Source organism: Panthera tigris, chromosome B1, assembly GCF_018350195.1.
Source record: "Panthera tigris isolate Pti1 chromosome B1, P.tigris_Pti1_mat1.1, whole genome shotgun sequence".
Classification (NCBI taxonomy): domain Eukaryota; kingdom Metazoa; phylum Chordata; class Mammalia; order Carnivora; family Felidae; genus Panthera; species Panthera tigris.
In genome coordinates, this window is record NC_056663.1 from 121820961 (window position 1) to 121873880 (window position 52920).

The following is a 52920-nucleotide window of genomic DNA, read 5'->3' on the forward strand; positions in this document are numbered from 1 at the left end:
GCGTGCTTGGGTGGCTCAGTCAGTTAAGTGTCCAACTTTTGATTTAGGCTCAGGTCATGATACCACGGTTCGTGGGTTTGAGCCCTGCATCAGACTCTGTACTGACAGCATGGAGCCTGCTCGGGATTCTCTCCCTCTCTCTCCCCCTCCCCTGCTCATGCTCTCTTTCTCTCTCTCTCAAAACAAAACAAAAAAAATTTTTAAACATATAAGATCCTAAGAGTCATCTTTGTTGATGGGACCACATGTAGTCACAGAACTCCCTGGGAATTTGAAATATAGACTGAAGAAAGCATTTTGATTCATCCTCTTCCTAAGAGTCTGGCCTAGTAAAATGTGAACTGGGGAAATAGTAGTCAAAATTTAAACCACACGAACACAGATCAAAACAAAAGCCAGTCTACAGTAAGAGGAATGAGGAGGCACAGAAAGCAGCAGAGAAGAGAAATGGAGGAGTTCTGGTAAAAGTCTAGTGCCTAGTTCCAGCTCCTTCCTGAGCTGTTTTGCCTCTTTGCTTTTGGATTCCATGATACACCCCGATGTATTCATAAATAAATCTCTGGTTAATAGCTCAAATGAGATACTGCAACCAAACAATCCCAAGTAATGCTACCCCCTTTGCACTATGAAATAAAGTACACTCCCAGTAGCCCTTTATCTGTTTAAGGTGATATCCACTTAATTAACAATAATATATTTACACTTACCTATCAATATCAACCAATCTTCTCTGTAATGCTAAAGACAAACATTAGCAATATAGCAATTTGATCTAAAATCCTGGTACAGAGGGGCGCCTGGGTGGCTCAGTCAGTTAAGCGTCTGACTTCAGCTTGGGTCATGACCTCGCGGTCCGTGAGTTCGACCCCTGCGTTGGGCTCCGTGCTGACCGCTCAGAGCCTAGAGCCTGTTTCGGATTCTGTGTCTCCCTCTCTCTCTGACCCTCCCCCATTCATGCTCTGTCTCTCTCTGCCTCAAAAATAAATAAAAACGTTTAAAAAATAAATAAATAAAATAAAATCCTGGTACAGAGAAAATCTAACACACAGGAGTTGAACCAATGACACTGATAAAGTACCCTTACTCAATCTACTAGCTTTATGAATCATGTAGTAATTGATACATACATGAAACAAACACACAGAACATGAACATGAACAAAAGTAGAAGGTTCCAATATTTATTTACCTATGCCTATTCATGGGAGAGGTTGTTCTGACTTTAAGCTATTAATTTTGTTTAAGTAAATCTCTAGAGCAAAGAAAAAAAGAGGGGCGTCTGGGAGACTCAGTTGGTTAAGCCTCAGACTCTTGATTTCGGCTGAGGTCATGATCTCACAATTCATGGGATCCAGCCCTGTGTTGTGCCCTGCACTAACAGCACAGAGCCTGCTTGGGATTCTCTCTCTCCCTCTCTCTCTGCCCCTTCCCTGCTTGCATATGCATGTGCTCTGGTTCTCTTTCTCAAAATAAATAAGCATTTAAAAAAAAGAAAAGAAAAAAGAGCATTCTTTCAGGTTTATTGTAATACTAGTTCACTCCCCAGTATTCTTTCCCCCAGATAATTAAGCCTAACAGCAACTTTTAACATTCTCCCAGACAACTGTTATTGGCCTATGGGCATGTGACTTGAATTGGCCCAGTCAGTTTACAATCCCCCACGAGTTTCATTAGGTTGGTTGGTTAGTTGGTTGGTTGGTTTTTCAGAACCATCTTACCCAGTGACATTTCTTTTTTCTGGAATTGAGTGAGATGGCACTTTTTTTTCTGGAATTTCAAACCTAGTAATCGAATTCAAAACACTCCCTCTAACCTCTCTCCCAACTTCAAATGAACAAGGAAGCATGTAGTACCAATTAGGGATTCTAATCACAAGGGGAATCAGCCCTTGATGAATTCGACAGTGACAACAGAGCATAGAAAAAGATAAAATCTTAGTTCTTACTGACATCATTGACCCACTCAATTAAACAACTCAAGAGCCAGCCCTAGCTCTGAAAATCTAATTAAAGCCATAATGATATTGTTTAAGCTAGTTTTGGGTCAGGGATTTCTATCATTTCCTGTTAAAAATGTCTTGAATAATTTAGCCCCTCGCCTTAGTCTAAATAAAATATCCCCAACTTTCTTTTGGTTTCCCGATAGCCAACTGAATTGCCTCAACTCTGAATTCAAATTTAAGTTTCAGAAATGGACCTACCGATAAATAAAGATGTGGCCTTTGCAAGGATCAGTCACACATTTCTGACAGGCTCGGTATATCTCCTATTATAAATGAACTGATTAGTATCATAGTGTGCAGACACCTATGAGTTTAACTTATTATGCCTCTTCTCTCAGAACTACCTTATCTTGGATTTAAAAATTTTTTTCTTGTTTTTTGGAACTTTAAAATTAACAATAAAATCATGGGCCAGATGTTTATGACATGCTATATGAATATATTAGTCTGTATTCTGAAATATATGCTTTAAAAAGATTAATCATAAAAAGGTGAATTATATAGGGGCGTCTGGGTGGCTCAGTCAGTTGAGAGTCTGACTCTTGATTTCGGCCCAGGTCATGATCCCAGGGTCATGGGATCGAGCCCCACATCAGGCTCTGTGCTGAGGGTGGAACCTGCTTGAGATTCTCTCTCTCTCCCTCTGCACCTCCCCTATTCACGTGCCCTCCCTCTCTCTCTCTCTCTTTCTCTAAAATGAAAAAAAGGTGAATTCTATAAATTTAAATGTAAGAGTAACCATCTCAGCAATACACAAATACACAAAACATAAAACTGCACCAATTTTCTCAGTAACAGATATTAACACCTAATTATTCCATTCTACTACCTCCCTTCCTCTCACAAATCAAGAAACAAAATGCAATAGTTACTGTACTTTTTAAAACACATTGATCTCAGGTGGTAATTCTTCTAAAGTCTTAATCCAAACTATCTCAGATTAGAAGTAGCTTTCTTTTTATTAAATAGCCTTAATATTTTAACATTGTAAGAATAACTACAAAAGTACAGACCAAGAGTGGTCTGGGGTTAGGAGAGCACCTTCACATTCCTCTTCATGTCCTCCTGGGAAGAGAATCAGAGGGAAATACCACTCAAATAGGCACATTTTAGCCAGATTTACTGTCTTCAGGCAAGGCCACATTTCATGACAAAACTTCTTTCATCACCAGCAAATGCTCTGTGATATGGTTATTATTACTTCAGTATCTGAATTTAGTACCGTCTTGTTGGCATAAATTGAAATGTTTTTATAAATCATTACCTCAGGCCTGTTTGCCTGGTAAAATCCTTACAAGAAAACAAAGGTCATTTAACAACATAGATCATTGAATTTCTAGGCCACTTAACAGATGTTGAAAACATACAGGTGAAAATAATTAAAGCAATTAATAAGATATTTACCAAACATGTAATTTAATTTGAGTTACTGGATTTACTGGAGAAAATGTCTTCCCTATACTGTGCTTCCAAATAATACTGTCCTTTAAATTACAGTCCCAGGTCAACTTCCAGGAATCTGCTCTTATTCCACCTACTACTTTTCCAATCCACCAGCATGATTCCTCCCTTCAAGGCAAGCTTTAAGTTATTAGATTCACTGATACATACTTCTGTAGATTTCATATTTTCAGCACTGTTTCTCCAATTAGACTAAAGGCAAGTTCTTTCTCCTTTCCCTAATACACAACTCAAATGCACAGTACCACACAGCACACTATACTTCGAGAAGATTCATCTAATTCTGTAAAATCATTGAATAATTTCAAAATCAAATTGCTTAATTATCAAATATTTTACATTTGCAAGAAACTGCAGAGACACAAGATGAGTAAGTCTTTGTACCCAAAGAAGAATGTCAGGAAAAGAACACCATCTTTCATAATAAAAGGCAGAGTAAGATGGACAATATTAAAAAATATATCAATTTCTCTGGATGCTCACAAGAGGGAAAATCATGTAAGGATGGAAGAATCAGAAGTTTCATTTGGAAGAAGATTTCTGAGATGAAACTTTAGTGAAAAGTAGAAATTCCAGGGATGTCTGTGTGGCTCAGTTAAGTGACTTGGTCTCGGCTCAGGTCATGATCTTGCAGTTCATGAGACTGAACCCCGCATCAGGGTCCACGCTGACAGTGCAGAGCCTGCTTGGGATTTTCTCTCTTCCTCTCTCTCTCTCTTCTCTCAAAATAAATAAATAAACATTTAAAAAAAAAAAAAGAAAGAAAGAAAGAAAGAAAGTAGTAATTCCACCTGCAGAAGTGGAGGTATAGGAAACAAAATTAACAAAAGACAGGGGGCGCCTGGGTGGCTCAGTTGGCTGAGCATCTGATTTCAGCTCAGGTCATGATCTCATGGTCTGTGAGTTCGAGCCCTGCATCGGGCTCTGTGCTGACAGCTCAGAACCTGGAGCCTGCTTCGGATTCTGTGTCTCCCTCTCTCTCTGCCCCTCCCCCACTCATGCTCTGTCTCTCTCTGTGTCAAAAATAAACATTAAAAAAATTTTTTTAAAAAGACAGTATAAGAGATGTTCAAGTGATAGTGAATTTTCCAGATTTGTTGAAACAAAGTACCACCAGTGAAGGAGTGAAATAATAGCACAAAAAAATTTATAGAGACATATATTTAAAGTCTTTTGAGTTCTAGGATAACAAAGTCATACCTAATTTGACAGATTTGTTGTGGAACTACTGAAAATTTTTTAATACGAAATTATATAACTTCCCTATAGAAATCTATTCCTACAGTGGGGTTTGAATGGAATCAAATGGAAACAAACCAAAAGGTCAATGAGGAAGTTATGTGGGAAACACCATTTAAGAGATAGTTAGGAACCAGTTCACATCCTCTAGGATGGCTATAATGAAAGGAGAATAGCAAGTGTTGATGAAAAGCAGAGAAATTCGAAGCCTCATTCACTGTTGGTAGAAATGTAAAATGGTACATTCATTCTGTCAGTTTGGCAGTTCCTCAAAAGTTAAACACAGAGTTACCATAATTTAAGCAATTACATTTCTAGATATACACATAAGAAAATTAAAAATATATGTTCCACACAAAAATATGTATGTGAATGTTTATAGTAGCATTATTCATAATAGCCAAAAAGCAGAAACAATCCAAGTATCCATCAACTGAAAAACGATAAATTGTGGTATACTTATACAATAGAAATATTATTTGGCAGTAAAAAGGAATAAGGCACTGAAATATGCTACAATATGGATGAACCTTGAAAATGTTATGATAAGTGAAAGAAGCCAGCACAAAAGGCCATATAATGTATGATTCCATTTAAATGAAATATCTAGAATAGGTAAATCCACAGAGACAGGAAGTAGATTAGTGGTTGCCAGAGAATAGGCAGAGGGGGAAATTAAAATGTATGGGGTCTCTTCTTGGGGTGATAGAAATATTCTGGAATTACTATTGGTGACAGTTGCATAATATTGTGAATATATTCAACAACCATTAAATTATACACTTAAAAATGGTTAAAATGGTGAATTTTAAGTTAAGTAAATTTTATCTCAATAAGAAAGAAATAGGGAAGAAATGAACTACAATTATGGTCAAGTGAATAGAAACACAAATGGTTGAAAACTTAAGGAATCTACATGTTTTTACAACTACCTATTTTATCAGAGCTTAAAAATACCATCAATTTTAAGATCCACTGTAATTTTATATACCACTTTAAGAAAGAAAAATACTACCAATTAAATGATGATATGCCATTGGTGGTAAGAAGCAACTGATACCAGAAACTTTATCTTGTAGAAGCACCTGGCTGGCTCAGTTGGCTGAGCATCCAACTTTGGCTCGGGTCATGATCTCATGGCTCATGAGTTCAAGTCCCATGTTGGGCTCTGGGCTGACAGCTTAGGGCCTAGAACCTGCTTCAGATTCTCTGTCTCCCTCTGTCTCTGCCCTTCCCTGCTTTCAATGTCTCTCTCTCTCGCAAAATAAATAAATACTTTTTTTTTAATTTAAAAAAAAGAAATTTTATCTTGTAAAAAAAGTGCTTTAGAATCAAGGAAATGTATAATTAGAATCAGGGAAAAAAATAAATAAAGAGAAAGATCTAATTTGTGTAGAAACACAATGAATTCATAGGTCCCAAATAAGCTATTTGGATAATCATGTTGAGATTAATAAATTATTATTTTAAAATTATTATATATACACCAATGTAATAGGAGGGAAATTATACTTTTAAATGTATACAACACTGGGAACTTTGAGAACAAGCCTAAAATCAAAGGTCAGAATATATAAAACCATTCTCTCAAGAAGAATCCATGACCTTTCTTTTTTTAACATTAAATAAGAAGCCCTCACATTCAAAAGCCCAGGAATTTACCATTCTCCAGCTTCCTCGAAAAACAGGTTCTTTTGATATTTAAAGAAAATAAAAGTCCCTATCTTCAAAGCTCATCAACGTGCAACACAAACAGAAAGGCAGAAAGAAGACTAATAAGTACGTTAATGGCTATTGTATATCCAAAATAAATATTCAATTTGATCATCATTTATTAAGCACCTAGAACTTTCCAGTCTCTGAAGTATACTTTGCAGGATTTGAAATGTAAGTAAAATGCAATGTTTACAGTTAAGGAGGCAGTGGGGAGGTGTCAAAAAGGAACACAGATAACAGAACACAAGAGAATAATATTTGCTTCAAGTAGCTAGCTAGGTGTGAGCAAAGCAAGATGTGTAAATACAATGAGTGTTGAGGGGATTCAAAGAGGGAAAAAAATCATACCCAAAGAGAAGGACTAAAAAAGGCAAGATGTGGGCCTGGATGTAGACTTTAAGAATATATTAAAGTTTCGTAGCCACAGATGACAGAAGTAGGTTTTCTAATCAGGGAAAACAGTGTGAACCAAAGCACAGAGGCAGGAGGACATACATGGCATCAAAGGAAGGTCTATTTTGGATTGAGACAAGAATACAAATTGGGAAACCTGGAAGGTAAACTGTAAAATATAGGTTGGCTTGTAGGTAAATGGCCTTGAACGCCAGAGTGAGAGGTTTTTGTTTTTTGTTTTTTGTTGTTTTTTAGCATTTATTTATTTTTGAGACAGAGAGAGAGCATGAATGGGGGAGGGTCAGAGAGAGAGGGAGACACAGAATCTGAAACAGGCTCCAGGCTCTGAGCTGTCAGCACAGAGCCCAACGCGGGGCTCGACCTCACGGACTGTGAGATCATGACCTGAGCCGAAGCCAGACGCTCAACCAACTGAGCCACCCAGGCACCCCAGAGTGAGAGTTTTATACTTAATCTGTAAGAATTAGATAGTTTCTTGATGGTTTTAGAATAAGACAATGACATGACAAAAACTATTATGAATACTGATCTAGCAACATTTTGAAACATGGACTGGCAGAGGGAGATCTGCAAATAGGAAAATCAGTAGGAAGGCTATTGTGATAGTACAAGCAAGAAGTAATAAGAAGCGATACAAGGAGTTAAGATGGGGGAGTAGTATGAAGATTTTATGGTTGCCTTATCCCTTGAACACAGCAGATAAATATCAAATCATTCTTAATACCCAGGAAACCAATCTGAGGACTGAAAGAACAAACTACACAACTAGAGGGAGAGAAGAGGCCACATCATGGAAGGTAGAAGGTGCAGAGACATGATTTGGGGGAGAAAAGAATCACAGGTACTTTAGAGGGGAGGGAGCCCTAATCAGCAAGAGAGGGAAGAAAAAGTGAGACAGCAGGGCACAGGGCATTGCACAAGAAAAACACTTCCCGAAAACCACTGATGGAGAAAACAAGAGGGGCTGTAAGTTTTTTAATAAGCAGCAGAGCTCAAAGCCTGAAGTTTTAGAAGTCTGTGCCAATGCCAGGTGGAGTCTGGCAGGTGTAAAGGTGTTCCTGTGGAGGAGGGAGGAGGTCTGGGAGAAGAAAGGGTGGTCTGAGGATCCCCCGGGTCACACAGGGAGAGACACTTCCCTTTCTTGGAGTGCATTTGGGAGAATTGGCACTGCCTCTCCAGGGACAAAAGAGCCATCAGGTGCCATTTGAGCTGCCCCATTCATTAGCATTAGGAGCAGAGGCAGCTGCTGAGGGCAGCTAACCTGGATGCTGGCTTTTTGCTGCACTTTACCATAAATCCAAGCCCCTGTGTGTTCACATGACTGTCCTTCTGAGGCAAACCAGCACCAGTCACAGCACAGTGAGACTCCCCCAGAGAACCAGCACAGGTCTGTACCGCACCAGGTACCTAAAGTTTGGAGTTTTGAAACCCAGCCAGTGTGCCAGAGGACCACTGGGCTGACAGGTGGGCAGACAGCTTGGACACAGACAGGGTAAAGGCAGGGATCTGAGGGAAGGCTAGGACAAACGAGAGGAGATTGTTCGTTCTTCTGGGAGGACTTCCCAGACAGTGACAGATATGAATTCTCCTCTCCAGGGAAGACAGAGCCAGCCAATGCCATTTTTACCCCCAGTCCCTCAGCAGAGACTGACTTGAGTGAGCAGCACAGCACCCATAGTGGAGGCCTGAGCTGCTTACACCAAGCCCCGCACCCCCTGCACTCTATAGGTGCTTTGTTACTAGGGTAAGTGTGCCTTACCTTACCGCAGCAGTGGCCCCTCCCCCAGAAGACCAGCACAACCTCCCCCCATCCTCAAGCACCAGGTCTACTGACCATAGAGTGCTGCAAAGTTTCAGCTCTAGAGAAAAAAGGATCTAGCCTCTTTTAATAAGCAGACCAAAACACACCTAATTAAAACTTGCCATACAGTAGACAATGCCCAAACACTCTGCACTGCAGGTAAGGAAAAACTCTGCAAAGGACTGACCTGAAGGAAAGAGCAGCCAAAACACAAGAACAGAGTGCACACAGCACACACCACAAACACTTCCTGATGTGTCAGGTCCTGGTCAGTAAATGGTCTCTTCTTAATATAGCCATTACCTTCAGGAGCAGGAAATGTAACAGGCTTTCCTAACACAGAGAAGACCAAGACCTAGGCAAAATACCAAGATTGAAGAATTCATCCCAAAAGAAAAAAAACAAGAAAAGATCACAGCCAGGGATCTAATCAAAACAGATATAGATAATATGCTTGAGCCAGAATTTAAAAACAACAATCATAAGAATACTAGCTAGGTTTGAGAAAAGCACAGAAGACACCAGGGAGTCCCTTACCAGAGAGATAAAAGACCTAAAAATTAGTCAGGACAAAATTAAAAACTGCTATAACTGAGACACAAAACTGACTGAATATAATGACCGCAAGAAAGGAAGAAGCAAAGGAACGAGTAAGTGATATAGAAGATAAATAATGGAAACTAATGGAGCTGAAAAGAAGAGCAAAGGAAAACTAAAGAATGAATAGGTTAACCAGACAATTAAAGAAGAAATGAAAAAATACTTGGATGACAAAAGTAGACTTAGAGAACTCAGCAAATCCACGAATGTAATAACATTGGTATCATAGTAGCCCCAGAAGAAGAGAGGGGCAGGTTTATTTAAGCAAATTATAGTTTAAAAAAAAAAAAAAACTTCCCTAATTTGGGGAAGGAAATATATCCAAATCCTGCAGGCACAGAGAACTCCCATCAAAATCAACAAGGGGGCCAACACCAACAATAACATAGTAAAATTTGCAAAATACAGAGATAAGGAAAGAATCCTGAAAGCAGCAAGGAGAAGAAATCCCTAACCTATGAGAGAAGACAACTAAAGTTAGCAACAGATCTTTCTGCAGAAACTTGACAGGCTAGAAGGAAGTGGCAGGAAATATTCAACCTGCTGAATGGAAATAATATGCAGCAAGAATACTTTATCCAACAGGCTGTCATTCAGCATAGAAGGAAAAATAAAGAGTTTCCCAGACATGGGGCACCTGGGTGGCTCAGTCAGTTAAGCAGCCGACTTCAGCTCAGGTCATGATCTCATGGTCCATGAGTTGGAGCCCCACATCGGGCTCTGTACTGACAGCTTGGAGCCTGGAGCCTGCTTTGGATTCTGTGTACCCCCCCTCTCCCTACCCCTCCCCGACTTGTGCTCCATCTCACTCTGTCTCTCAAAAATAAATAAATGTTAAAAAATATACATATTAAAAAGAAAAAGAGTTTCCGAGACAAACTAAAACTAAAGGAGTTTGTGACCAGTGAACCAGCCCTGCAAGAAATATTAAAGGGGATGCTTTGAGTAGGAAAGATCAAAAGCAATAGAGACTAGAAAGGAACAGAGAAAATCTCCAGAAACACTTAATTTATAGGTAATACAATGGCACTAAATTCATATCAATCAATAATCACTCTGAATTTAAATGGACTAAATGCTCCAAACAAAAGACATAGAGTATCACAATGGATAAAAAACTAGACACATCTGTATGCTGCCTACAAGAAACTTGTTTTACCTAACACATGCAGATTGAAAGTAAGGGGATGGAAGGGCTCCTGGGTGGCTCAATCAGTTAAGTATTCAACCCTTGGTTTTGGCTTAGGTCATGATCTCATGGTTTGTGAGTTTGAGCCCTGTGCTGCCAGCATGGAGCCTGCTAGGGATTCTCTCACTCCCTCTCTCTCTGCCCCTCCCCTGCTCTCTCTCTCACACACATACACACACACACACTCTCTAAATAAATAAATAAACTTTAAGAAAAAGAAAGTGAGGGGATGAAGAACCATTTATAATGCTAATGGACGTCAAAAGAAAGCTGGAGTAGCCAGACTTATATCAGACAAACTAGATTTTAAACCAAAGATTGTAACAAGAGATGAAGAAGGGCACTATATCATAATAAAAGTATATATCCAACAAGACTTAACATTTATAAATATTTATGCCCCCAACTTGAAAGCACTTAGATATATAAATCAATTAATAGCAATTATAAAAGAACACATTAATAACAACAATAATAAGGGACTTCAACACCCCTCTTACAAAATGGACAGATAATTTAAGCAGATCAACGAGGAAACAATGGCTTTGAATAACACTGGACTAGATGGACTTAACAGATATATTCAGAACATTTCATCCTAAAGCAGCAGAATACACATTCTTTTCAAATGCACATGTAACATTCTCTAGAACAGATCATATTCTGGGTCACAAATCAGCCCCCAACACATACAAAATGACTGAGATCATACCATGCATATTTTCCAACCATAACACTATAAAACTTGAAGTCAACCACAAGAAAAATTTGGAAACACCACAAGCACATGGCAGATAAAGAATGTCCTACTAAAGAATGAATAGGTTAACCAGACAATTAAAGAAGAAATGAAAAAATACTTGGAAGCAAATGAAAATTAAAACATGACAGTCCAAACACCCAGAGTACAGCAAAAGTGGTCATAAGAGGGAAGTATTGGCAGTACAGGCCTACCTCAAGAAGCAAGAAAAGTCTCAAATACACAACCTAACTTTATACCTAAAGGAGTTAGAAAAGAAACAGCAAATAGAGCCTAAAGCCAGCATACAAAGGGAAATAATAAAGATTAGAGAAGAAATAAATGAAACAGAAACAAAAGAAAAACCACTAGAACAGATCAATGAGACTAAGAGCTGATTCTCTGACATTTTAAAAAAAATTTTTTTAGAGTTTATTTATTTTTGAGAGAGACAGAGACAGAAAGTGAGTGGGGGAGGGGCCAAGAGAGGGAGACACAGAATCCAAAGCAGGCTCCAGGCTCTGAGCTGTCAGCACAGAGCCCAATATAGGGCTCAAACTCACCAGGATCATGACCTGAGCCAAAGTCGGTCGCTTAACAGACTGAGCTATCCAGGCACCCCCTCTGACATTTTCAATAAAATTGATAACTCCGTAGCCTGAATTATCAAAAAGAAAATAGAAAGGACCCAAATAAATAAAATCATGAATTAAAGAGGCGAGATCACAACACCACAGAAATACAAACAATAATAAGAGAATATTACGAGCAATTATATGGCAACAAACTGGGCAATCTGGAAGAAATGGACAGATTCCTAGAAACATACAAACTACCAAAACTGAAAAAGAAGAAATAGATAATTTGAACAGACCCATAACCATCAAAGAAATTGAATCAGTAATCAAAAATCTTCTGCAAACAAAAGTCCAGGGCCAGATGGTTTCCCAGGGAAATTCTACCAGTCACTTAAAGAAGAATTAATACCTACACTTCTCAAACTGTTCCAAAATACAGAAATGGAAGGAAAACTTCCAAACTCATTCTATGAGCCAGGATGACCTTGATTCCCAAACCAGACAAAGATCCCACTAAAAAGGAGAATTACAGAACAATATCCCTGGTGAATATGGATGCAAAAATTCCCAACAAAATATTAGCAAATTTAATTCAACAGTACATTAAAAGAATTATTCATCATGGTCAAGTGGGATTTATACCTGGGATGCAAGGGTTGTTCAATATTCACAAATCAATCAATGTGATGCATCACATTAACACAAGAAAGGATAAGAACCGTATGATCCTCTCAATAGATGCACAAAAAGCATCTGACAAAATACAGTGTCCATTCTTGATAAAAACACTCAACAAAGTAGGCATAGAGGGAACATACCTCAACATCACAAAGGCCATATACAAAGACCCACAGCTACATCCTAAACGTGGAAAAACTGAGAGCCTTTCCCCTAAGGTCAGGAACAAGGCAGGGATGTCCACTCTCACCATTAACATAGTACTAGAAGTCCTAACATCAGCAATCACACCACAAAAAGAAATAAAAGACATCCAAATCTGTAAGGAAGAAGTCAAACTTTCACTATTCACAGATGACATGATACTCTATGTGGAAATCCCTAAAGACTCCACGAAAAAATTGCTAGAACTGATACACAAATTCAGGAAAGTCACAGGATACAAAATCAACATACAGAAATCTGTTGCATTTCTATACACCAGTAATGAAGCAGCAGAAAGAGAAATTAAGGAATTGATCCCATTTACAACTGTACCAAAACCATAAGATACCTAGAAGTAAACCTAACCAAAGAGGTAAAAGATCTGTATTCTGAAAACTATACAATACTTACAACAGAAATTGAAGAAGACAAAATAAATGGAAAAATAATCCATGCTCATTGATTGGAAGAACAAATATTGTTAAAATGCTAACACTACCCAAAACAATCTACACATTTAATGCAATCCCTATCAAAATAATACCAGCATTTTTCACAGAGCTAGAACAAACAATTCTAAAATTTGTATGGAACCAGAAAAGACCCCAAATACCCAAAGTAATGTTGAAAAAGAAAAGCAAAGCTGGAAGCATCACAATTCTGGACTTCAAGCTATATTACAAAGCTGTAGTCATGACAATATGGTACTGGCACAAAAACAGACACATAGATCAATGGAACAGAATAGAAAACCAAAAAATGGACCCACAACTATATGGTGAACTCATCTTCAACAAAGCAGGAAAGAATATCCAATGGAAAAAAGACAGTCTCTTCAACAAATGGTGTTGGGAAAACTGGACAGCAACATACAAAAGAATGAAACTGGACCACTTTCTTACACCATACACAAAAATAAATTCAAAATGGATGAAAGACCTCAATGTGAGACAGGAAATCATCAAAATCCTGGAGAAGAACACAGGCAGCAACTAACTTCTTTGACCTTGGCTGCAGCAACTTCTTACTAGACACACTTCCTGAGGCAAGGAAAACAAAAGCAAAAATTAGCTATTGAGACTTCATCAAGACAAAATTTCTGCACAGCAAAGGAAACAATCAACAAAAGTAAAAGACAACTTGTGGAATGGGAGAAGAAATTTGCAAATGACATATCAAATAAAAGGTTAGTACCCAAAATCTATAAAGAACTTATCAAACTCAACACCCAAAAAACAAAGAATGCAGTTAAGAAATGGGAAGAAGACATGAGTAGACATTTTTCCAAAGAAGACATCCAGATGACTAACAGACACATGTAAAGATGCTCAACATCACTCATCATCAGGGAAATAAAAATCAAAACTACAATGAGATATCACCTCACAACTGTCAGAATGGCTAAAACTAACAACACAGGAAACAACAGATGTTGGTGAGGATGCAGAGAAAGGGGAACCCTCTTACACTATTGGTAGGATGTAAACTGGTGCATCCGCTCTAGAAAACAATGTGAAGTTTCCTCAAAAAGTTACAAATAGAACTATCCTAGTTCTAGCAATTGCACTACTAGGTATTAACACAAAGAATACAAAAATACTGATTAGAAGAGGCACATGTACTCCAATGTTTATAGCAGCATTACCAACAACAGCCAAATTATGGAAAGAGCCCAAATGTCTACTAAATGATAAATGGATAAGAAAGATGTGGTATATATACACAATGGAACATTATTCAGTCATCAAAAACAATGAAGTCTTGCCATTTACAATGACGCAGATGGAACTAGAGTGCATTATGCTAAGTGAAACAAGTCAGAGAGAGACAAATACCATATGATTTTACTCATACGTGGAATTTAAGAAACAAAACAGATGAACATAGGGAAAGGAGGTAAAAAGAGAGAGGGGAAAAAACCATAAGGGTCTCTTAACTATAGAGAGCAAACTGAGGGTTGAGGGAGGGGAGGTGGGCAGGGGATGGGCTAAAAATGGGTAATGATTATTAAGTAGGGCACTTGTAATGAGCACTGGATGTTATATTAACTGATTAATCACTAATTTTCACTCCTAAAACAAAAAAAAAATTTTAACACAGAATAAATGGAGAGATATACCTTGAAAAAATACATAAATAAAATGTGGTATATATACACAATGTAATATTATTCGGCCATAAAAAGGAATGAAATCTTGCCATTTGTGACAAAATGGATAGGCCTGGAAAGTATTATGGTAAGTAAAAAAAAGAGAAAGACAAATACCTATGATTTCAATTAATACGGAATCCACAAAACAAAACAAATGAACAAACAAAACAGAAAAAAACAGAAAAAGACTCATACATACAAAGAACAAATGTGATTGCCAGAGGAAGGGGGGGGATGAGTGGATAGGCAAAATAGGTGAAGGAGATTAAGAGGTATAAATTTCAAGTTATAAAAAAAATGTCATGGGGATGTAAAGTTTAGCGTAAGGAATACTGTGAAAAATATTGTAATAACTTTGTATGGTGACAGATGGTAACTCCACTAATTGTGGTGAGCACCTCATAGCATACAAATGTTGAATCACTATGCTGTGTACCTGAAACTAATTGTATGTCAACTATACTGCAATTAAAAAACATTTTTTAAAGCAGTAATAAGCTTATCTACAGTATAATAATAAAAATGGAAAGAAGGAAATGAAAGGCAGGTAGAGTATACAGAGCTTGTAAACAATATAGAGAGAAAGGTCAAGGGAGGTTTCAGAACAGTAAAGAAAAGAATGGAGATGCTAGTGCCATAGGGAAGTCCAAGAAAGGCATCTGGAGTTGTAAATGAAGATAAGGTTGTTGTGTGAATGTGAACATTGTTAAAATAGGTCTAGGAGCAAACAGAAACTCTTGTCTACAGCTTGGAGTAAAGGGGAAAAAGTCATAAAAATATGAAAAGAAAGGCCAGAAATTTTTACGCTACAAAGGAATTTCTAAGGCCATTTTTTTTTAATGAGGCTACTAACAACTTTCAAGTTTCAATTATAATATAAAGATGGAAACCAGGTAAGTTAGGAAGGAAATGTGGGTAGTAAGAAAGTGGAAACAAGAAGCACAAATTATACTTCCACAAAGTGTAATAGGACAACTTAAATAATCAATAAAATATTAAAGTCTGTAGGAGATACTGGAAAACTATGGAGCTATTAAAAGAAATGACATAGATTTTTAAAAATACTGACAGAGAAAGATGGTAAAATATCTTGTTAAACTTTTTAAAACACATAGAACACAGAACACTTACATGCACCAATATTAAGCCTCAAAATATGTAAAGTGAAAAGAAAATAACTATAAGAAATGAACAAATTCGTAATAATAACTTAAAAAAATCTTCAATGTTTATTTTTAAGAGAGGGAGTGCAAGCAAGGGAGGGGCAGAGAGAGAGAGAAAGACACAGAATCCAATGGAGGTTCTAGGCTCTGAGCTGTCAGCACAGAGCCCGACACAGGGCTTGAACCCACGAACCACAAGATCATCACTTGAACCGAAGTCAGATGCTTAACCAACTGAGCCACCCAGGTGCCCCCATAATAATAACTTTTAAATATCTCTCAGTAGTTAATAGAATAAACAGACCAGAAATCAGTATGAGCTGGCTCTGGTACACCACTGGTGCTTATTATTGTCATTAATAATCAGAGAAATACAAATTTAAAACACAATATATACCATTCACACCCACAGGCTATCAAAAGTTTTAAAGTCCCAACAATTCCAAGCACAGGCAAGGATATGAAGCAATGGGAACTCTGATTCATTGCTGCTTATACATGCACTTTGTAAAACTCTTTGACTTTGTCTATCAAAGGTGAAGTCCCAGCAATTCCACTCCTAGTCAAAATACTTAACAGCCAATATGGAGCATTCCATTTCCCACAAACAGCCAAGCAAGTGAGACTTCAGGGGAGTTCTGGCCTACAGCACGATAGGTCAACAGCTCCAGGGTGTCACATGAGCAGTAGGTATCTGCCTACCGGGGTCCAAAGATTACTACACACACCCCAGAACCTTTGGGGGCTGGGTGATGGGCTCACACATCTGGAGGGGCATGAGAGTAGCTCCTCAGCAGTGACTAAACAGGGCTCCTTAGGGCTACTACAGAGTTAAAAGGAAATTTAGGAATTTGGAGCAGTAGTTTTCTACCAACTGGAACAAAAATTTCTCTATTTTAACATTTGGCATCACCTTAATAGTGTGTACTGGCTGCATATTAATCCTAAATTTTCCCCAAGGAAACTTAAGCACATATACAACAATACATTAAAAGAATTTTTATGCAACCAATGATTAATCATAAGCAAAAAAAACAAAAAAAAAAAAAGCAAAAAGGAAAGTGAATGATAATGACATAGCCCAGTGTGTATGAATCTCACAAACATGGAGTTGAGAGGAAAAAAGACAGAAAAGAATACATATACTATAGGAAAGGAAAAACAAGATAAAAACAGAAAGGGAGGCAAACCATAAGAGACTCTTAAATACAGAGAACAAACCAAGAGTTACTGGAGGAGAGGTGGGTGGGGGGATGGCTTAATGAGTGATGTGAATTAAGGAGGTCACTTTTGGGGATGAGCATTGGGTGATGTATGTAAGAGACGAATCACTGGGTTCTACTCCTAAAGCTAAAATTACACTATAGGTTGACTAACTTGAATTTAAATTTAAAAAAATAATAATATATATACTGTGATTCCATTCATATAAATGTTTTCTTGTTTGTTTTTTGTGGTTTTTTGTTTTCTTACTGATCAATACAAAATTATCTTTAATTTAGACTGATTCTAAACCCTTAACCTACTAAATAGCCACATCTGGTACAATTAATACAATTTCACTGTACCTTTGTTTCCAGGAACAATTATCACATGTCATATAAAGATTTTAATAGCTAAAACAAAACTATACTGTAGAGAGAACCATAAAACATAAAGAAATGCAAGGAAATTGGGGCACCTGGGTGGCTCAGTCGGTTAAGTGTCTGACTTCGGCTCAGGTCATGATCTCACAGTTCATGAGGTCAAGCCCCACATCAGGCTCTGAGCTGATAGCTCAGAGCCTGGAGCCTGCTTCAGATTCTGTGTCTCCTTCTCTCTCTGCCCCTCCCCCACTCACATGCTGTCTCTCTCTTGAAAATAAACATTAAATTTTTTTTTAAAATGCAAGGGAATGATTACAGGCTTATAAAGGAGAAGCCTGGGTACAGGAAGGATTCTGGGGCAGTAGAAATATCCTTTATGTATTAATGCATCTGTATAATCTTAATGAACTTTTCTCTACTATCTTATATTATGCAATAAAAGGAAAAAAGTAAACAAAAATCTTCTTCAAATAAGAGCTGGGAGCAATGCAGTTGGCAGCTAAAATATGAGAGTACAAATCACATGAGAAATGGGCAGAGCTATGTATCACAGCAGCAAAAGAGGAAAGTGATTGGAGAATAACAGGGCAGGAATGGTATTTATTCAGACAGATCATTATAGGACACTGAGCACCCTGGATAGAAGTGGAAGAGATTCTTAAGTGAGAAAGAAACTTCCAAGGCTAGTTTGCCAAAGAAAAATGGGCACCAAGGGCAAAGTAAGCAAATACACTATTTCTTATTCTTGTTTGTCTTATTATAATTTTGCTAAGAGAAGCTTCCTTCAGAATTTCTCTCAGAAAGCAGCATTTTAAAAGGATTTAAGTGAACTGCTAGAAATTTAAGGAAATTACTGAGGATGTGCCAAAATGCTTACTACAAGAGTAGTCAATTAAATATTATTTACAAAGGCAAAAAAGAGACAGATTTGAGTAACTATGCTGTAACAACAAAATACAATTTGCATTTGTTAGAAAAAAAGCTAGAGAAAAATATAGAAAATATTTATAGTATATTAATAAGTAGAAAAATAATTACAAAATGTTATATAAAATATGATTCCATTCAGGAATACTGGAAAAATTTACCTCAAAATCATAAAATGAGCGATGAAATTATAGGTAGATCTGTTTCTTTTGTTCTTATTTGTACTTTGAAACTTTCTATAATTTATGTTGTATGTGCAATAAGACTAATGATATTCAAAAACATAAACTCAAGGGGTGACTGGGTAGATCAGTCGGTTGGGTAACTGACTCTCGATTTTGGCTCAGGTCATGATTTCGGCTCAGGTCATGATTTCGGCTCAGGTCATGATCTCATGGTTTGTGGGATCAACCCCACATGGGGCTCTGCACTGGCAGTGTGGAACCTGCTTGGGATTCTTCCTCTCCCTCTCTCTCTGTCCCTCCCCCATTCACACGTGCTCTCGCTCTCCCAAAAAATAAATATATATATATATATACACATATACATATATATATATGTGATATACATATACATATATATATGTGATTCACATATGTATATATATGTATACATATACATATGTATATATATAGATGTTCAAAATTGCAAAACAGCTATCAAAAATTATGTATTTGTGTGGTCAAAGACTGGGAAAAGCATACCAAAAGCAAAAATAATAGCATTAGAAACGAGGATTATAGATTTGTTTCCTTCCACTTTATTTCTTTTTTTTTTTAAGTTTATTTATTTACTTTGAGAGAGAGTGAGCAGGGGAGGGAGGGAGAGAGAGAATCCCAAGCAGTCTCCACACTGTCAGTGCAGAGACCCACACAAAGCTCGAACTCACAACCCTGGGATCATGACCTGAGCTGAAAACAAGAGCTGGACGCTTAACCAACTGAGCCACCCCGGCTCCCCTCCACCTTCTTTCAATGTTACATATATTTAAATTTTTAAATATAATATTAATTAATTACATCTTATATAGTTATATATTAATTACACAATTAATCTCCCTGTCTTTCCCCATGTATCCCTCTTTCTCAGGTTATTAAATGCAAAGCAGCTATTGCCTGGGAAGCAGGCAAGCCCCTCTGCATAGAAGAGGTCGAGGTAGCTCCCCCCAAGGCTCATGAAGTTCGCATCCAGGTAAGTGGAGACTTTTCCTATATAGTACAGAGAAGACACTCAGTGCAGGTTTAGCTTCTTCGGGTCAAGCCTATGTGGTATGACCGAGAGCACCTGGAGTGTCACCTGTGGCAAAATTTCATTTTTAGGTCCAGATAGAAACAGGAATTATCCCAGGAGGGGTAAATTATTAAATATCAGTTGTTATTAATAACAGGTTTAAAATTTAATTCAACTATCTTTACATTAACCATTAGCCCTGAGAATTAGACAAAGGAATTCACTTCAGATTAGAATTAGTTAGGTTTTCTTTTTGCTTTCTTTCTTTTGCTTTATTACAAAGTGATATTAAAAGAAAGATAGAAAATTTGGTTCAACACAAGGTAGAAGGAAGACCTGAAGTGCTGTCCAGGGCAGTATGAGGGTCTAAAATGCCCAGAGGAGAGACAGGCATGGGTCAGCAGGGAAAAGACACTGCACTGAGCAGAGACCACAGACTGAAAGCTGGCAAAACTTCTCCATTTCCCCCCAGCTGGCCCAGCTTATACACTTCTCCTGAGGACTACCACAGTGTGGGTTTATACATGAGGATGAATAAGATATCCTTGTCAAGAGAATCTTGAATAGTAAGGGATATGTTAGCTATTGAGACATTCCTTTATCCGATACCTCTTTTAAGTATAAAGATTTTATTACCTCTATTTCCTTTCATGTAGTTTCAACAAAATTTGCGCCAGCCCTAGAAGCCTGTGTTCCCTCCACTACCTCTGCCTAAAAGATTTTGTTTATTTTCCCTACTACCTTTGATTTCTCCTCTCCTGGAGGCAGTAATTGCCAATTCTATCTCTTTGTATGACTCTCCAGTGACAGTGAAAGTTAGAAAACAAAGGTTTGTTATTTAGAGGAAAAGAATATATGCTGATATTTTTAATTGTGCTCCCCCCTCAAAATGTAACTCTTTTATTGAGCTCTAGGAATGTTGTAAAGTGTCAAGGTGACATTGGGCCTAAAATTATCCTAACCCTAATGACATAATGACAGAAACAGGACTCAAGTCTGTGATTGCCTTGCAGATAATCGCCACTGCCCTGTGCCATACTGACGGCCATCCAATCAATCCTAAGTTTAAAGAGGCCCTCTTCCCAGTGATCCTTGGCCATGAGGGCGCAGGAATTGTGGAAAGTGTTGGGCCAGGAGTGACCAGTTTCAAACCAGGTACGTCTTTTCCTGATTCCAGTTAAATGGAAATGTCAGGATATTTCAGGGACTGATACAATCTTGGTTTTGCATGCTATTTATATATAGGGGATGTATATTATATTGGTCTCTATATATGGGAACCATCTTTTCCAAAGACAAACTAAAACATGTTATCTATCACAGTATAACAATGGGACAGAATATTTGAAATCAGAATGGATAAAATTTGGATAATATGGTCACTTTATTCACATGTAGCACTGAGAAACTGTCCTGTGAAGCAACCCACAAAGTGAGGCACAAATGAAAATTTATAACAACCTCCTCTAAACAAAACAGAGAACCAATTGAATATTACAAAGAATTTAAAGAATAAGGATATACAGTCAGCCTAAGTGAGAAATATTATATATGTCAATATTAGCTTATGTGTCTTTTTGAAACTTTGTAACATAAAAATAATATGTGAATGGAACATGCCAATGGGCTGAAATTTTTTACTTCCCATTTTATAACATTCACAAAATATTGGAATATGGGTTCTGTAATACTCACTTGTCAAGTGGGATGAACTGTATCATTCTTTCCTCCTTTAATGAGAATGCTCCAAACATAGGAGTATATTAGATTCCATTCCAAACAAGATCAGAGAAACAAATTGCTCCCATAAGCTTTGCATCCATGAAGTGCTCTGGCCAATGTAGTCCTAGCTCTGCCACTTACTGGCTGTGTGACCTTCACCAGTGAAGTCACTTTTCTGTGACACAGCTCAGATTTCTTTTTTCTAAAGTGGAGAGAAAAGGTACCCATCTCAAAGGACAGTTCTGAGAAGTAAATGAGATAATATGGGTAAACAGAAGGATGCCTAGCACATACTAAATGTTGAAAAAATGTTAATTATCATTATTGGGCTCTGATCATCAGAGGCAAGAAGCCATAAGTAAGTTGTATTTGAGTAAAAAAATAGAAAAATATAGAATTTGAAGTGAACTAAATGGTGAAACATGGCAATGATGTAAAGTTTAATCTCCATATCCTGCCTGTTGTTGTCCACCTTTAATAAGGATGCTCTACTCCATACAAGATGTTTAGAAATGTTAAGAAAAAAAAGTAATAGTCATGATGCAGAGAGTTTCAGTGACAGCATAGCCTCAGACAGGACTCTGCAGCTAGTGGTATCAATGCAGATTTGTTCCCCAAGCGCCCAGCAGCAAAATAAATTAAATTAAATTAAATTAATACATAAATAAATATTTTTAAAATTTTTTAAAATACAGTATATTCAATACTTGGGGAATCTTGTAAAGCAACAAAATATTGTAGCCATCTATACTTTCTGCTGAACATATATATACCAAAAAGAATGGTGTTTTCCACTGATACATCTGGTAGAAACTATTTACAAGCTGTATCTTAGGCACCATCCAACACATGGCCTTTCTTTCCAGGTGACAAAGTAATTCCACTCTACATGCCTCAATGTGGAAAATGCAAGTTCTGTCTGAGTCCACTCACAAATTTCTGTACAAAACTCAGGTAAGCTCTATACACTATTAGTAAGAATATGAATTGGTATACGTATTTGGGGAAGTACACTGGCAATACCTAGATGAAGTTTCTATCCACCAATTCTAGTCCTTGGTGTATACAAGAAAGTGTTGCAAAATTACCCAAAGAAACATATGCTAGAATGTTCACTGCAACATTATTTATAACAGCATTTAAAAATAGCCCAATGCCCACCAATAAGAGAACGGATTAACAAAGTGCTATGTAGTAACACAATGGAATACTATATAACAATGAAAAGGGCTAAACTTGATCTACATACAACAACACAGAATAATCTCACATAATGTTAAGGGAAAGAAGCAAGTTGCTGACAAACATGTTTAGTAAGATATCATATACAAAACAATACCACAGACAGTATAATTTATGGTTACATATGCATGTAGTAAAGGTATAAATACACTATTGGAATGATAACTGCCAAAATCAAAATAGTAGCTATTTCCACAGAAGAGAGAGGGATGAAATGAGGCTTAGTAATTTATTCCAAGGCCACACAGATAAAAGTCTTAGAACTAGATTTTGAGGGGTGCCTGGGTGGCTCAGTTGGTTGAGTGTCTGACTTTGGCTCAGGTTATGGTTTCATGGTTCGTGAGTTCGAGCCCCATGTCAGGCTCTGTGCTGACAGCTCAGAGCCTGGAGCCTGCTTCAGATTCTGTCTCCCTCTCTCTCTCTGCCCCTCCTCCACTCACACTCTGTCTCGCTCTCTCTCTCTCAGAAATAAACAAACACTAAACATTTTTTTAAAAAAATAACTAGATTTTGAACATAAGCAGTTGGACTCTAGAGTCCAAAACCTTTATCACCTTATTCTTTAATGAGACTACAGAAAAATCTACTTATCCTTAATACTAATTGAAGCTAGTTATTTTGGAAGCTAAAATTATACTACTCTTACATCTAATCACTATTACTCAATTTCCTTGTCTATAAAATGGGAATAATAATAATGCTTATTTTACAGAGTTGTGGTAGATATTTAAAGAATTAATACACCTTTTTGCAAACTCTTAATGAAATAATGGATTTTGGCAATGACCATAAGTTCTTTCTAACATCACAAAAAGAGAGATAATAAAGTATTATGTGCCTCCAGATGAAAATACACAACACTGCCTTTGAAATACTCCTACAAAAATATAAAACCTGAATTAAATCAATCAGTTAGATTGAAAACACTAGTTTAGAGGAAATACAAGCATGGAGAAACATGTTAAACCCAATTACAGGAATGTAATCAGAAAAATCCAGAATGAGAAAACTCTACAGAACAAATGACTGTTTCTTCAACAAATAAATTGTAAAGAAAAAAATAAGGAGAGAAGTGAGCATCTAGAAAGTAAGAGAGACTTAACAGACATATCAACCAAATGCAATATGTCAACCTAAAAGAATCTCTTTGTTTTTTAATGTGTATTTATTTTTTGAGAGAGAGATGGGAGGTAGGGGGCACAGAGAAGGAGACACAGAATCTTTAGGAGGCTCTAGGCTCCGAGCTGACAGCAAAGAGCCCGATGTGAGGCTCAAACTCATGAGCCGTGAGATCATGACCTGAGCGGAAGTTGGATGCTTAACTGACTAAGCTACCCAGGTACCCCAAAGAATCTATCTTTTTGAGACACATACTAAAATATTTACAGATGAAATAGTAATGTCTGGGGTTTAATTCAAAATAGTCCCATGAGGGAGAGTGGGTGCTGGTGGGGGTGGCAGGTAATAGATGACAGAACATCAGCCATGAATTGATAACTACAGAAGCTGAGATATGGTTGCACAGATATGCAACAACCTAGACTTTCTACTTTCATATATAGTTGAGTTTTCCATTACAATTTTTTTAAGAATTAATACATGTAAACTCCTAAGAGAGTTTCTGGCCCATAAAGAGTATTCAATAAAAAGTTTATCATCTTTAAACTACTTCTGATTATATTTATGTGAAAAGTCTCAAGTCATTTTCTCAATTTTTCTCTCATAAAATTGTCATAATAAACATGTAATGCCCAGGAATTTTTTCAGGAATGTAATCAGAGGTCCATTTACATTCTCTTTTTTGTGTCTTTTTTTTTTTGTAATTTTCTAGTCTAGTCAAAAATCCTATTGTTGATCAAGAACTAATGGAAGACAAAACCAGCAGGTTTACCTGCAAAGGAAAACCAATTTACCATTTCATGGGAACCAGCACCTTCACTCAGTACACTGTCGTGTCAGATATTAATCTTGCCAAAATTGATGATGATGCAAATTTAGAGAGAGTTTGTCTGTTAGGATGTGGGTTTTCAACTGGCTATGGAGCTGCAATCAACACTGCCAAGGTAAAAGTGTTTAATCACCAGGTTGCATAAAATAGAATTTACTAGGAAATAGCGTGATAAATCAGCTGGTTACCTTCAAGTCCTAGCTCTGTAATTTATTACCTCTGTGACTGTAGGCAAGTTCTTTAATCCCTCTACACTAATATTTCCTACAAATAGTTATGCAGATAATTAAATCATATTACATACATAAGATATCTAGTCCAGCAGCTGGCATATAGTTAGCACCTGGATGAGGTTAATTTCTTGTCTCTATACTGATATGCTACCTTATAGACCATCCCTGCCTTAAATACAGCATGCTTAAATATGTCCCCTAAATAGCAATGTTCATCCTGGGACAGCAGATCCAGTCAAGAGGCAACAGAAACTACAGAAACTCCCAGCGATCTCCATATAGCCACCTCTGCTTTCTCCTTGACCCTGCAGATTTCTCTCCCTCAAACTGTGGTAATTCACTTCTGCTTCTCATCGTGCCCATTTGTGGCTCCAAGGGAATGTCTCAAGTGACAGCCCCGATGGTGGCAAGATGCATCCCTGGGATCCCATGTTAGAATTTAGAAGCTTTCACAAAACTTTAATGAGAGACTGGAGAGATGTCACTATCATTTGGATGCCTCAAACAACCCCTTTATTTAAACCTCCTTGACATCACTCTTCATCCCTTGAGTTCAAACTGCAAAGTGCAACCAGAGTGGTCTTTTTAAACAACAAATCTGAAGATTTCATTCCCCTTTCATTACTCCCCTTTTCCCTCAGTGAGCTAGTGATTCTCCCTAATTCTCCCTTTGCAGGCTCACTGTTCCCCCGGGCCTGACCTTCAGTCTCCAGGCTCTAATCACCAGGTCTCCTGGGCTCTCCACACCCAGCTCCCAACAACAGTGCCTGGAAAGCTCCCCTACCTCTTCTGGCTGACTCCATTTTTTTCCCACCTCCTATCAGAAACCCTTCAGCCTCTTGGGCATGCATTGGGTATTCCTTCCAGTTTTCCCAAAAGTATCTGTGTTTATCCCTGTCTTCCTTCCTATCATACTATGGAGAAATTTCCCATTTATTTCTCCTCCCTATTAGACTATTTACTCCTTGAGGGCAACAACTCTCTCTTGTTCATTGTGATGTGAACAATCACTCTAGGCCCTATGCCTAGCACAGAGTAGGAACTTAATAATTTTTCAATGAATGAATGAATGAAGCCAGATTCACGTGCAACGCTTAAAAATCTTTTTTTTTTTCTTAAGAAAGAAAGAGAGAGAGAAAGCGCAAGTGAGTGAGGGGCAGAGAGAGAGAGAGAATCCTCAAGGGGCAGCCCCACTAGGAGCGGCGGGGGGGTGGGGGGGTAGCGAGAAAGAGAGAATTAGGGCTCACCCTCACCTAATACGGGGCTCCAGCTCACCCAATGTGGGGCTCAAACTCACAAATCTTGAGATTATGACCTGAGCGGAAGTCAGATATTTAACGACTGAGACACCCAGGGGCCCAACCCCTAAAAATCTTGATAAGGCTTGGTTTTCAGCTTTGCAATCCAAATAGTCCTTTTTGTCAGGTTACCTAGAGGTGTTAGAGTGTCAAGGAAATAAACTCAGCCTAACCAAAATAACAGGGTGATCTAGTAGGCAGAATATGAAGAGAAGACTTTTCACTGAGAATTATGTCAACCAAGCAGACAGGAATGCTACTTTTGGCTATCACTGTATTATCTCCCTCCAAAAATTCATTCATTTATTCATTCATTCATTCATAAAAATTAAAAATCATATGCGAAGTCCGACTACATTCTGAAGGCTCCTGGGGGAAGGGGGTTAATTGAGGGAAGTTAAAAGCAGGTGTAACCTTGGCAGTCAAGGCATACTCTCCTGTACATAGTATTGTCAGAATTATTGCTCTTTGGGCCACTCTCTCCTGTCTGGACTCCATGAAGACTGTCACCTTCTACTACTCTAGTCTTTCTTCAGGGATATTAACACTAGAGATTCAGCTACAATTTTCTTTTAAACCCAATCCAAATTTCCAGGACCTGTTCTCGCGGTTGAGGAACACCTAAACCACCTCATAGGATGCTTAGAGAAGAGAAATGAATCTGATAGGAACAAGTTAAGGGAAGTGAAATATCATTAATTCTAGCCAAAAGGCAAGAGTTTTAATAAAGTTTAATTTCCTTCTGGGAAGAAAAGTGATGACACAACTTTGTATAATTAGTGGGAGACTGGCACCCAGCGTGACCAGGAGTCCTAATTCTTTTTAATCAGCTTGTATCCTTTACTGCCAAATTAATCACGTTTCATAGAGATCTTTGGAAGCATGAAAATGTCTTTTAACCGTGTTGTCTGCAAATAGATAATCATCCACTATGAATTATTGTATTTTCAAATTGTGGCGGGGTAGTTTATAGTGACCACCCCCCCCCAGGACCATAATCAAGGGCACTTTTACATGCAGCAGTCTAGTTGTTTAACACAAGTAATATAGTGTATTCAATTTATACTGTTGGAAGCGGTGTATAACATTGCCTCAATAAGGAAGATGCATTTCTACTTTCAATGACTCTTAGAGGCAAACTTTTAAACACAGTCTTTAAGGAGATATATCTCCTTAAAGACTGTGCCACAACATTGTAAACATGTGCCACAACACATGTAAACATGTGCCACAACATTGTAAACATCACACTGTGTATAGAGAACATTATGAATATTTGTAAAAAATATATTTTATTTCCCCCTGAGTAGCAAAAGTCAAACACTGTATGCCTGCCTAATATCATGCATAAATTAAAGTAAGAGATATACATTTTCTCTATTCCTTAATAGTTTTGTTTCCAATTTAAAATATATCAGTACATCCCTTGGGCAGATTCCTCTTTCCCTTTTGTTTATGCTTTAATTCTAACAGCATTAATTAAGCATCTGTGTAGTATTTTTTTGCCACTATACCACTCTACAGAATAACATAATCCAGTTACAGCAACTTTCCTTATCATCTTGTATATTCAGTTTCTATTTCATTCGATGCAATGAACATTTATTAAAGACCCAACACATAGAACACTCTTAATAGCAATGTGAAAGATAATATGAGTTCAAAGAACTTACGGTCTTTTGAAGAAACACGCACACAAATACAAAATCAACAAATCAAGGTAGATTATAAATTATGCAATATAGAAAAAACAAAAAGGAAATATATAAAACCAAAAGAAATTTGTATTTCATGCCTTTCAAATTAATTGGTGATTTGGGATGTGAGTTAATTCACACTTAGAGAAACATTAGTGCTCATTCAAAACCGACTATAACACTAATACAACCAAATAAGGCCCATTAAAAATATAAATTATTTGTGATCTATTTAAAAAGGAAAATAATAAACCCTTTAAAATGTGTGGGTTTTAAAATTTTGTGCTGACAACACTAAAAGGGAACAGGAAAACAAGAGGATTATTTTCACTTGGGCTTATTCCTTACTATTAGCTGATCATTCTAATGGCATTCAAATGATTCTCCAAATTTAGCCAGTGATTCATCCATTTTTATATTGGCAGATTTTCCCTATTGGCTGTATCATTTAGTTTTACGATAGACAGTCTTTTATTTATATGTTCCTGCCCCCACCTCACTCTCTCCATCTAAAAAAAGTTAAGTTCACTTCCATTAACAGTTAACTTAGGGGTGCCTGGGTGGCTCAGTCAGCTGAGCGTCTGACTCTTGATTTCAGCTCAGGTCATGATCTCACAGTCGTAGGATCAAGTCCCCTCACTGGCCTCCATCCTGAGTGTGGAGCCTGCTTAGGATTCATTCTCTCTCTCTCTCTGTCCTCTCTCCCAGCTCATGCACTCTCTCTAAAAAAATTAAAAAATAAATTTTTTAAAAAGTTAATTTATAATTGTCCTGCCTGCAGGTCACCCCTGGTTCTACTTGTGCCATCTTTGGCCTAGGAGGTGTTGGTCTTTCTGCTATAATGGGTTGTAAAGTAGCAGGAGCTTCCAGAATTATAGCTATTGACATCAACAGTGAGAAGTTTACAAAGGCCAAAGCCCTCGGAGCCACTGACTGCCTCAATCCTAGAAACCTACATAAACCCATCCAGGAGGTCATCATTGAAATGACCAAAGGAGGGGTGGATTTTGCCCTTGATTGTGCAGGTGGACCTGAAGCCATGGTATGTATATTTTTAATGATAGTATATAATAAATTATTATTTATTAACATTAATAAACATTGGCAATGTGCATATCAATATAGTTACTTTGTATATTTTATATACATATATGTATATATTATATATTTATATAGAAAATATTAGCTATTAGATTGCATGTATTAATATTTAATTACAAGTATTAATAAATATTTTTGTATACTCTTCCACATGAAATTCAGCAAAAAGTTAAGAGAAAACTTAGAAATGAAAATTTTAAAATAATTCTGCCTATGAGAAATGACAAAGAAACAACAGAAAAGGCAGATTTAGAGAAGGGAAGGGGACAGAAGGACACGTGTCACCCCTAACAGCTGGAAGTATCCACTCCCAGCTAAAATCAGAGAAGGGAGAGGTTAGCAATTTACAAGCAATCCAGTTCTGTCCATCAGATCTCAGTAAATGAGCTGCAAAATTAGATCCAAATCATATACGTGAAATTTTCAATATATTACACGCACACACACACTGCAAAATTAAAAAGTAGATCTTTTTTTCCTAAATAATTCTGTATCATTCAGATTTCTTCTCTCAAGACGAGCTACATAATTTGCAGGCCCTTCTAGGCACAGGGCCCTGAGCGACTGCACTGGCTGCAGGCCCACAAAGCCAGCCCTGTCTATTCTACTTGAGAAAGTGGGGTAAATCAACCACACAGACAACACATGGAGAAGTTAGCCTGCCAGAATGCCCAGGCTCATCTTCCAGCGAATGTTCACTTCATACCCATTTGTGCAAATACACTAAGCAGAGTTTTCGTTTTTTTTTTATGAGATGACAAAAAAATTCGTCAACTATCTGCCATGGAGTCTTCTTCATGAGTGAGATCTGTGGAGTAGCTATAACACTATGCCCTTTTAATTATGACTTCATTCAACATGGCTCCCAAACCCTCCTCTAGGGAGATGATAAAAAAAAATAGAATTCTGGGGACACCTGGGTGGCTCAGTCAGTTAAGCACCCAACTCTTGATTTTGGCCCAGGTCATGATCTCATGGTTTGTGAGTTTCAACCCCACATTGGACTCAGCAGGGCCAAACTCAAAATTAAGCAGTGTGGAGCCTGCTTGGGATTCTCTCTCTCTCCCTCTCTCTGCCCGTCTCCCACTCACACACACACATGTGCTCTCTCTCTCTCCCTCTTTCTCTTAAAATGATTTTTACAAAAAAAAAAAAAATTTTAACAATACAATTCTGTACTTCAGCCTCCCAGTGGCAGGCTTTGAACAGTTCTTCCCCTTGGTTCTTACCCTACTGATGCATTTTCCAGAAGAGAATGGAGATGGGGAAGAGGTGCTGAGAGCATCAGGCTCCCTACCTCGGTCTCTCCTCTCAGAATGCTTTCATTGATAATGTAACTGCTTAAAGGAGGGTCTGGTAGGTAATAAGCACTCAATAAATATCAGCTATTACTGAAAATTCATGCATTAAGGCTCCTTATCCTGCACGTGGTCCCCTGTGTTCAATGCTTCAGACGTTGTCCCTGGCATCTGCAACTTGCATTGTGCCACAATATTCTTCCACTTTCCATAGCTCAAACTTTTTACAAACATTGAAATTCAGCCTATTGATTTTATCTTTCTAGTATAGAGATTCTCAACACCGGCTACACTTTAGAAATGCGTGGGGAGTTGTTATTGTCATTGTTTAATACCAATGAATGGACCATACTCCAGGATAGTCTCAAGAGTCTAAGGCCCAGATACCAATATTTTTACACATTACTCAAGTTGAGAACCATCTGAACTAAAACCTGGTAGGTTCTATTATCATTTTAAATTATGGAATAGAATTATACCAGAGAATCCAAATAAATGATGGATTTATTTAATCACAAAACATCAGCTACCTACCAGTCCACCAAGTTTCCATTACTAAGGAAAGCTAAATTTCTTGGTTGTAGAGGAGATTCCAGCAATGGGTGTGAACTTGAATTCAAAGACCACTAGTGCTCTAAAGCAGCCTTAAGAACCCAACAGAATAATCAGAAAGTTACAATAATTAACAATATTATAAAGTTTTGAAAATTAAAAGTAATTCTCATCAAAACTTATCAGAGACTTCTAAATAAAACTGTTGTGCATATAATGCTCATTTTTACTTAAGTCATCATTAGGGAAATTAATTCTTTGCTTGGAGCAAAGCTCCAGAAACGTAGAAAAGGCAAACAGGGGAAAAAATTTTTTTTTAATAAAATAGTAAATAAGAGTCAATGTAAATAGCTACCTTCAGGTAACAAATAGTGCCTATGGATTTTCCCCTCTCCATAGATCTCTCCATACAGCATAAACAAAAGTATTTCCTCCCAATAAAAAGTCCACACAGTAGAAGAGTTGCTATTTAGAAATGTTATGAATTCTCAAAAGAATAAATATGTAGTCAAATAAAAATTTCAAAACACATTCTAAAAGTTCTAGATCATTGCATTTTTCATCACTCGTAAGACATGGAGAGAGGGGGAGAATTTACTGTACTTTAAACTGCTTCTTTCACACAGTGATCAGTGATGAAAAAAGCTGTTCTTCCTATTGGGACTTTTGTGAAAGTAAAAATTGCCCCAACAGGTCAGAATTAAGTTGAGCACTGACTATGGCAAGGGATATAAAATAAAGTTTACACTTTTCTTAAGATTAGTCTCAAAAGATTATAAATGTTCATCTAGTTACCATATGGCTTCTTATGGAATGGCCACCCAGAAATTTATACCTTTCTCAAACTTCTTTATGTTTTCAATCCTTGGCATTTTTAACCCCAAACTTGCAGTAGGTTAACATAACTCTCTCTCATGAGAATATCAAAGCAACTCCCCTGGGCCACTGTCTTCCATGTAGTTATTCAGCCAGCAATCAAGGCTCAGTCAAGTTCAAATTTGTAGCTTCACAATCTCACCACGAGATCATCTTGGTTGTTACAGCAGGAGAAGGAACAGCTGGCAGGTTCTGTTTCGTCTATGAAATAACACACATCACTTCTGCTCATAGCCAATGACCCAGAATTAGTTACATAATTCTACCTAACTGTGAGAGCTAACTAATGTAGGGAAGGAGATGAAATGTTTTATGACCAGCAGCCAGTGTCAGATTCTGTTGAAACTGTTTTGTCCTCTGTTTTAAGTAGCATTTTTTAATTATCTTACTTTGGGATCTACTAAGTTTATGGTGTGTACCTCATTTCCTGGGCTCTAATAAATACTTATTCATTCCTCTCTTCATGACTTCAAAGATTGTTTTTATGCATGTAGAACTGCAAATGTTTTACTACATATCCACAACAGATCACTGAAAACTTGGTAAGAGTTTATAATACCTTCTAGAGTTCTTTCCTAACTTCACATGTTACTTTTCTTGACAGGCAATGATACACATTCCAGGTTCACCATAACTATGGTATTAAACAAAATAATATATTGTTTCTTTTCGACATATTTTTGGGTAATGCTCAAAATTTTAATGAATGTTCTATCTGAAACAGAACAGTGGCACCTCAAGTATCAATCAACAATACTATGATCATTTTAGCTTGAATAATCTTATCTTATATGCAGAGTTGCATACGTTTTCCCTAAAGCATTGTGCATACCTACACTAGGGTTCATGTTCTATGTTTTCTACTTAACCAATCTTTTTTTGACCTTCCAGAGAGCAGCCCTGGACTGTACAATAGCAGGTTGGGGATCATGTACTTTCATCGGGGTAGACTCTGAAATTAGAGGATTGACTATATCTCCAGTGGAGCTCATAATGGGCCGTACTATAAATGGAACATGCTTTGGTGGTCAGTTTTTTTTTCCCCCTCTTTTAATTATCTCCATAGTAGTACTCAAATTCTTATAATGAAATTATTGAATGGAAAGTAAAAAATATATTGTTTAAATATCGAGTGCCTAATAACATATCTAGAGACTGCATAAAAGCTATTCTAGCAATTATTTGAGAATAAACAAAATTTGTATAAATGGATAACTACAATTTGTAAAGTTCATTTTGCATTAAAATGAACCAACACATGAGGGACAAAAGGTAAACTTCGACCAAACTGAGATAATTCCTTATCTAGAAATAGAAACTAATCTTAACATTCCTTGTTAAGAAAAACTTTTAAACCAATAAAAGTATAGAAGATCAAACATGGGAGGGATAATCTATTTGAAGCAACCCAAATCTGGCTTAGTAACTTCATTCACTCACAAACTGATTAAACCACTTCTTGTCAAAAACCATGTCTTTACGTGGCATTTTGGCCAAATTACAGGTTGGAAAAGCATTGATTCTATTCCAAAGCTGGTTACTGACTACAAGAATAAGATATTTGATCTGGATATATTGGTGACCCATACCCTGCCTTTTGACAAAATCAATGAGGCATTTGACCTAATGAACCAAGGCAAAAGGTAAGTTAACAGAGGGATAAGTGGTTCAAAAAACCTTTACGATGACTCTTTACTTGATGTTAAGAACCAATCAGTTTGTCTTTTCTGACACTTTCCACAACATCACACATACTAGATGTGCTTAAAAGATTAAATAGTGGCCATCTGGGAAAAGAAAAGCTTCCTACTCTATTCCCATAATGTACACTGCCATACACTATTTTAACATAGAGTGGTGATACAAACTGACACAGATTTTCCCTTTCAAAAACCATTGTTAACTCAGTTGGAGCTGCTCCCTAGTAAGAAAGGTTTCCATAGTATGATGTCTGGTCATTCTGGTGCAATATAGCCCTGGGTCCGGCATCATTACGTTCTGCAATTAACAAAAGATGCCCACTCTAGGCCCTTCATTATCAGAACCAACTGAAAACCATGGATATGTGAGCAGTGAGTGGCTCACTTAAAGAAACTTAAAGCATGCCCTAACTCTTATCCTCATGCTTTGTCACTGGTCTCCCATCAGATACATTCTGACCCACAATTTTAGCTATCTTGGCATTGACATTGGCATAGACCCTGAGAACTAAGTTATAGAAATGTCCCAACTGGGGGATCTGTAGCAGCTAGGGAGCAGGAGAGACTAGGATCAACAATTTTGGTTCAAATGATCAGGCACAATCTTGGTCAATAGAAACAATAGGCAAAAACACCAGGACCACTCTTTCATAGAGGAGATGCAGGACAAAAAAGCATCTGAGAAGACATCACAAAATGGGAAGGGGGGGGGGGAGGGAGGACCTAAAGTTAAGTGACATGAGTTTGAAGGAGAAAATAAATGTTGCAGAAGAAAACAGGTTCATGGTGTGAGGACCCAAGCTACTTCCTGGGAAAGAAACCTGAGAAATTATTTCTACTGACATGAACTGTCTAATCTGCAAACATATTAGTTGCAATATATCAAAAAGAAGTTCAATAAAAACAAAAAATTACTTAGGCTACACAAAGTAACTTAGTGTATAAACTCTGCAATATCTCACACAATCTCAGTATCCCTATAAGGAGTGGTCCTTAAGTAAGGAGTTTGGTTGGAGTCTGGAGCCTTAGAACCTAAAACTCATAGCTCCTCCACCACTGCCCCTTTTCCCCTAGAGTTTTCAGTCACAGAATATACCCATAGGGAGTTGCCAAGTGGCAGCCAAATGGAAAATGGTCAATTACTTTATTAATAGCTGGGCAAGTCCCCCGTACTCTTAAAGTAGGCCTAGTAATCAGAGGTAGAATGAAAGGCTGAGGGGTAGATACCTGAATGAGGCTTCCTACTTGGCCTCTAGCTCATTGAGAAGACCACATTCCTGCCCACACAGATGGAAAGGTGACAATGGAGAAAGCAGAGGATGGCACTTACCACGTGGGTGTAGGAAGCACAACTGAGGATAGGCCCTCCTACCATACCAACTACATAGCAGTAAGGAAGCAGAGGGAACGCAACGCCCAGTTGGTCTTTTAAGGTGCAATGACCTTGACTCCTGGTAAAAGGACACAGAGGTTCTCCTTCCACGGGTAGACAGATGTAGCTCTAGTCCCTGGGTGAAGAAAACATTTATGCATGGCAAACTGCTAATGCCAGGGCTTCCACAGTTCCAGCAGTAAGGTCCAACATAACGAATTCTCTGTCCCCAAGGATTATCTCCTTCTTTGCTTCTACATGTTGAAGGAATTACCCAGGATTTAGAATATTTAGGTTTTCAGAAAGCATCACTCCAACACAACAAGCAGTGACTATTCCAACACAGAAACCTCACTACAACCTTATCATGCGGCAGCATGGACCTCACCCAGGGTCAGGTGAGGGTTCCGAACTTTTCCCAGCTTACTAGCAACATTTGCAAAGTATTATTCATTCCACGAATGAAAGAGGATGACAAGATAAAAGCAATTAGGCTTAGCAAAGTAGATGTCTATAAAGAAAGATTAAAACCAAATGCTGAAATGAAAATACAGAAATTATTTGTGGGTTTTAGTTACATTCACCATAAAAACTATGCTGACTATTGTTTTATTATTATTAACAGCATTCGAATAGTCCTGACCTTCTGAAGACACGAGGAACAAACTGGAATCCTATCTGACTGAATCTGAACCTGTCTGGTTAATTTATATCCTGTAACGATGAGCCAAGAATTGCCATGAATTTAAACAACTATTTACAATTAACATCTCAACATCAAATAGTTATAAACATTTATGGCATTTGTATCCATAAAATGCATTAATATTTCCTATTTAGCAACTATGATACCTGATGCATTTATGAATAGAATTATATGATGAAAATTGCTTAAAACTCATTCTGGAGAGGTGGGAATGGGGAATGAAGGGTAAGAAGTAAAGCCAGATTGGCTACATGATTATAATTTTTAAGGTTGGGTGATAAATATACAAAGTTTCATTATACTGTTCTCTGTACTTTTGTATATGTTTAAAATTTTCCATAATCAAAAAATTTTGACTAGAAAAAATTATTATATACATATACATAAGATATATACATCATTGAAATATGTTATATATATAAATCGCTGTCACATAATTTCTGGGTTTCAATAAGCTACAAGCTAATCTTCTTTAATAAACTACTAAATAATTTCCTTTCTAACATCTGTTAATTTCTTTTCTCTTAGTCCTACTTTATCACTATGAACTATAATCACAATAGTGGGATATCAGAAGCTATATAAATGAATATATATATATTAAAAATGAAGATTTTTAAAAAGCAAAAACACATGTACACTCTCAAATTTCCATCTATATTAAATGCCCTTTTCATCTTTGATAATCATTAAACATATAATGTCTAGAGCTTTAGAGTTTAATGATCTGTAATTTGCAGTAAGTATTTTTTTTAATATGAAATTTATTGTCAAATTGGTTTCCATACAACACCCAGTGCTCATCCCAACAGGTGCCCTCCTCAACGTCCATCACCCACTTTCCCCTCCCTCCCACCCCCCATCAACCGTCAGTTTGTTCTCAGTTTTTAAGAGTCTCTTATGGTTTGGCTCCCTCCCTAACTTTTTTTTTTTTGTCCTTCCCCTCCCCCATAGTCTTCTGTTAAGTTTCTCAGGATCCACATAAGAGTGAAAACATATGGTATCTGTCTTTCTCTGTATGGCTTATTTCACTTAGCATAACACTCTCCAGTTCCATCCATATTGCTACAAAGGGCCATATTTCATTCTTTCTCATTGCCATGTAGTATTCCATTGTATATATAAACCACAATTTCTTGATCCATTCATCAGTTGATGAACATTTAGGCTCTTTCCATAATTTGGCTATTGTTGAAAGTGCTGCTATAAACATTGGGGTACAAGTGCCCCTATGCATCAGCACTCCTGTATCCCTTGGGTAAATTCCTAGCAGTGCTATTGCTGGGTCATAGGGTAGATCCATTTTTAATTTTTTGAGGAATCTCCACACTGTTTTCCAGAGTGGCTGCACCCCAGTTTGCATTCCCACCAACAGTGCAAGAGGGTTCCCATTACTCCACATCCTCATCAGCATCTATAGTCTCCTGATTTGTTCATTTTGGCCACTCTGACTGGCGTGAGGTGATATCTGAGTGTGGTTTTGATTTGTATTTCCCTGATGAGGAGCGACGTTGAGCATCTTTTCATGTGCCTGCTGGCCATCTATGTCTTCTTTAGAGAACTGTCTATTCATGTTTTCTGCCCGTTTCTTCACTGGGTTATTTGTTTTTCAGGTGTGGAGTTTGGTGGGTTCTTTATCGATTTTGGATACTAGCCTTTGTCCAATATGTCATTTGCAAATATCTTTTCCAATTCCGTTCATTGCCTTTTAGTTTTGTTGATTGTTTCCTTCGCAGTGCAGAAGCTTTTTATCTTCATGAGGTCCCAATAGTTCATTTTTGCTTTTTTTTTTTTTTAATTTTTTTTTTTAACGTTTATTTATTTTTGAGACAGAGAGAGACAGAGCATGAACGGGGGAGGGTCACAGAGAGAAGGAGACACAGAATCCGAAACAGGCTCCAGGCTCTGAGCTGTCAGCAGAGAGCCCGACGCGGGGCTCGAACCCACGGACCGTGAGATCATGACCTGAGCCGAAGTCGGACGCTTAACCGACTGAGCCACCCAGGCGCCCCTCATTTTTGCTTTTAATTCCCTTGCCTTTGGGGATGTGTCAAGTAAGAAATTGCTACGGCTGAGGTCAGAGAGGTCTTTTCCTGCTTTCTTCCCTAGGGTTTTGATGGTCTCCTGTCTCACATTCAGGTCCTTTATCCATTTTGAGTTTATTTTTGTGAATGGTGTGAGAAAGTGGTCTAGTTTCATTCTTCTGCATGTTGCTGTCCAGCTCTCCCAGCACCATTTGTTAAAGAGACTGTCTTTTTTTCATTGGATATTCTTTCCTGCTTTGTCAAAGATTAGTTGGCCATACTTTTGTGGGTCCAATTCTGGGTTCTGTATTCTATTCCATTGGTCTATGTGTCTGTTTTTGTGCCAATACCATGCTGTCTTGCTGATGACAGCTTTGTAGTAGAGGCTAAAGTCTGGGATTGTGATGCCTCCCGCTTTGGTCTTCTTCTTCAAAATTACTTTGGCTATTCGGGGCCTTTTGTGGTTCCATATGAATTTTAGGATTGCTTGTTCTAGCCTCGAGAAGAATGCTGGTGCAATTTTGACAGGGATTGCATTGAATGTGTAGATAGCTTTGGGTAGTATTGACATTTTGACAATATTTATTCTTCCAATCCATGAGCATGGAATGTTTGTCCATTTCTTTGTATCTTCTTCAATTTCCTTCATAAATTTTCTATAGTTTTCAGCATACAGATCTTGTACATCTTTGGTTAGGTTTATTCCTAGGTATTTTATGCTTCTTGGTACAATTGTGAATGGGATCAATTTCTTTGTCTTTCTGTTGCTTCATTATTAGTGTATAAGAATGCAACTGATTTCTGTACATTGATTTTTTATCCTGTGACTTTGCTGAATTCATGTATCAGTTCTAACAGATGGTGGAGTCTACCGGGTTTTCCATATATAATATCATGTCATCTGCAAAAAGCGAAAGCTTGACTTCATCTTTGCCAATTTTGATGCCTTTGGTTTCCTTTTGTTGTCTTATTGCTGATGCTAGAACTTCCAACACTACGTTAAACAATAGCGGTGAGAGTGAACATCCCTATCGTGTTCCTGATCTCAGGGGGAAAGCTCTCAGTTTTTCCCCAGTGAGGATGATATTAGCTTTGGGCTTTTCATAAACAGCTTTTAAGATGTTTAAGTATGTTCCTTCTATCCCGACTTTCTCGAGGGTTTTTATTAAGAAAGGATGCTGAATTTTGTCAAATGCTTTTTCTGCATCAATTGACAGGATCATATGGTTCTTATCTTTTCTTTTATTAATGTGATGTATTACACTGATTGATTTGCGAATGTTGAACCAGCCCTGCAGCCCGGGAATGAATCCCACTTGATCATGGTGAATAGTTCTTTTTATATGCTGTTGAATTCGATTTGCTAGTATCTTGTTGAGAATTTCTATATCCATATTCATCAGGGATCTTGGCCTGTAGTTCTCTTTTTTTACTGGGTCTCTGTCTGGTTTAGGAATCAAAGTAATGCTGGCTTCATAGAATGAGTCTGGAAGTTTTCCTTCCAATTTTTTGGAACAGCTTGAGAAAGATAGATATTATCTCTGCTTTAAATGTCTGGTAGAATTCCCCAGGGAAGCCAGCTGGTCCTGGACTCTTATTTGTTGGGAGATATTTGATAACTGATTCAATTTCTTTGCTGGTTATGGGTCTGTTCAAGTTTTCTATTTCTTCCTATTTGAGTTTTAGAAGTGGGTGGGTACTTAGGAATTTGTCCATTTCTTCCAGGTTGTCCAGTTTGTTGGCAGATAATCTTTCATAGTATTCCCTGATAATTGCTTGTATTTCTGAGGGATTGGTTGTAATAATTTCATTTTCTTTCATAATTTTTTCTATTTGGGTCATCTCCCTTTTCTTTTTGAGAAGCCTGGCTAGAGGTTTATCAATTTTGTTTATTTTTTCAAAAAACCAACTCTTGGTTTCGTTGATCTGCTCTACAGTTTTTTTAGATTCTATATTGTTTATTTCTGCTCTGATCTTTATTATTTCTCTTCTTCTGCTGGGTTTGGGGTGTCTTTGCTGTTCTGCTTCTAGTTCCTTTAGATGTGCTGTTAGATTTTGTATTTGGGATTTTTCTTGTTTCTTGAGATAGGCCTCGATTGCAATGTATTTTCCTCTCAGGACTGCCTTCGCTGCATCCCAAACCATTTGGATGTTGTATTTTCATTTTCGTTTGTTTCCATATATTTTTTAATTTCTTCTCTAATTGCCTGGTTGACCCATTCATTCTTAGTAGGGTGTTCTTTAACCTCCATGCTTTTGGAGGTTTTCCAGACTTTCTCCTATGGTTGATTTCAAGTTTCATAGCATTGTCATCTGAAAGCGTGCATGGTATGATCTCAATTCTTTTATACTTATGAAGGGCTGTTTTGTGACCCAGTATATGATCTATCTTGGAGAATGTTCCATGTGCACTCGAGAAGAAAGTATATTCTGTTGCTTTGGGATGCAGAGTTCTAAATATATCTGTCAAGTCCATCTGATCCAGTGTATCATTCGGGGCCCTTGTTTCTTTATTGATCCTGTGTCTAGGTGATCTATCCATTGTTGTAAGTGGAGTATTAAAGTCCCCTGCAATTACCACATTCTTATCAATAAGGTTGCTTATGTTTGTGAATGTTTTGTATATTTGGGGGCTCCCGTATTCGGCGCATAGACACTTATAATTGTTAGCTGTTCCTGATGGATAGACCCTGTAATTATTATATAATGCCCTTCTTCATCTCTTGTTACAGCCTTTAATTTAAAGTCTAGTTTGTCTGATATAAATATAGCTACTCAGCTTTCTTTCGACTTGCAGTAGCATGATAGAGAGTTCTCCATCCCCTCACTTTCAATCTGAAGGTGTCCTCAGGTCTAAAATGAGTCTCTTGTAGACAGCAGATAGATGGGTCTTGTTTTTTGATCCATTCTGATACTTTGTGTGTTTTGGTTGGAGCATTTAGTCCATTTACATTCAGTGTTATTATAGAAAGATATGGGTTTAGAGTCAGTGTGATGTCTGTAGGTTTCATGCTTGTAGTGATGTCTCTGGTACTTTGTGGTCCTTGCAACATTTCACTCACAGAGTCCTCCTTAGGATCCTTGTCGGGTTGGTTTAGTGGTGACGAATTCCTTCAGTTTTTGTTTGTTTGGGAAGACCTTTATCTCTCCTTCTATTCTGAATGACAGACTTGCTGGATAAAGGATTCTCGCCTGCATATTTTTTCTGTTCATCACATTGAAGATTTCCTGCCATTCCTTTCTGGCCTGCCAAGTTTCAGTAGATAGGTAGCAGACCTACTATTCTTATATATCTACCTTTGTAAGTTAGAGCCTGTTTATCCCTAGCTGCTTTCAGAATTTTCTCTTTATCCTTGTATTTTGCCAGTTTCACTATGATATGTCATGCAGAAGATCGATTCAAGTTATGTCTGAAGGGAGTTCTCTATGCCTCTTGGATTTCAATGCCTTTTTCCTTCCCCAGATCAGGGAAGTTCTTCGTTATGATTTCTTCAAGTACACCTTCAGCCCCTTTCTCTCTCTTCTTCTTCTTCTGGAATTCCTATGATACAGATATTGTTCTGTTTGAGTGCATCACTTAGTTCTCTATTTCTCCCCTCATACTCCTGGATTTTTTATCTTTTTCTCAGCTTCCTCTTTTTCCATAATTTTATCTTCTAATTCACCTATTCTCTCCTCTGCTTCTTCGATCTGTGCTATGGCCACCTCCATTTTATGTTGCACCTCATTTATAGCATTTTTTAGCTCTTCATGACTATTTCTTAGTACCTTGATCTCTGTAGCAATAGATTCTCTGCTGTCCTCTATGCTTTTTTCAAGCCCAGCAATTAATTTTATGACTATTATTCCAAATTCTTGTTCCGTTATATTGTTTAAATCGTTTTTGATCAATTCGTTAGCCGTTGCTACTTCTTGGAGTTTCTTTTGTAGAGAATTCTTCCATTTCGTCATTTTGGGTAGTCCCTGCAGTAGCTCCAAACTGCAGGGCACTTCCCTTGTGCTGTCTGGAGTAACTTGTGTTGGTGGGCGGGGCTGCAGTCAGACCCTATGTCTGCCTCCAGCCCACTGCTGGGGCCACAGTCAGACTGATGTGTACCTTATCTTCCCCTCTCCCAAGGGCAGGACTCACCCTGGAGTGGTGTGGCCCCTGTCTGGGCTACTTGCACACTGCCAGGCTTGTGGTACTGCTTCGATGGGATGTGGCCAAAGGCGTATTAGCCAGGGTGGATCCTCAAAGTGCACAGGGGCTGGAAGGGCAGGCTTAGCTAGCTTTGCCATCAGTGGTCCCCTGTGGGAGGGGTCCTGGCAGCACCAGAAGGGAAGAAGGCCTGTCGGAGGGATGGATCCACAGAAGCACAGCATTAGGCGTTTGCGTGGTGCAAGCAAGTTCGGTGACGGGAACTGGTTCCCTTTGGAATTTCGGCTGGGGGATGGGATAGGGAAATGGCACTTGCCAGCGCCTTTGTTCCCCCACAGAGCTGAGCTCTGTCTTCCGGGGCTTAACAACTCTCCCTCCTGGTTTCGTCTCGCCCTCGCCGCTCTCCTAGAGCAGAGCTGTTGACTTTTAACATTCCAGATGTTAAGTCCCACTGGCTGTCAGAACTCACGCAGTCTGGCCCCTCCGCTTTTGCAAGTCAGACTCGGGGGCTCTGCCTTGCCGGGCGGGCTGCCTCTCCACCGCCTCGACTCCCTCCCGCCAGTCAGTGTAGCGCGCACCGCCTCTCTGCCCTTCCTACCCTCTTCCGTGGGCTTCTTGTCGACACTTGGCTCCGGAGAGTCCATTCTGCTAGTCTTCTGGCAGTTTTCTGGGTCATTTAGGTAGATGTGGGTGGAATCTAAGTGATCAGCAGGATGAGGTGAGCCCAGAGTCCTCCTATGCCGCCATCTTGCCAGGTTTCCTCTGCACTAAGTATTTTTAATAATCAATGAAAGTGGCAAACAGCAAAGTACCTATAATAAAGTAATGTAGTAAGTAAAAAGTTACAAGATATAACAGACAATAAGATTTATATAGGCTTTTGAGGCAAAAGAAGGGAAAAAAGAAGATTTCTATGAAAAGCAAAATGAGCGTTTTCAAACAATTATAGTCATAGATGCTATAATGGACACTTTAAGGATAAGACAGATAATAATTTTGTGAGAGTAACAAAGACTAGGTATTGGTTCAGCATAATTCCTGAAACTCACTAGTTTTATTTTTAAATGTTTACCATGCTGAAGTCTGAGAAAAGATAAACTTTTCTGAAGCTCTGGCTGAGGAGGGTGATATTATCTCAAAGTAGAAACTTACATTCCTGCTTACTTAAGATTCTCTTTTCTTAGAAATGGAAGCCAGTTAATCTGTCTGTAAATGCTTCCTCTGTTGGCATTGTGGGGAGTAGGGCACACCCCACAGGTGACTCCCTTTTTCCCTGTGTCAGCTGTGTTCTGTCTCCTCATCCCCTTGCCTCCTGCCCTCAATCATTCCGCAGCCTAGCTTGAGACCCACCTCTTTTTCAGCGCTTGGCAGCCACAGAGCTGTTTTCCTTCCCTGATCTCCTTCAGTTCTTACTGTCTTTATAGAAATCTTAATACGTGTTGCTTCCATTGTTAATTTTTCAAGTATATATTTGTAAACTGCTTGAAGACAGAACAATGTTTGAATTAACAATGTTAATTTTTCAAGTATATATTTGTAAACTTCTTGAAGACAGAACAATATCCCTCTGTTAGAGATGCTCAATAAATACACGGTGCTTAACATCCAAGTTTATCCTCACAAGTATCCAGTTTATATTAGCCCTTCTGAATGATATTTTTCCAAAACATTTTCTACACTCCTCTTACAATAGGGAAACACAAAGTTAATCCCAATAACTCAGACAGTCACTATGAGAATTAATTTTTATGCCAAGTTGTGACACAGTAATTTCTCTCCCTCCCTCCTTCCCTCTATCTCTGCAATCACTCCTGCAGTCAGTGGCCCCTGCCTCTATCAGTCTTCTAATTTTCCAAGTGTGGTTCTGTGATTTGGAAAACAAAACAAAATAAAAAGCAAAAAAAAAACTCAATTTTTCTTCACAAGGCTGTTAAAATTACTTACATTATATATTACAGAATCAGTGAAAGCCCAGAGTGATATGTATGAGGTTTAAAGCTTAACCTTGAGGACTACCTGGGTAGCTCAGTCAGTTAAGCCTATGATTTTGGATCAGGTCAAGATCTCACCTGTTCCTGAATTTGAGCCACACATTTGGGCTCTCTGCTTTCAGTGCAGAGCCTATTTGGGATCATCAGTCCCCATCTCTCTCTCTCTCTCTCTCTCTCTCTCTCTCTCTCTCTGCACACCCCCCCGCTTACATGCCCACGTGTGCAGCAAAGGCCTTTCTTCTCATCCATGCATCAAGCTGAAACTCTTAATAAATGTAGTTACAGTATAATTCTTCAAAATGTACACCTAATGCCTAAGTTACCCAAACGTCTCTCTCTTAAAATGAGAAATGATGAATGATGGGGTACCTGGGTGACTCAGGCTGTGATCTCACGGTTCCTGAGATGGAGCTTTGCACCAGGCTCTGTGCAGACAGGCAGCACGGATTCCCTCTCTCTCTGACCCTCGCCTGCTTGTGCGCACATGCACTATCTCAAACTAAATAAACTTTAAAAATGAGAAATGAATGCTGAATCTATATGATACTCCAGGAACAACCAAAATCATGTACAAGTAATGCATTTGGCAATGTGCAGAAAACTTCCATTTAAAAACTGCACACTAGAAAGACATAAAAAAAACAAACCTCCCAACTACTGACAATTGTCTCTCCTGAGGGCTCTCACATTCATTCTTCAATTTTAAATGTTACTTTTTAAAATAATAGGGGCACCACACAGTATTTCTAGGGTGGCAAGTTACTGAAACAAAACTGGAATGGAATTTGACCATCCCAAAGGGGGAAAAATTATTTTAAAGGTTTGGATTCTCTAACATAGTAAGATATTCAGGTGTATTGTTTTAATGTTTTTGGGGGGCCTGAAATTATTACAAATCTTTAAGAATGCCTGTTAATAGAGTGAACAGTACTTGAATTTAAAAGGCAATACAATCACAGTCTGTTCTTCTGACAATAAAAAAACAGTTTTAAGATATATTCACGGTCTCTTCAAGCATCTTAGACTATCGTTTCCTAAATGCTACTATAGCACCCTCTGGTGTTTTTTAAACATTTTTCCCATCTACCAGATCCTATTTTCTTGGAGAAAAAGGATTCAGGGAGAGAATAACAACTTTCACTTATATCATAGTTGACATTTTAAAAAGTACTTTCATGTGCATTATTCCATATGATTCTCCAGAATTTTCACTGGACCATAAATTCTTGAGGACAGGGACATTTTTCATATTCTTTGTGTGCCTTGCAGATAGCAGGCCCTCCAGCAATGTGCCATATGAGGTAGGCAGGGCAGAATTTACTAACCTCATTGAATAAATCCTGTGTTACAGGGAAAAGTAACACAAGATTATGAGAATGAAGATTATGAGAATCTTCATAAGCAAGTCAGAAAAAATCTTGAAGTTCAAGTTGAACATTACTTTAAGGATGTTGTAACAGGTAAAGGAGTAATCCCTATTAGGAGATACTTGCTGAAGAATTAAGAGGTAAAGTTCATGAGACTTGCATTTTTTTTTTCAAATAGTTCATCAAAAGGGCTCCTGGGTGGCTCAGTCAGCTAAGCATCTGACTTCCACTCAGGTCACAATCTCTCCCTTCCCAGCTTCAGCCCCGTGTTGGGCTCTGTGCTGACAGCTCGAAGCCTGGAGCCTGTTTTGGATTCTGTGTCTCCCACTCTCTCTGCCCCTTCCCCCACTCACACTCTCTTTCTGTCTCAAAAATAAACATTTAAAAAATTTGTTTTAATGGTTCATCAAAAAGTACGTGTGTGAAAAAGAAAGAGAAAGTAAATGTGACAAAAAATGTTAATTGGTACACCTAGGTGAGAAACAGAGGTGTCCATTGTCCTGTTTTTCAAATTCTGAAATTGTAAAACTTTTCATATTAAAAGTTAGGTCCAGTAGGATGGATATTTTCCAATTCCAAATTAAATAATTAAATCACTTTTTAAAATTGTCTTACAGGTGGTCAGTGAACCCTAGGTTGAACACCCTCATAAGCCAATTTTTTTCTTATGGTTAAAGCTAAGATCTGCCTCCCTAGTTTGCTCTCTGGAGAATCAAAAAGTTTAGTCCCTCTGCCTGCCAACTGAAGACAGCTGGGATAATCCCTTTCTCCTCTACCACCATGTCCTCTTTCTTTCTAATTAAATAACTCTATACTTAAAGTCAATATTCCATATGCAGTATGAATAATATACCAGTAAATGCAAGCTGTATTCATATGTTCTTTATTAGTCTTCTCCATCATTGACAAATATTGAGCTGTATAAAATTCCTAAATATTTCCTCTCTGGAATTCTACTAAACCAGAATGCTATTATTCTATCACTTGAACCCAAAGATAGACCATTCATCTTCTCTGAAATTTCAAGGTCTTTTTAAAAGGAAATTATAAGTAAATAGGCATTTCATAATATAGAAGAAAAACTATACCCTCTATTTTACTGCTAATAACATTTTTTATCCTTTCTGCCAATAAACTTCTGTTTTATAGACCTACTTATAATGTAGCTAATAAAATTTGAGAACCTGACCTTAAAAATAAAAATGTTTTTTTTTTGTTCCTGCTGAACAGGGGTCTGAACAGCTGAATGTTCTTGCTGAACAGGCATCTGATTGCAGATATGAAAAAAATATAATAAAATTATATGTTATAAGCTACTTTTAAAAATCTGATTTGATAAGGCATTAAATTAAAAAGGTTTCCAAAAGAGACTAACCAAAAAACTGACTCTTAACTACAGAGAAGAAACAGGTGGTTACCAGAGGGGAGTTGGGTGGGGGGCGAGGGGGGGGCAGGGAATGGGTGAAATAGGTGAAGGGGATGAAGAGTACACTCATGTTGAACACTGAGTAATATACGGAAGTGTTGAACCACTATACCGTACACTTGAAACTAATACAACACTGTATTACATTAACTACACTGGAATTAAGATTCTCAAGTCTATTTTCTCTGAAAAAATAATAATAAATTTTAAAAGTTGCCAAGAATATCTGTGGGTTCTCCTCAGCAATATGGAGATATGTGTGAATATTCACAACTATTACTAGAATGTCTTCTGGTTTTTTTGTTAACAAGAAATCCATTCTCAGTTAATGTTATTTGACCTAAAATGTCTTGTAAGACTCCAAAGAATTTAGGGGCTCCTGGGTGGCTCAGTTGGTTGAGTGTCCAACTTCGGCTCAGGTCATGATCTCAGTTCATGAGGTCAAGCCCCCATTGGGCTCTGTGCTGACAGCTCAGAGCCTGGAGCCTGTTTCAGATTCTGTGTCTCCCTCTCTCTCTGCCCTTCCCCACTCGTGCTCTCTTTCTCTCAAAAATAAAAAAAACATTAAAATTTCTTTTTTAACTTTTAAAATGTTGCCTTGACCTGTGAAAATAACCTCAAAGAGGAATCTGCAATTCTGAGCATCTTATAGCCAAGATTTTGACCTGGTGATAATTTGTAAGTGATATCTCTATATCTCTAAGCAGTCTTTTAATTTTTCTGCCAAATTAAAAGAGAATCCTTAGCACATTCCTTTTCTCCCCCATGCACAATGTGGAATCATGAACTATTCCATAATAATGGAATAATGGAGTAACTACGCCTTTCTTATATTTACTTTTTTTTTAACCTGAGAATCTGAATCTATGTTTCATTTATATTAATAAATCCATGGATGATGGCACAAGTAGAAAAATAGTAGACAGGGAAAACAATGCTAAGTCCAGAATAAGGGTTGATCCCATTGAGAACAAATTCCTGCTCCCTGCTTGATGAAAGGAACCCAACGTAATCAACCTGTCACAGAATAGCTGTCTAATCCCCCTTAGGTATTATTATACCCTATTGGGGACCCAGGGTTGTTGGGCTTTGCTATCAATCTGAACATTCAGCAGGGCAGAGCCAGAACCCACTTGGTAAGGAATGTTTATGCTGTTGGGCCTATGCCCTCTATGGGCATTACATTTATAAGCCCACTGAGCAAGCACTTGGGGGACTTGCTGAACGGTATCACCAGGCTGTGTCACCTTGTTCACCTGGTAATTGATAATCTCTTCCAAAATCAGATCTTTTGGTGAGATTCACATGGAGCATAAATTTTGTCACACACAGTGCCCAATATAAAAGGTCCAGCCACATACCTCTTCTTCAGGCTTCCTTATTACCAATCTAACAATCTCATTCCTTCAAAGACCCTGACCATGTGACCAAATCATTAATTACCACCTATCAATCAATGTAGATCCATACCTCAGGCCATTTCATTCTTGACAAAGAGGACTTAAAGAGATATAATATACTCCTGCAAGATTTCCCAAATCTACCTCTACCAACTGCCAGAATATTGTGCAGAGTATTGTAAACCATGCTGAAATTCTCTTCCTCCTCTATAAACTGATTATATAGGGGTAGAAGTGCAAAAGGAGTGTGAGTCAATTTCTCAGGATCTGCTTGGATCCAGTCCTACAGACACACATCTGCTTGATAATGCTATCCTCCTGGGTGTATCCAACCTTATAATTCTATACATCCAATAATAACCAGGTCATGGTGAGAAACTCAGCATGATCACCTAGCATCTCATAGTTAGGCATCTTCCATCACAAGCAGGACTGAAGAGAGCATGACTTTGCTCTAAAATACTTGGTTCTCCACCATAATTCTACTACTGGAGCTTGCATAGGTTCCATTCAACATCCTGACACAGAAACTTAAAAAACATACAGTACATAAAAGAAAAGCATCAAGCTTGCTTTCATAGTGGTCTAGACCAGCTGGAGTTCTCTTGCTCTAGGTTCTACTCAAAGCTGGCACATTTTAGGTCATTCCATAAATAGGTGAGAGCTGCCCAAAGATGGTGTTGCCAACACTGGTTTCCAAATCATTAGCCATTCCTCACTTCCTTACAAAAATAACCCCAATTTCATTCAAGAAACAGGCAATAATGAGCTCAGGGAAGGTGGGAGTCTCCCTTAGCCCCAGGAATTAAACTATGAATGGTCTAATCCCCTTCTCCTTTGCTAGTGACAGATTTGGGGAAGACATATGACTCTGTTCTAGTGAGACATAAGGGGAAGTCTGCTAGAGGGCTTTGGAGAGTGATTTCTCTTTTGATTTAAAAATAAAAAAAAGAAAAGGAGGGTAAAGTGAAGACATTTCCCTTCCTACCTTTGGATATTGTCATATAAGGATATGAGAGGCTGGAATGTAGCAGCCATCTTACAACCATGATGGGGAAAACAAGAGAACAGCAGAGCAGCTAAACTAAAGCCCTGACATTATTGAGCAACAGAATTTACCATTCTCTTTCATTAAACTGTCAGCACTTTTAGAAACAACCATCTACCTCCTCCAGCTTTCAATGACTTGTGCACTTTGATACACTTCTATGGCAAAATCTGTGTAGTCCCCAAGGCTTTGCCTCCAATACTTACTTCATTCCAGAAAATCAGAATTGATTTTTTTAATTAACTGTTCATCCCTGCATACCTAGAGACACTCTGCTTATTAGAGTCAACTGAATTTTCACTGCTTTAAGCCTCAACTAGGTCAGGTAATTAATCCCAGATTAACCCACTGATGGTCTGTTTTCGTGCAAAATTCCTGGTACTGTTTTTGACTGATTTCATAGGCAAATCACAGAAATCAATTCTGACTAATTTAAGATGATAAAAAAATTTTATTTAAAAGATATTGGTTAGGGGGCGCCTGGGTGGCTCAGTTGGTTGAGCGTCTGGCTTCAGCTCAGGTCATGATCTCACAGTCTGTGAGTTCACACCCCACATCGGGTTCTGTGCTGACAGCTCAGAGCCTGGAGCCTGCTTCAGATTCTGTGTCCCCTCCTCTCTCTGCCCCTCCCCTGCTCATGCTCTGTCTCTCTCTGTCTCAAAAATAAATAAAAACATTAAAAAAATTTTTTTAATAAAAAAATAAAACATAAAAAAGATAGTGGTTAGGTCACAGTATTATCAAGAGGAACTGAAAACACTTTCAGAGATATATAGCTTGACATTTAGGTCCAAGCCTATGCAGATCACCATTTTCCTTTTCCTCAGGCTCCAGATGTTACAGACTGAACCACAATACCACCCCTAGGCACAGGACACCACCACTGGCTTGGCTGCCATTGCCGCCCCAGAAAGTTAAAACTGCAGTGGGGAAAGAATGAGAGGTTTGCTTCTTTGCACATTCATGCTCCGTTTCTCCCACCACTTGCCAGCTACTGCTTCAAGCCCCTTCCATTGCCCAGACTTGAAGGGAGGAAAAATTTGGAGAAATAAGCTATATGCTACACGGCCAATAAGTACTATTGCAATCTGATACTGTTACTCTTTGGATGCAGCACCTTCTAGATACTGGATTCCTTCTTGAGTGGGGATTTTCTGTGGGTTTTGCAAAGAACTCTCTACCCCAGTGGGGACCTCCTACCTGCAATTCCCTTATAGGTTGGATTTTTCCCACAACCAGCCAACTAAAACTCTGCCTTCAGCCCTTGACTTCCACCAGGGTCACCCACCCTCTCCGGGTGGATCTCTTTGGTGAGGTTTCTTTTAAGATTATCTACAACTGTATCCCTTCGCAGGGTCCACATTTGCTCCATGGGAAAACCCACTGTGTGTCTAACTTCACTAAACTCTGCTCTACTTCATTCTGCCACCAAACAGATTGCTCTAGCCAGCCTCTAGCCTGACTTTTTTTAATTATTATTATTAAAAATGTCCCAGACAGGGGCGCCTGGGTGGCTCAGTTGGTTGGGCACCAGACTTTGGCTTGGGTCATGATCTCATGGTTCACGAGTTCTAGCCCCACACTGGGCTCTGTGCTCACAGCTCAGAGCCTGGAGCCTGCTTTAGATTCTGTGTCTTCCTCTCTCTACCCCCTCCCCCTCGTGAATTCTCTCTCTCTCTCTCTCTTTCAAAAATAAATAACTTTTTTAAATGTTCCAGACAGAAACTCTGGAGGCTCTGGAAAACCTGACAGGCTGGAGAAATACAAGGTATAATTTCACGATTAAGTATAATAGAAAATTAAAAGGGCATTTTTTATATTATCTCAGTTTTGACCAAGAACTCCAAGGCTCAGGGCATGTGGGTGGTTCAGTCCATTAAGCAGTCAACTCTGGATTTTAGTTCAGGTCATGATCTCACAGTTCATGGGTTCAAGCCCCATGTTGGCCTGCTTGGGATCCTTGCTCCCTCTCTCTGCTCCTCCCCCCTCAAAATAAACAAATAAACTCCCCTCTACCTGGTCAGGTTATTTCCAATCTAGTCTACATGAGCAAATTCCCTAATGAAACTGAGGGCCTCTGACTCCACTTTATATCAATTTTTCCTTTCCATAGAAAATAGTTACGGCTTACACATCTACTTGTAACTCTTTAACATACTTTATTTTTAGAAGTTTTAGGGTTCACAGCAAACCTGAATGGAGTTCCAATGTACTTACTGCCCCCCCCCCCCACACACACACACACAACCTGCCCCACTATCAACATGTCCCACCACTCTGGTACATTTGGTACAACTGATAACACTGACACATCATCATCACTGAAAGTCCATACTTTATGTTAGGGTTCATTTTGGGTTTGTATATTCTATGGGTTTTGACAAATGTACAATGACATGTATCTACCATTATAGTATCATACACAGTAATTTCTTAATTACTTCTTATCTATTAAAAATCTTCTCTATTCTACCTATTCACCCTCCCTCCCCCAACCCCTAGCAACTACTGATTTTTTTTTACTGTACCCATAGTTTTGTCTGTTTCAGAATGTTATATTGTTTGAATCATACAGTATGCAGCCTTTTCAGATTGACTTCTTTCATTTAGTAATATGCATTTAAGATTCCTTTATGTCTTTTCAGCCCTCGACAATATTACACTGTCTAGATGAACCACAGTTTATTCAACCATTCACTTACTAAAGGATATTTGGTTGAATCTAAGTTTTGGAAATTATGAATAAAGCTCCTATACATAGCCATGTGAAAGTTTTGGCAATTATGAATAAAATTGCTATAAGATTTGTGCAAACATAAGGTTTCAACTCATTTGGGTAAATACCAAGGAACATGATTGCTGGATAGTACGGTAAGAATATGTTCACTTTTGTAAGAAACTGTCAAACTGTCTTCCAAAGTGACCATATCATTTTGCATTGCCACCAACAATGAATGAGAGTTCTTGTTGCATTTGGTATTGTTTTGTATTTTGGCCATTTGAACAGGTATGCAGTAGTACCTTCTTGTCTTGATTTGCAATTCCCTAATGAGATGTTGAATACTTTTTCATACTTAATTGCCATACATACATCTGTGACGAGGAAATTGTTCAAATCTTTTGCCCATTTTTCAACTGGGTTATTAGTTTTCTTATTGAGTTTTAAGAGTTCTTTGTATATTTTGGAAAACCATCCTTTACAAATATTCCTTGCAAATATTTTCTTCCAGTCTGTGGCCTGTCCTATTCTCTTGACAATATCTTTCACAGAATATAAGTTTATTTTCATGAAGTCCAGCTTATCAGCTATTCCTTTTATGGATCATACCTTTGGTATTATATTTAAATATCATTGCCATACACGGTCATCCAAATTTTCTATGTTACCTTGTAGGACTTTTATAGTTTTACATTTACATTCACATCTATGATTAGTTTTGAGTTAATTTCTGTGAGGGATGAAGGTCTGTATCTAGAATCATTTTTTTGCATGTATATGTCCAGTTGTTCTGGAATCATTTTTGAAAATACTATTTCCTGTATTGTGTATTGTATATTATATTTTTTTGCTATGTCATCAAAAACCATTCACTATATTTATGTGGGTCTATTTCTGGACCCTCTATTCTGTTTTATTGATCTATTTATCGATTTTTGCTGATAGCACACTGTCTCAATGATAGCTTTATAGTAAGTGTTGAAGGTGGGTAGTATGAGTCCTCCAACTTTGCTCTTCTTCTTCAATACCGTGTTGACTTATTCTGGGTCTTTAGCCTCTCCATATAAACTTTAGAGTCAGTTAGTTGATATCTACAAAATAACTTGCTGGAATTTTGACTGGGATTGTGCTGAATCTATAGATCAAGTAGGAAAAAACAGACATATTGACAATATTGAGTCTTTCTATCCAATCTCTCACTTATTCAATTCTTGTTTGATTTCTTTCATCAATTTTATAGTTTTCCCCATATAAATATTGTACATATTTTGTTAGGTTTACACCTCAGTATTTCATTTTTTCACAAGCTAATATAAATGGTATTGTTTTTAATTTCAAATTCCACTTGTTCATTGCTGGTATATAGGAAAGTAATTGACTTTTG

The 52920-nt window shown here is 38.0% G+C and overlaps 1 protein-coding gene across 1 annotated transcript; it reads left to right on the forward strand.

The window, feature by feature from the left end:
* The first annotated feature begins 18163 nt into the window (after positions 1-18163).
* Positions 18164-35403, forward strand: ADH4 (alcohol dehydrogenase 4 (class II), pi polypeptide). Its single transcript, XM_007080973.3, is given in 9 exon segments — positions 18164-18240; positions 19538-19639; positions 20692-20833; positions 22267-22354; positions 24474-24705; positions 28600-28860; positions 32537-32672; positions 33150-33288; positions 35343-35403. Coding segments are annotated over 9 exon segments (1179 nt in total). The 5' UTR covers positions 18164-18222.
* Positions 35404-52920: the final 17517 nt, after the last annotated feature.